The 70062-nt window shown below is 40.7% G+C and overlaps 8 protein-coding genes across 19 annotated transcripts; 6 read left to right on the top strand and 2 right to left on the bottom strand.

Moving 5' to 3' along the window:
• Nucleotides 1–8908: 8908 nt before the first annotated feature.
• Nucleotides 8909–10395, bottom strand: LOC122027292. The gene is made up of 2 exons (XM_042586218.1): nt 10238–10395; nt 8909–10053 (listed from the first exon to the last, which is right to left on the bottom strand). The coding sequence occupies exon 2, from the start codon at nt 10033–10035 to the stop codon at nt 9049–9051; it is 987 nt and encodes a 328-aa protein (XP_042442152.1). The 5' UTR covers nt 10036–10053; nt 10238–10395; the 3' UTR covers nt 8909–9048.
• Nucleotides 10396–32021: 21626 nt separating this feature from the next.
• On the top strand, nt 32022–36504 carry LOC122027956 (glycerophosphodiester phosphodiesterase GDPDL4-like). Its single transcript, XM_042586969.1, has 9 exons — nt 32022–32217; nt 32789–33082; nt 33350–33465; nt 33566–34067; nt 34679–34717; nt 34836–35123; nt 35218–35357; nt 35486–35969; nt 36047–36504. Exons 1-9 carry the CDS (start codon nt 32115–32117, stop codon nt 36340–36342), a joined length of 2262 nt encoding a protein of 753 aa, XP_042442903.1. The 5' UTR covers nt 32022–32114; the 3' UTR covers nt 36343–36504.
• Nucleotides 36505–36906: 402 nt separating this feature from the next.
• Nucleotides 36907–38894, top strand: LOC122026433 (tonoplast dicarboxylate transporter-like). Its single transcript, XM_042585174.1, has 4 exons — nt 36907–37902; nt 37976–38071; nt 38143–38653; nt 38752–38894. The coding sequence occupies exons 1-4, from the start codon at nt 36946–36948 to the stop codon at nt 38784–38786; spliced, it is 1599 nt and encodes a 532-aa protein (XP_042441108.1). The 5' UTR covers nt 36907–36945; the 3' UTR covers nt 38787–38894.
• A 405-nt stretch (nt 38895–39299) lies between these two features.
• On the top strand, nt 39300–45054 carry LOC122026434 (E3 ubiquitin-protein ligase makorin-like). 3 transcript variants are annotated; one of them, XM_042585177.1, is made up of 5 exons: nt 39300–39387; nt 41265–41352; nt 41456–42231; nt 43192–43261; nt 44567–45054. In XM_042585177.1, exons 1-5 carry the CDS (start codon nt 39377–39379, stop codon nt 44570–44572), a joined length of 951 nt encoding a protein of 316 aa, XP_042441111.1. In that variant the 5' UTR covers nt 39300–39376; the 3' UTR covers nt 44573–45054. The 3 variants fall into 3 exon arrangements, with proteins under 3 accessions (XP_042441111.1, XP_042441109.1, XP_042441110.1); XM_042585175.1 differs by having other exon boundaries at nt 44496–45054; XM_042585176.1 differs by having other exon boundaries at nt 44480–44665.
• A 10220-nt stretch (nt 45055–55274) lies between these two features.
• On the top strand, nt 55275–55875 carry LOC122027679 (arabinogalactan protein 23-like). Its single transcript, XM_042586683.1, has one exon. It carries the CDS (start codon nt 55568–55570, stop codon nt 55742–55744), a length of 177 nt encoding a protein of 58 aa, XP_042442617.1. The 5' UTR covers nt 55275–55567; the 3' UTR covers nt 55745–55875.
• A 167-nt stretch (nt 55876–56042) lies between these two features.
• LOC122027677 (probably inactive leucine-rich repeat receptor-like protein kinase At5g06940) lies at nt 56043–61297 on the top strand. 10 transcript variants are annotated; one of them, XM_042586681.1, is made up of 7 exons: nt 56043–56410; nt 56518–56670; nt 57292–57362; nt 57441–57555; nt 57630–57885; nt 57958–60628; nt 60814–61297. In XM_042586681.1, exons 6-7 carry the CDS (start codon nt 58348–58350, stop codon nt 61176–61178), a joined length of 2646 nt encoding a protein of 881 aa, XP_042442615.1. In that variant the 5' UTR covers nt 56043–56410; nt 56518–56670; nt 57292–57362; nt 57441–57555; nt 57630–57885; nt 57958–58347; the 3' UTR covers nt 61179–61297. The 10 variants fall into 10 exon arrangements, with proteins under 10 accessions (XP_042442615.1, XP_042442614.1, XP_042442608.1 ...); XM_042586680.1 differs by adding an exon at nt 56809–56909 and having other exon boundaries at nt 57292–57555; XM_042586674.1 differs by adding an exon at nt 56809–56909 and having other exon boundaries at nt 57206–57555.
• A 368-nt stretch (nt 61298–61665) lies between these two features.
• LOC122027678 (zinc finger A20 and AN1 domain-containing stress-associated protein 11-like) lies at nt 61666–62292 on the top strand. Its single transcript, XM_042586682.1, has one exon. It carries the CDS (start codon nt 61707–61709, stop codon nt 62178–62180), a length of 474 nt encoding a protein of 157 aa, XP_042442616.1. The 5' UTR covers nt 61666–61706; the 3' UTR covers nt 62181–62292.
• A 4464-nt stretch (nt 62293–66756) lies between these two features.
• Nucleotides 66757–69665, bottom strand: LOC122028039 (IRK-interacting protein-like). The gene is made up of 2 exons (XM_042587062.1): nt 69040–69665; nt 66757–68442 (listed from the first exon to the last, which is right to left on the bottom strand). The coding sequence occupies exons 1-2, from the start codon at nt 69283–69285 to the stop codon at nt 66901–66903; spliced, it is 1788 nt and encodes a 595-aa protein (XP_042442996.1). The 5' UTR covers nt 69286–69665; the 3' UTR covers nt 66757–66900.
• Nucleotides 69666–70062: the final 397 nt, after the last annotated feature.

Genomic DNA, 70062 nt, shown 5'->3' with positions numbered 1-70062 from the left:
CTTAGGCCTAAAGTAGATAATATCATGTCATTGTGGAGACATCTAAATTCATTCGGTCCTAATAATTAGTATTAGAATCCGAACAGCCAGAAGGTCTAACTGTTGATTATACACAAGAATTATGGTCTAATCGAGCCATGTGAATAAAATATTGATCTCAAATAAAGAAAATGATGACTCTTGTGTCCAGATCATGAGGACTAGATACGAAGTTTTTCCATCGACCACTAGAGTAAATCGCGAAACACTAGCAGCGGGTAGCCCAGGAGCTCAGCATCCTTTAGTTACGTGCCCTATTTAAAAAAAAATCCTACAAATTCATCATAATTGAGACTCGAACTGCGAATACCTAGATAATAATATGAATATTCTACCGTTGCACATCAAATGATATTTAAAGATAATACAGATAGGGAGTAATATTGGAAATTAAATGGCATTATTATCACATTCCTTTCGAAGGATTTGTTCAAACTTGCATTATTGTCAATTTACAATGTGAACGAAACACGTAGTTTAGCATTTTTATCAATTTACTATTAGACCTATGTAAAATCTCACATTCCCAGTAAATCATAAATTACATTCTCGGGAGACATGTCCCCATGGTGATCTCTGATTTCATGAACCAAACACCCCCTAGATGGACTGCATTTGAGCTCAAATTTTCTTGCAAGAACTTTAAAGCACAATTTATCAATACTGGCTTTTCCATCAGATCACCAACATCAACATGAGATAAGCCATCAATTATAAGACAAATGTTTTAGCACTCATAAAACGATCTCCAGGGAACAAATTGATCATATTTATGTAGGAGTCAATATCGATGGTAAATAAATATTTTGACAAACAGGACTAACTGGTTGTTTAGTTAAAGATAAACACAACACATAAGTAGTTCAATGATCAACCCCTCTCCAAGTTACCTTCCCAGATTCATTCAAACATAGTCAACAAACAACATCAATAAGAAGTCATGTGAAGAAAGCAACCTAACATTAGGAAGATTACCTCACAGATAAGTTCACCTTGGAATCCTCCTGCCACAAGCAAGTTATCTTTCACAGCTAGAACACTAACTTGTGTCTGTGAAAATCCTTCCAACAAGCTAAACCTCAAATTTTTCTACTATGGATGGTTGATCAAGAGAGTAAGGTGTGCTACAAAGGACAAACAACAGGAATTTGATGTGGGTGGGCAGTAGAGTAACACATTCAAAACCATCAAACTGTCATCATTCTTGTATTAGAAGAAACTGATAGCTATAGGGAAATTAATAACATATATGGTGAAAGTGTTGTCTATCCTGAAGCACTATCCTAACAAGAAAGAAATATAATTCCGACTGAATAAAACTTGTATATATTAATAGATTCCAACAGATCGATAGCTAAAATCTTGCTTCCTATATTCACTGATGAAAGAAAGCGTATTCCAGTTTAAATTAAAAGTTAAAACCACAAAATGTGGGCATAACAGAAAATTAATTTAATTTAATAGAAAAATACCAACTCCACGTTGGATATCAGAATACAGCAACTCATTTCAACAAGACCATGAGATTGTAGAAAAATGGAGCCATTAGTTCCAAGCCTAAGAATGGAACAAATTCACTCGCCTGGAAATGAACGATAGTGGATTTTACAGATCTTGTATTTCGCTGGAAGTCATAGTACATGCCACCTTTCTCAGTTGGTTTGCATTCCTGCATGATCAACCAGCAGAAAAACAGGAATTGAATGGTCAAAGAAGAATGTGAACACTAGTAAATGATGAGCTACTCATTCATCTAAGTGCATGCCTTTTCTGATTTTTCTCCAGAATTTGGTACATTCTTATAGTTTTTGTACTGCTCCAGCCTGGTTTGTCTGTACCTCTCACGTGTAATGCTTAATGTACTCCACGGTATTCCTTGAAGATCTTTTCCTTTCCTTGCTTGAGCAGAGGAAATATCATTTGCCCTTCCATTCTGAAAATTCCATAGCCAGTAAGTTCTAAAAAACATAGAGCAGGATATTTTGTCGAAGAAGACGAACAAAGAAATAATTCTTCCTCCAATGCTTAGGACGACATTTTGTCGAAGAAGACCGAGCCCACTCTGGCTTGGAATAAGAAAGTACCTGGCTCAGATAATTTAGGATAGTAAAAGTAATGAAAGAGCCGAGGAGTCAAAAGAAGGCCGTGTAGGCGGAAGAAAATTACTACCCCGCACAACAACCTAAAGAAGTTAGACACTAATTGGTGTAGAAAAATACGAAAATATTTACAGACAGCGGAATAAAAATGATAAACAAGAAACTGAAGACCTGCATTGAACTAGTCCTTAAAGAAAGTCAAAAAGTCGGCTGGCAGCTCGTGTGGTCGGTCGTAAGAGGAAGGAAAGGCAACTTGATAAGAAGAGGGAAATTGATATGTGGATTTCAGCTTTTATATGTCGTCCCCGTCAAACCTGGACTCGGTGGAAGTATACCAGAGTCTAGATACGAGCACCAGAGGCTGCGAGGAACTAGCCATCGAGAATAAAGAATGCGAGAAGAATCAACGAATGGATTCAGAAAGGAAAGAACGAAGAAGCTTACTCATGAAAGTGGTTGTCGGAGAAGAAGAAGCGTCACAGAGGTTGCTCGAAGACGAAAACAGAAGGAGTGAGACGACGATGACGCGAAGTAAGGTTTAAAAACCTCGTGGTCGATCGCCTTGAGCCGTCTGATTAAGGGTTGCAAAAAACTAGGAGAGGATCCGACTGTAGAATTTGAAATGATGTTTGTCACATCACCAGCAGATATCCATCTGTCACGTCGAGCGTGTGGTGGCAGAAAGTGGGACACGTGTCAGTAGGTCATAGCAACGCATTAATGAGACTTAATTAAAAGGTATAGGTGGTGTGCTCTGATAACTAGTATTTTTGTGCATTATTTTGGCTCTTATTATTGACATTTTACCTTCTCACATACTTAATTTGGTGTTTATACTGTGTTGTGAGTAGAAACTTATTTTGAACTTAAATATAAATTTCCTACAATTATGGAATTTAATTGCATGTTTTTATTTTGGTTTTGTAGGAAATTCAAAGAGTCATGAATTAGGGTTGGATCGGATCGAATATGGCTTGATTTGGAGGTCAAACGGAGGAGATCAAGTTGAATCAATATGAACCGTTAATCCAGATCAAGAGAGATCTTCCTCTTTCATTCAGATCTAAGTATCCTGCCCTTGATCCAGATCTGAAATGATATGAATCATTGGATCCAAGCAAAAAGACAACTTGATCTAAACCATTCATCAGCGAGATCAATGGCTAGATCTTCATCTATCTCCTTCATCAAAATGAACGTCTCCTTCATCACTTTAATTAAATGGTCAAGATCAGCTCTTCATCAAGATGGACGGCCCAGATTCAAAGAGGAAAAATCTTCTCTTAAACCAACGCGACGGGACAGTGACTAGAATCCCCTTCTCCGTGCGACTTCTTCTCCTCGCATCGGCTTGGTTTCGCGACAAACTCCCCGACAACGGCGCCAATTTGATTAAGACCCATTTCACGACAAAATTTAGAATTTTATTGATAACTGGTATTTTGATGTACTATTTTGACTCTTATACTTAGCATTTTTATTCTCTCGTATGCTTAATTATGCATTTATATCATGTTTTGCGAGTTGATATCTATTTAGAGTCTTGATATAATTTTTCCTATATTTTCTAGGATTTTATCTAAAAGGTGCATCTTGTTTTGTAGGGAAGCATCTAGGCTGTTGATCAGGATCAAATAATCCAAGGGTTCATCAAGAAGTGGAGCTCCAATTCAATGTAATTCCAAAAGCCCAATTTCATCCTCTTGATGGATCCAGATCCCATCAACCAAAACCAAAATCCAATAACCCATTAACCTTACCCTTTTTCTCCCAAGCCCAAATAGTAGGCACATCTTTTGATCGCGTTTCTTCCTTGCGCGGCTAGGTCTCGCGACAACCTTCCGCCGCGCACCTCTTCCCCTTTCTTTCTCTTCACAACCGACCGACGACCATTCTCCTTTCCTTCACTGTCGCCGGCCGGCCCTCCACAGTTGTTCTTCTTCTTCCCAATTTCAATTGGCCTCCTCTGCTTCTTGATTCCAGTAGCGACAGCAACCAATTCCAGAGCTGGGCTTTTTGTGTCACGACATAGACTTTAATTCTGCTACTTTACATGACTCTTCTAGTTATTTATATTGTGATGTTATAGTTGATTTTGATAATACTATTGTTGATGATATTGTTGTTTCAAATATTCTTGATGTTGCAGGTGTTATTAATGATGATGGAAGTGTAGGGGAAACCCAAGAATCGCTTCCTTTGACTATTCTTCTACCAGCTGAGCCTGCTTTTGTACTTTTTGATGATGGAAGTGTAGGAGAGACCCAAGAATCGCTTCCTTTGATTATTTCAGTTGAGTCGGTGGAGCCTGCTTTTGTACTTAGTGACGATGGAAGTGTAAGGGCAACTCAAGAATAACTTCCATTGATTGTACTTGACCCAGAGCCAAATCCTTCGCTTGACCAAGATAATGTCACATTCACTATTTAGAACCTCCAGGTACCTTTCAGGATGGTAAGGTCAATGTTTCTTCTGAATTCTTAGAAAATTCTATGGAGGTAATTCCTTCTGATTGTATAGAATGTGACATATCTTTTGATTCATGCTCTATTACTTTTGATATTATTCCTGGTACATCTCACACAACATGTGTGTAGGAATTGCATCCTTCTCTTTTTAGTGTGCAGAATTTCTACAGATATTTCATTGGCAGTCAATTACACAAGGATGCATTATATCATTTGACGAAAGCCCTAAAACCTTTTATGCAATAATGAAGCTCCTGGAGTAGACACTCGAACTGAACCGTCTTCAGCCACCGGAGAAAATTTTTGAGGAGACGATGGTGGAGGGAGCGGTTTTCACTTCACCTACATTCATTCCACTTCCAGATTGTCTTCTGGAACTAAATCGACTCCGACCGCTAGAATTTCAGGGGAGTTTGTTCTATCTTTCTTTTTCTTTTTCTTTCTGTTTGTATATATGTCTTTACTTTCTTTGCTTTGTTGTATTATTTGCTTTTACTTGGCAGTTCATTTTTAGTTTGTCTCGTCAGTTTTCATAATAAATTCCCTATGTGTCCTTTTTATCATCTTAGAAATTGTGAAAGTTAGTTAAATTTGATTATCAAATTTGATGATTCATTGTCATGATTGGATTCTTCGATTGCATGTGGTTACAACTTGATGATGGATTCTATGTTGATAGATTGAGATGATAATTTTTGATATACCTAGTAAGGATATTTTTGAGCCTATTATTCTTATTGATGTGTGATGCACTTATGGTTAATGCTACTCTAGAACTTGCTTAATTCTTTCGAGACCACATTATCATATGTTTGCATGATTTTTATGAAAGCTATCTCACTTTTTTTTATTCATTCTTTTTGTTATCACACTTTTCTTGAATAATCCCCTTATTTTTGGAAATTTCATTTTTTCTCTCTCTTCCATTCATTTCCACTTTACTCTTCTTATGGATGTGGATATTTTTGAATGTACATGATGAGTATTTTACCCAGGATGGACAAAAGTTTAAGTGTGGAGAAGAGAAATAGCTTAGTAGAATTTAGGGGAAACATAGGTGAACCATGCTTGATCGCCATAGGTAAATCATGCTATGTTTCGTTTTATTTGAGCTAATGATGATGATGTATAGGAAAGATGCACGACATGTTGAAAAAAAAAAGAATGAAAAAAAAGCAAATAAGGAAATGAAAAAAAAAAGAAAAAAATCAAAAGAAAAAAATGGAAACAGGAACGTGAAAAAAAGGAAAAAAATAGAAAAAGAAAAATATTTTGATATGTTGTGCTATTTTTGTATTCATGTGTGGTAGAATTTTTTTGTAAATGACAATCTTTATTGTAGCAACATTTAGATTTCATTATATATCATGAGTGATTTTTATTGAAAGACTACAGTAGAGGTTGTCTACATGTTTATTGGATTTGTGAAAAGTTAACTTGATGCTTTGACATTATGTCATTTTATACGCCTTTGTGGTAAAATTTTTTGTGAGTGACAATTTTTACTTTTGCAACATTTAGATTTTATTGTATATTATGAGTGGATGTTTATTGAAAAGCTATAGTAGATGTTGTTCACATTTTTTGAGTTGTGAAAAGCTAGGTTGGGAGTTTGGATGTACTATGTTTTGGGCATTATTTTTTTGTACTCATCTATATAACATTCCAATATATCCATGTCTTCCACCATTACCTTGCTTAATCTTTCTTATTATTTTTCTTACACTATCACTTGCTTTGATTCATGTTTCTTTTACATGTCAAATAATGTCTTCATTATTTTATTGTGCATTTTTATGTATATAGTGGTGGAGATTAGAAGCAAAACAAGCATATGGTAGTGCATGAATCCATGAGTAGCTTGAGTGAGCTCCACTATTGCATTTATATGAGAGGAGAGCCACCATTACTTTCCTTGTGAGGTTATTTTATTATCATTTTCAGTTTATCTATTATGGATTGAAGTTATCATGTTTGTTAATTAATGTATGAATTGAATTCATGATTGCTTGGGTCATTTGAATTGGATAATCCTAGGTAACTTTCTTTTCACTATTTTTTTATATATGATTGAGAATTGCTAAGGGGATGTATCTTAGTTATTTTCTTGTTTTATTTGCATGCTCAAGATGAGCAAGAATAAGTGTGGGGGAGTTGATAACTAGCATTTTTGTGAATTATTTTGGCTCTTATTATTGACATTTTTACCTTCTCACATACTTAATTTGGTGTTTATACTATGTGTTGTGAGTAGGAACTTATTTTGGACTTAAATATAAATTTCCTATAATTATGGAATTTAATCGCATGTTTTTATTTTAGTTTTGTAGGAAATTCAAAGAGTCATGAATTAGGGTCGGATCAGATCGAATCTGGCTTGATTTGGAAGTCAAACGAAGGAGATCAAGTTGAATCAATATGAACCGTTGATCCAGATCAAGAGAGATCTTCCCCTTTCATTCAGATCTAAGTATCCTGCCCTTGATCCAAATCTGAAATGATATTGACCATTGGATCCAAGCAAGAAGACAACTTGATCTAAATCGTTCATCAGCGAGATCAATGGCTAGATCTTCATCCATCTCCTTCATCAAAATGAACGGGTCAGATGAAGATCCCCTTCATCACTTTAATAAAATGGTCAAGATCAGCTCTTCATCAAGATGGACGACCTAGATTCAAAGAGGAAAAATCTTCTCTTAAACCCACTCGACGGCACAGTGACTAGAATCCCCTTCTTCGCACGACTTCTTCTCCTCGCGTCGGCTAGGTTTCGCGACAAACTCCTCGGTAACAGTGCCAATTTGATTAAGACCCATTTCACGACAAAATTGGGTCTTAATCATGCTCAGTCATAAATGATCAAAGATTTTCACGGTCTTCTAGAAATTGAGATGACGACAACCCTTATCGTTGGGCACCCAGCCAACAAAGTCGAGAGAAATGGAAGAAATCGGTAAGTATGGGCGTCCACCATCCCGATCGGCACAGATACTCGATTATGGTATAGCCAAACGACCGATCCAACATCAAACTTATGACGTGTCATCCGAAGGGCAGCTATACATCCCCAACAAAGGAATGGTCGGTCAACGCTCTGACCGATTACCAAGCCATGGATAGTGTTCGATCGGAGGAGGTCACCCGATACGTTACTTGTCCAGTCAGTCGGACTTGCCGTCTCCTTCGACTAGACTTGAGGGAAATGCTTGTGATGCGGTGATAAAGGGGGCCCACAAGTGTAGGTCAAAGGAAGAAGATAGCAGCTGACGTGGAGGTCAAAGTTAAGGAGGTCAATGCCAAGGACCAACGAGCTCACTAAATGGTAGTTGAGCGGAGCCCTACAATAAGGGCTGACCAAGCATGAGTCGCCTGACCGCAATAGGATGAGCCAAGCGAAGGCGCGTGTAGATGACCGGATCGCTATTTTGGTCAAGCATGAGTCGCCAAACTGGTAATGGGATGAGCCAAGCGAAGACATGTGTAGATGATTGGATCGATGTTTCGATCGGGCATGAGTTACCCGACCGGTAATGGGATGAGCCAAGTGAAGGCGCATGTAGATAACTGGATCACTATTTCAGTTGGACATGAACATACTATATAAACTCGTCGTTGCAAGGAAGAGCAACCGAACAGAGGCATACTCGATCGAGTAAGGAGTACTCGGGCGAGCAACTATCACTCTATGCCGATCGGCGGGAACGTTGACGTGTATGTGGATATATTTTTGGGAGATGACGTCATCGACACGTGACATGGTCTACAGGCGGATTGTACGACAGACAAAATCGGAGGATGTGCTCACGATCAATTGGAGAACGTGTCTATGACCACGTGTCCAAGACTAATTAGGGAACGTGTCCGCAACCAATAGGAGAATGTGCCCATGGCTCAAAAAACGCGCATGTCGCCCATCAAGACATTATATAAAAAGGGGTTCGTACACCAGCATAGTAGGCGTAATTCACTTTGGGCGCTTGTATCCATCTTCTTCTTCGTGTCGATGATTGATTTGAGCATCGGAGGACCAACGTCAAGATCCCTTCCCTGACCCGACATTGACATTTCTCCTACTTACAGATTAGAGGGTGGTTTACATCCCGTCAGTCACATTCCAATTTTCCATATCTATGATTTTCGGACCGGACTAATTTCTAGAAGCTTGCCTAAGAGAAAACGTTATGCGCCGCAAATCTAGAAGCACATTTGCTAAATCCTTTGCTGTATTTGTTTTGTATATCTGTTCATGTTATGGATTTGGTCGGTTGGATTTGATTAGAGAATGATTGTGTAGACTGTCCGTGTAAAGCAACCATGGACTTTTTGACCAAAGGAGAAAGGTCAAACTTTACATAACGAACAAATTTTTAGAAAACAAAGGCATCAAAACAATAACATCCTGAATTTACAGTATCCTGTGCTTGAATCTGCTCATTCAGCTACTCCGTGCTTTTGATCATCTCTTTCTCCTGGTTTTGTCCCAATCTCTTTATGATCTCTTCAAGTAGAAATTCCTCATCTGTATTTAATTGATCCATGGCTTGCTCAAACTGTGCAAGCATCTGAGGATCAAACACCGGCTCCTCATCTCTTTCATTAACAAATCCTAGCTCTGGAAATGCAAAACTACCGAACCTTGAGGCAATGGAGAAACGGGGGTGCTTCCCTTTGCTTCCTTGTCGAAGCCAGTCCTTCAAGCTCGTATTCTTTGTAAACTCAGCTTTGACTACTCCAACCCCCTTCAAAGTGGCTTCTTGTTCTGCACCGGCTTCATCTTTGAGCTCATCCTCCTTGTCACTTTCCTCTTTCACTACTCCAACCTCCTTCAAAGTGGCTTCTTGCTCTGCACCGGTTTCATCTTTGAGCCCATCCTCCTTGTCCCTTTTCTCCATGGAAGCAATTGAAGTTTCATAGCTTTGTAACGCTTGTTTTATTTCATCATCTTTCATCTGTCCTACATTCTCCATTGATTTGTTCCTGGTCAAACTCTCATCTTTCGTAGGAGTTGCAATCTCTACTTCCAAGTTTTTGCTAATTACAACGAACTTATAATCAACTTTCTCAACCTCATCATCTTTAGTCTGAGCGTCAGTGGACTTTTCCTCCCTCAATTCTTGGTGATGCTCTTCTTTTTCTTCTTCTTCCAAACCATCCCACAATTCCCACGCATTGATGACTTCAACATCATTAGCACATGATGATCGAGTCACAAATTCCTCAGGCACAATGGTTGAATTCTTTTCAGGCCCTTCTGGTGTAATCATTCTCGACGCAAAACTCGCAGAGCTGAGAACGGCAGAGCGTTTCTCACCACCACCCTTAGAATTGAGTTCTTCTGGTAAGTTGGAACTCCATTTGATTCTTTGAGTGGTTTCTTTACTGTAACTCTCTGACTTTGTTAATGGCATGGAATAAATGCAGCCCATTCTTCAATTTATGTAGAACTGAAAAAAATGAAAAATAAAAGTTTCTTTACACGATTGCTATCTGTAACTAAATTTGCTTTCCCCTAAATTCTCGATATCAAAGAAAAAAAAAACTTTATTTGAACAAGAGTGAACGTCGTTTAAAAACAATGATCATAAAAGAAGTTGAACTCAAAAACTGTGAGGCAGAGAATCAACAAACCTTAGAATCTCTGAAAATTCTTGCTGCTGAAGTTTCCTTTTTTCCGTAGAACATCAAGCACGCATTCGATGAAAGCAAAAAACAATAACTATGTGGTTTCTTTATATACTTGTACACTGCAATAAAGAATGATCCCTGAGAATTTCTAATTTTAGCCACCCAAGTTTGACTATGAATTTTCTTTGTATATGTATGTCAGCAGACACTTTCTTTGTTTTTATCTAGTTGTTCAGATCAATGTTTTTGTATATATGAGCTGTCAGTCAATAGAAAACATAAAATTAAATAGGAAAAGGACTTGTGAGGAACTCGAGTGCCGGTTTTATTCAGGCGTTGATTTTGAAAAGGCAGTACTCAGTGAATAGGTCTCTGTAGGTTTTCATGGAGAATTCATAGAACTCAAACGGCTGCAGACTCTGGCTTAGATGAGTAGGTTGAATCTGATGCAGCACTGACTATACTGATAATATGAAGGAGTTGGGAAATCTCAACTCAAAAGTTTAAAGACTATTCAATTCTCAAAAAATCATAACCATAATAATTATAATTGCATAAGCTTATCAGAATCTATAGTCTATAGTTAATTTTGAACAATAATTTTCAATTTGTAGATTTCCTTACATCCAAAGAATTTTGTCGATGGGTACAAAACATAGCTTATTTCTAATTTGACCTCTCAATAAATTAGAAATTACATATATGGTATCCACACTATTATATTTCATGACAATTAAGCCCTTGAGTTGATTCGTTAATTCTAAATTAGTTCAACCTTTTCCAAAATATGCAGCCCAAAGATAAAAAATTTCAGCCATATTCCATGATTATATGCCTCGTAACATGTTATAAACTCTGTTGTCATGGTAGAAGAAATTGTCAGTGCATGTTTGTCACTTCTCCAAGAGATTGCTCTGCCAACTAACATAAAAACATAGCTTTAAGTGAATCTCCTATTATCTTGGCATCTTGCGAAATCAGAGTTAGAATATCTTATGATCTCAAGAGTATATGACCTCTTATATGTATCTGACATCTTATATGTGAGTATGTAATCACTAGTTCTCTTTAAATATCCCATTCCCCTTTTTGCTACTTTCTAATGATACATTCTTTGGTTGCTCAAATATCTACCCAATACTCCAACAATGTACGCAATATCCGAACACGTACAAACTTAAACATACATAAGATTTTCTATTGCCGAAGCATAGTAAATCTTTTGCATTTCTTGAATCTCAAGGCTTCCTTTAGGGTACTATTTAAGACTAAACTTATCTCCTTTAGCAATCAGAGTGTTATTGCTAGTGTAATCAACCTCCAAGATTTTGATGTTTGTTTAACAATATGTTTAATGAGATCTAGTCAAGGTTGACCAAGTTAATTAGAAGCCCTAATAGGTCAAAATTGACCTAGACAATGGGAAAAGTCTAGTCAGGTCAATGTTGACCGGATAATTGGCAAAGTTAGAAGTCTTGATGGTCAAGGTTGACCTAGGCAAAGGTAGAAGTCCTGTCAAGATTGACTTAGGCAAAAAGAAAAGTCCTGACAAGTTATGGTTGACCTAGGTAAAGGTAGAAGTTTTGATAAGTCAAGGTTGACCTAGGTAAAGATTGAAGTCCTGACAGGTCTAGGTTGACATAGGCAAGAAGTCTTGGAAGAGTAAACTCCAAGCAAGTATGATCAAAAGGTTTTCAGTTGACTGCATACAGTAAACCAGACCAACATATTTTGAATATTGATAAACATTATTTTACCTTTACTATTTATATTTATTGCCTTAATTCAGTGTTGTAGGAAAGTCTTAGTGGATCAGGTCGATCAGACACTAAGCAAAAGTAAAAGTCTAAACAAGTCAGTCAGAACATATGTTTGGTAGGTAAATAAGATAAGTCATGTAGAGATCTTTTGTTTTAGAAGAGAGTGAGGACATGTCCCAGTTGGGACAACCTTAGACGTTAATCCGACTAAAGAAACAAACGGAGGTCTTTAAGTCAAGATCAGATAGTCTTAATTGTCATATTAATGCATGCATATTTATCTGTTCCTAACTTTATTTTATAGGATTACTATTATATATATTATGCTAACTCTGTTTTGTTAAAAATAGAAAATTGAGTTACCAAAATGTTCAATCGACCGATCTAAAGAGATAAGAATAGATCTAATTCAAATCAAGCCAACAAAAGGAAACATTGGTTTAGTCAACCGATACCATGATCAGTCAATCAAACCTACTTGGTAACTTGAGATCAAATGAGATTGGATCGAGCAATAAAGGAAGTAACAGAGTTCAATCGACTGAACATAGGGTGGGTCGACCGAACACCTTTGGATAGGACAGATCAGACTAGATCAAATCATATAACAAAAGGAAATTCAAATGTTCACTCGACCAAACAGGGAGTCAGTTGATCGATAAAGGTTGATTTTATGGAAGATATTATCTAAGCAGATTGTACACCTGGACGCGAAGCCGAGCGGATTTAGGAATTTGGTCGATCGAAAAAGATTTAGTCGATCAGATAAAAAACTTATAAAAAGAGCCTCAAGGTAAGAGGCTAATCAACAATTTTTCTTTCATCATTCTTTGCTACTCAATTCGTGAAGTGTTATTATTACTACGCCAAGAGACTGTCCAACAACTTACACTTACATTCGATATTTTGTTGTACGTAATTGTATTGTATTTGCATTTCATTACATTTAATTATAAGAGATAGTAGCTTGATACTAACCTCTTTCTTTTTTGTATCGAGCTTTCCTCCTTCTTTAAAAAGCTTTTCGGAGAGGAGATAATTAGTAGATCGCCTCTTGAAAATAATCCAAGGGATCATGGGCCTTGGAGTAGTAGTCACCGGATTGTGAACCAAGTAATTGTCCAAGTTTTTCGTATTGTATCTGTCTTTTAGCTGTGTATCTACTTTGATTTCAAAAGTTAAAGAAAGTTTTTATTGAGTAATATTCAACTCCCTCCCTTCTATCGCACTTTTCTATCCTATAGTTACCTAGTTTACAATCTTGCATGTAAAATTTGTTGGAGTAATCTAAGTGCTCTAGGTTTTGATTTTTGGGCAAAAGTTTAAGTTAGGTTTATTATTGTATTTGATATGCATTATGAGTGTGCAAGATATAGGTACAACAAGGAAAGCCCAAGTGTGATCTTGGGCAAAGGAGAAAAGTCCAAGAGGAGTCTTGGTAGTATAAATACAAGTATGTAGTCTTGACAACGTAAGTCCAAGTGTGACTTGACAATTGTTAAAGTCCCGAAGGTGAGAAACCTCTTGGCAAAGGAAGATCCGACAACTAGGACAAGGCCGAAGGAAGCTCCAAAAGGCAAGGCATGAAAGATGGGGAGACATCTGAGAGGCGCAAAGTTGATGCAGGAGACTAGAAGGCTAGGTTTAGGTTTGTCGTACAAGGACGAGTGCTGAGTGAATGTACTTGCGGGGGGGGGGGATCAAAACCTAGGGTTAAGGTTTTACCAGTCGACTGGGTCAGGGCACATAATATTTCTGTGTCTGACGGCTGAAAAACAATAAACTAGCATTGTAGCAGTACTATAGCAGTCGACTGGTGTTTTCATGTATCGAGTCGTTGACATATAACAGTCGAATTACACAGAGGGTAGCATATCAGTTGATCCGACGGTAAGAACAGGGGACCCCCATTCTGGGGAGTCAACGCCACGTGGAAGTCAAAGGGTCAGGTGGCCGACCGGAGAAGGGTAGGCCGACCGGACGTCCGAGAAAAGGTTGGATCGATAGGTCGACCGGAGAAGGGTGGGCTGACCGCCCGGCCGGCCGACCGGTGTCTGACTGATGGCAAAAGGCGCCCCGGCAGGAGTCGGGGTTTCGACGCTCATTGAACAAGATCGCAAGGCCGAGCGGATGTCACGCTCGGCCAAAGACATAAGGTAGCATACTGCTAACAGTCTCCACAGAACACGTTATCAAGAATCTCCCAAGTAGACCACTATATATGACCGGCCGGACGTAAGGCGAATGCTGGCCGGTCGGACGCCAGGCAGGGAATAAGGAGAAAAGGACAAGGGACATCTTATGACAGCGGGCATGCTCTATCATTCGGCCATACTACAAATCTTACGACCAGGGGTTCCGCTGTCCCATCGAAGATGTGCGTGGACTGTAGCAGTATGGTGGCAGGTAAGCTTGCTGACAAGCCCTTACTAAGGTATGGGCTAAGGACACCTATTTTCATAGGTATGTGTGCCTGAGCTCCTTCCCAGCTCTATATAAGGAGCTTTGCACTTCACCAGAGGTACGCGTTCTTTGATCCTGGAAGCCACTTCTTCGTTGTCTGCTTACCTGACTTGAGCGTCGGAGGGTCATCGCCGGGAACCCCTTCCCGACCCGACTTCTTTGCAGGTTCGCCGGAGCGTCGTCCGACCGGCCGAAGATCTACGTCAGCGACAAGGAGAGCGCCACGTGCCCAACGTCCATTGATTCAGCGATTCAGACAGGATCAATTTGGTGCCGTCTGTGGGAACACTCCTGCATCCGATCGGAAGCAATGGACGAAGCTGGACGACAGCACATGGTGACGCTTTCCACGGAAGAACTCGATGCTCTAATCGAGTCGAGGGTCGCTAAGCTTGTGGAACAAAAACAGAAGGCACCAGCCGAGCGACCTGAGCAGCAAGCAACATCAGCATCTGGTGGCCGAGCGGAAGCACCCCCATCCACAGTTCCATTCCATCGAGCTCTCTTCCGCACTCCTCCTGAAGCCGCAGTAGCTAATCGCGATAGAGGCTCTTCGTCAGATGAAGTACCAATGCGGGACAATAGAAAAGGCAAAGCCCCCCGAGCGGACGCCTCGCCCGAGCGGGTCAATCGTCAGTTCTCAGAGGTCATCTTGAAGGACCCTCTGCCAAAGCACTATGTGCCTCCGGCGATCGGTGAATACAATGAAACCACCGACCCGGATGATCATTTGGGTAAGTTCGATAACACGGCTACTCTTCACCAATATACAGATGGAGTGAAGTGTCGGGTTTTTCTTACCACCCTCTCGGGATCGGCTCAACGGTGGTTTCGGAGGTTACCGGACAGATCCATCACAAGCTTCAAAGACTTCCGTACGGCCTTCCTCCACCACTTTGCCAGCAGTCGGCGTTATCAGAAGACGAGTGTCAGCTTGTTTGCCATCAAGCAAGAGCCAAGAGAGCCGCTCAGAGCTTATATCCAGCGGTTCAACCAGGTGGCCATGGACATTCCAACAGCCACCTCGGAGACCATGATGAATGCCTTCACACAAGGCCTTGTGGATGGGGATTTCTTCCGATCACTCATTCGGAAACCGCCCCGGGACTACAACCACATGCTACACCGGGCCAACGAATACATCAACGTGGAGGAAGCCCAAGCGGCCCGGAAAAAAGAAACTCCCACCGAGCGGGCTCCTCCTACTGAACGGAAGCCGCACGTTGCTCATCAGCCACCCAGAGGACCAAGGTCTGAAGCCATCCGCTCCCCCCATGCTAGGTCCCATGTCCAAGAAGTTGCAGCCGAGCGGCCCAAGCCAAAAAAGAAGTGGACCCCCATGTTCTGCTCATTCCACCGGACGGACACGCACAATACCAGAGATTGTCGGAGTCTTCCCCTGATCGCCCATCCCGTTCCCCGGAGTGGTGGCCGTCGATCACCATCGTCTGACAGGCGACAGAGAACTCATGGAGCCGATCGGACTATATCTGATCGCCGACAAAGACGGACTCCCGAACGGCAGCATACTCTCAGGCGTGAAGACAATCCTCAGATGTCCAGGGAGCGGTCCAGACCGTCCGCTCGGGAAGAAGAGAATAGAAACAACACTTCCCGAGGTGAAATCAACATCATAGCTGGTGGTCCGACCGGAGGAGACTCTAACCGAGCAAGGAAGGCTAGCGTCAGGCAACTCCAAATCCATGTAGTCGGTTGTAGTCAGGAAAGGGCGAGCGGACCCGAGATAAGCTTCGGGCCCAGAGATTTGGAAGGAGTCGAAGTGCGGCATGACGACGCTCTCCTCATCAAAGCGGTAATAGCCAATTACACTATCCACCGCGTTTTTATTGACACAGAGAGCTCGGTCAATATCATGTTCAAAAAAGCCTTCCACCAACTACAAATTGATGGAGCCGACCTGCTGCCCATGATAACCCCCCTTTATGGGTTTACGGGCAATGAAGTTCAGCCGGTCGGACAGATCCGGCTGGCCATATCGCTGGGAGAGGAGCCGCTCAGAAGGACGCGGACTGCAAACTTTGTGGTGGTCGACTCTCCCTCATCATACAACGTCATTTTGGGACGGCCGGCGCTCAGTGAGTTCCGAGCGGCCGTCTCCACCTTCCACCAGAAGATCAAGTTCCCCGTGGAGGACAAAGTGGGAGAAGTACGGGGAGATCAACCAGCAGCTCGGCGATGCTACGTCGAGATGGTCCGAGCAGAAGCCAATTCCGCCCGGAAGACGCCCCGGATCGAGGTAAACGCTATCACTGAAAAGCCACCCTCTTTGATTTATGAAGAAAAAGAGGAAGTGCAGATTCACCCGACCCGATCGGAGGCCACGACTTTCATTGCGTCCGACCTGGAGGCAAGCCAGAAACAGGAAGTGATCAAATGCGTCCAGAGAAACTGTGATGTATTCGTCTGGTCGACGCACAAGCTGCCCAGAATTTCACCGAGCATAGCGCAACACGAGCTACATGTCCGACCGGACGCTCGGCCGGTGAAGCAGAGAAAAAGGGATTTCAGCACTGAACAGAATGCTATCATCCGGGCGGAGGTTGAGAAGCTTCTGGAGGCCGGCCATATACGCGAGGTACAGTTCCCGAGCTGGCTGGCGAACGTAGTATTAGTATCCAAGCCGGGCAATAAGTGGAGAGTGTGCATAGATTTTCGGGATCTCAACAAAGCTTGCCCGAAAGACTTTTATCCTCTGCCGCGGATCGATCAACTGGTGGACTCCACAGCTGGCTGCGAGTTGATATGTATGCTCGACGCTTACCAAGGCTATCATCAAGTGTCGCTCGCCCGTGAAGATCAAGAAAAAGTCAGCTTCGTCACAGCCGACGGCACCTATTGCTATAATGTAATGTCGTTCGGACTGAAGAACGCGGGAGCCACTTATCAGCGTTTGATGAACAAAGTATTCAAAGAGCAGATCTGGCGAAATCTGGAAGTATACGTGGACGACATTCTCATCAAGTCCGTCCGAGCGGCTGATCTCTTCGAAGACATGGAGGAGACTTTCCAAACACTGCGGAAATACAGAGTTAAGCTGAACCCTCAGAAGTGCCTGTTCGGAGCAAAAGGCGGGCATTTCTTGGGTTACATAGTGACCGAGCGGGGTATCGAAGCAAATCCTAGCAAGGTGAAAGCTCTACAAGAGATGCCGCCTCCCAGAAATCTGAGGGAAGTGCAGCGCTTGACCGGTCGGATAATTACTCTGTCCAGGTTCATCTCTAAAACTGCCGACCGGAGCCTACCTTTCTTCAAAATCTTGCGCAAAGCCGCTAAGTTTCACTGGGACGAAGAATGCGATCGGGCTTTCGAAAATCTGAAGACATATTTTAACTCTCTCCCGGTACTAGCCAAGCCAGCTACGGGCGAGCCGCTTTGTATCTACTTATCTTCAACCGAGCAAGCAGTCGGCTCGGCACTAGTAAGGCGAGCAGAGAAGAGCCTGTATATTTTCTGAGCCATATTTTAAAAGATGCTGAAACTCGCTACACCGGGCTCGAGAAGTTGGCTTTCGCTCTGGTCCTCGCCGCTCGGCGCCTTCGTCCATACTTCTTGGCACATACCATCATTGTCAAAACTAATAGCCCGCTCGGACGAGTATTACTGAATCCAGAAGCGTCCGGACGGCTTATTAAGTGGACAACAGAATTGAGTGAATTCGACATTCAATATCAACCCCGCTCGGCAATTAAAGCGCAGTCCTTAGCAGATTTTGTGACTGAGGTGCAGAAGCCAGAGCCAGAAGCTATGTGGAAAATATTTGTGGACGGATCATCCACTCGGCTTGGAAGCGAGGTTGGAGTACTGCTGCTCTCTCCCCAAGAAGAAAAGATGCACTTATCCGTCCGGCTGGATTATAGAGCTACAAACAATGAAGCGGAGTATGAAGCCCTCATAGCTGGCTTACAGGCAGCTCGGCATGTTGGAGCCGGTCGGGTAACGCTCCATTCGGATTCGCAGCTGGCCGCTCAGCAGCTCTCGGGCACCTTTGAAATTAACAACGCCCGGCTCAAACTTTATGCGGAAGCCTTTGAGAAGCTTAAAGCCAATTTCATAGAAGTTATTGTCCAGAAGATACCTCGGGTAGAAAACCAAGCGGCCGATGAATTGGCCAAACTTGCAAGCTCAATAACGCCGATCGCCATCCAGCAGCCAATTGAACAAGTATCTTTGGTGGCGCACATCGACCGGATGGAGGGCCTCACGTTTCCGAGCGACTGGAGGACACCCATCATGGAGTTTTTGCGCTCGGGCGCCACATCGTCCAATCGGGATGAAGCCCAGCTGTTAAGGAGGAGAGCCGGCCGGTTCACACTCATTGGAGATTAATTATACAGGAAGGTCTTCTCTCGCCCGCTGTTGAAATGCGTGAGCTCGGAAGACTCGGCGTACATCCTCCAAGAAGTGCACCAAGGATCATGCGAAGGGCATCCGGGCGGACGATCATTAGCTAAGAAGATCCTGCTGGCCGGATACTTCTGGCCAACCCTACAAGCAGACGCCGTTCGGACTGTTGCGACGTGCCTATCTTGCCAGAAGTATCACAATGTCTCCCACAGACCGACAAAGGAGATGAAAGAATCCACAGTCTCCTGCCCCTTCGATCAGTGGGGAATGGATATTGTTGGTCCATTTCCTATAGCGACCGGGCAGCGGAAATTTTTACTGGTGGCAGTCGGTTATTTTTCGAAGTGGGTGGAGGCCGAGCCGCTAGCCAAGATCACCGAGCAGATGGTCAAGAAGTTCATCTGGCAACACATCGTCTGTCGGTTCGGCATCCCTCGTCGACTTGTTTCTGATAATGGGCGGCAGTTCGCGGGAAAATTGCTTGAAGATTGGTGCAAAAGCTATGACATCGAGCAACACTTCACGTCCGTGGCGTACCCCCCAAAGCAATGGTCAAGCCGAAGTAGCCAATCAGAAAATTCTTGGTATTTTGCGCGCTCGGCTCGACCATTTGGGAGGAAGCTGGGTAGATGAAGTGTCGGGCGTCCTATGGGCCATCCGAACGACCCCAAAGGAAGGAACGGGTGTCACGCCTTTCCATCTGGTGTACGGCGGCGAAGCAGTGATTCCTGTCGAAGTCGGCGTCGAGTCCGTCCGGATCCAGAATTATGATGATGGCAACGCCGAGCGGAAGACCGTCGAGCTCCGACGTTAAAAATCGAGAGACGAGCCGGCGTCTATAAACCCTCCGAGCGGAAGACCGTTGAGCTCCGACGTTAAATATCGAGAGACGAGCCGGCGTCTATAAACCCTCCGAGCGAAAGACCGTCGAGCTCCGACGTTAACAATCGAGAGACGAGTCGGCATCTATAAACCCTCCGAGTGGAAGACCGTCGAGCTCCGACGTTAAAAATCGAGAGACGAGCCGGCGTCTATAAACCCTCAGAGCGGAAGACCGTCGAGCTCCGACGTTAAAAATCGAGAGACGAGCCGGCGTCTATAAACCCTCCGAGCGGAAGACCGTCGAGCTCCGACGTTAAAAATCGAGAGACGAGCCGACGTCTATAAACCCTCCGAGCGGATGAGGGCAATAAAAAGGATGCGAGTGTCCAAGGAACTCGCCGTCAATATTGTTCGACCGTCTCTGCGTTCCTCTCGGCTCAGTACCCAAAGGTACTTCATCAGCATCTAGCGAATGATCTCTGCTATCAAAGCGGAATGTTACGTATCCGGAGTATTACATATTTAGCCGAGCAGAAGGGTCACGCCAATTACTTCATAAAAATCCCTTTCGGATACTAGAGGTGTGATAATAGACGAGCGGACAACACACATTGACTAGCAAAAGGACAAAGTACGCGAAAGGAAAGCATTGCATTAAAAATAAAACTTTAGGCCGAGCAACTTAAGTACAAAAAAGGATCATTTTTGGCCGAGCGGCCGAGTTACATACAAAAATATCTACTCTATATAATCGTAAAGATCCTTGGGAATGTTGTCCAGGAGCGCCACTTGATCGCCGGCCGGAATAGTAGTGGACTCCGGAAGAAGACCCTTAGACTTCAGATACGTAGTGGTGGCGGTCATAGCCAAGTTGAAGGCTGTGTACATCCGCTCGCAGATTTTCTCCGAGAATTCAGGCGAGCGGATGTAGCCCTGTCTTAAGGCAGCGACCCGACTCGGCTCGGCCTCTTGATACTCTTTGAAGGCCGCCTGAGAGGCGGTGAGAGCCTCCTTAGTATTTTGAAGCTCTTCCTTCTGCTTGTTTGCGTCGGCCGAGCGGCCCGCCTTCTCTCTATCGAGTTGCTCCATCAGCTCCTTTACCTTCTGCTCCAGGCCTCGAGCCTCCACGTTCTTCTTCTCCAAGTCGGAAATGGCCGTGTTTTTTCGAGTGGTGGCCAAGGTTATTTTTATGTCGAGCGACTTGACTTGTCGCTCGAACTCGGCCAAGGCATGGGCCTGATCGGCCGTCTTTTTCTGCTCGGCCGCCAACAAATCTTGAGCTTTCTTCAGCTCCTTTTGCAGCTCAGAATAGGAGGGGCCTTTAGAGCCGGACGGACCGACGGCCGCCTTCAGTTGCCTTAGCTCTTCATCTACCAAGGTCAGGCGGTTGGAGACAACAATCTCCTCCACCCATCTCTGACAAAAGAAATAAGAAGTTGTTATTGGCCGATCGGAAGGAATGCACACAAAACTCGGAGAGAAAATAAACTTACCCCCGTGGCCTGCTGCATATGGCTATTGGCCAAATTTCAGAGGGGGATGAGCGCGACGCGTGCCCGAGCGTCGGGCCACATCTCAGTTAGTGGGCCCTTCAAAGTGATGGTATGCTCGAGCGTCGTCGGTTGGTCGGCCTCTGGCAGCAGTTCTTCAGTTGGAAGATGAAGAGTGACTCGTATGGTGCAGCCATGACCTGGGGTCGTCCGACCGGCATCCGGAAGAGGATCAGAGGCCGGCGCCGAAAACTGAGAGTGGATGGTTGAACGCCTGACTGGTTGAGGGGGCGGAAGGGTGCTGACCGGAATAGCCTCAATAGGGGCCTCCGGCTCGTCCCATTCCGAAGGAGTCCGATCGGACGAAATGGCTTCGATCTTCGGAGCCTTTCCGCGAGCACTTGCAGTGGCTCGGGCGGAGGGTTGAACAGCAGATGTGGCTGAGCGGACGGGAGTCTCCACTCAGCGCCTTTTCGTAAGAGGCTGCTCTTCTTCCGGAGCTGAGCCGTCACCCCGAGCGGAAGGCTCTTGGCTGATGGTTGCTCTAGTCGCTGGTTCTGGGAGAGAAGCCTGAGCGGCCGACTCCCCGGCATGTGTCCCGCTCTCCTCTTCATTTGAGCCGACCGGCTAGATCCCGAGCGTCTCCATTTCTTTGGCTGCCGCGGCTTCGAGCGCCGCCGCCTTTCTCTTTAGAATGTCGGCCATTACCGACTCCATGACGATGTTCGCTGCAAAGGAAAGAAGAGAAATCAGTTAGCAATCAAAGCAAATGCCCAAGTAAAATTCTTACCGAAGCTGCTCGGAAGAGGAGTCCGTATGGGACTCAGGCCGAAGATGTACATCACTCCTTCGTGAAGAAGCTTATTGATGTCGAGCCGCAGACCGACTAGCATATTTGCCGCGTGGAGGTAGTCCGGTCGGATCTTGAACTTCTTCAGCTCAGGAGGGGGGGATAGGTCGATCTGCCACTTGGTCCGGAAATTGGACTGATCGAGCATACGAATATAGAAAAAATACTTCTTCCAATGTTTATTGGAAGAAGGCAGTTTATTAAAGAAGACTAAGCCGGGCCGAGCTTGGAACATGAAGGTGCCCGGCTCAAATTGCTTGGGGTAATAGAAATAATAAAAAACCTCCGGTCGGAGGGGGATGTTGTGGATTTTGAACAAAACAACAACACCACAGAGAAGGCGAAAGGTGTTGGGTACTAGACTGTCGAGCGGAACACCAAAAAAGTTGCAAACATCTATGATGAAGGGATGTACAGGGAAATACAGACAGGCAGTAAACTGATCGCGGAAGACACAGAAAGCTCCGCGCGGCGGCCTGTGTGGCCGAGCGGAGGGACCGGCTAAAAGAAGTTCAAAATCACCAGGGATGTCAAAATTGTCTGTCAGAACATCAAAATCACGCTGGTCGAATCGGGACTGCATGGTGGTGTACCATGGGCCGAGGGACTGTCTTCAAGATGAGAAGAACTAGTCATGATCCGAGCGGGAGAAATCAAAAAGGCAGAAAGGTAGAAGAAAGACGGCAGCAAGCGAAAAGAGGCCCCAAGGATTGAAACTGGGGAAAGAAATGCGGAGCAAACACCGGAAACAAGGAAGAAAAGATATAGAGCCTTACTGCGAGGAAAAGTATCAAGGAAGAGGCGCCGGAGAGCGTCGGAGAGCACGAATGGAATCGCCGGAGCACCGAAACACCAGGGACGAAGGTAGAAGTCGCGAAAGCAAATGAGGGGAATAGGGGAGAACGAAGATTTTATATGGCGGAGGCCGAGCGGCCTCCACCGTTGGATCCAGGTCACGGGAATCAAAGCGCACATCGCGCCGTCCATTTCGAACCACCTCGATCCCATCAAAGCACCACGCCGCCGCCGTATGATGACGACAGTACGCCACGTGGCATTCAGCCATTCGAGGCATTTAATGAGCGCATGCTCAGCCTTAATGTCGAAGATTGGCGTAGATTACGAGGAGATTCGAGGAAGGTTGCTGTTGACTAACCTTATGGCCATCCCTGCGGAAAGCCGAGCGGAGGAGGAGTGCCTGAAGGCGTCGCCCGGCTAGGCTAGCAGTCCATTCAGTCGGACTGATTGCCTCCTTCGACTAGACTTGAAGGGGAGGCAAGTGATCCGGCGGTAAGAACAGGGGACCCCCGTTCTGGGGAGTCAACGCCACGTGGAAGTCAAAGGGCCAGGTGGCCGACCGGAGAAGGGTAGGCCGACCGGACGTCCGAGAAAAGGTTGGATCGATAGGCCGACCGGAGAAGGGTGGGCTGACCGCCCGGCCGGCCGACCGGTGTCTGACTGATGGCAAAAGGCGCCCCGGCAGGAGTCGGGGTTCCGACGCTCATTGAACAGGATCGCAAGGCCGAGCGGATGTCACGCTCGGCCAAAGACATAAGGTAGCATACTGCTAACAGTCTCCACAGAACACGTTATCAAGAATCTCCCAAGTAGACCACTATATATGACCGGCCGGACGTAAGGCGAATGCTGGCCGGTCGGACGCCAGGCAGGGAATAAGGAGAAAAGGACAAGGGACATCTTCTGACAGCAGGCATGCTCTATCATTCGACCATACTACAAATCTTACGACCAGGGGTTCCGCTGTCCCATCGAAGACGTGCGTGGACTGTAGCAATATGGTGGCAGGTAAGCTTGCTGACAGACCCTTACTGAGGTATGGGCTAAGGACACGTATTTGCATAGGTATGTGTGCCTGAGCTCCTTCCCAGCTCTATATAAGGAACTTTGCACTTCACCAGAGGTACGCGTTCTTAGATCCTGGAAGTCACTTCTTCATTGTCTGCTTACCTGACTTGAGCGTCGGAGGGTCGTCGCCGGGAACCCCTTCCTGGCCCGACTTCTTTGCAGGTTCGCCGGAGCGCCGTCCGACCGGCCGAAGATCTACGTCAGCGACAAGGAGAGCGCCACGTGCCCAGCGTCCATTGATTCAGCGATTCGGACAGGATCATCGGTCGATTGGTAGGCGGAGTTTTTCAACTCGTAATCTATATAACCAAGGCTTTGGAGCTTGGTTTGGCTTGACAAAATAAATTTAGTTAAAGTCTATTAGAAGTCTTCTAAGTGCTCTAACCTCTTCTTGTGATCTAAGGGTTTTTGGATCAAGGTTGTGGCGTGATTTCTCCATCCACAAGGAGCTACATGAGCTAGCCGGAGTTTTTCGGGGAGTCATCTACATACAGCCGTGGAGTAGGAGCCCTAATCTCCGAACCACGTTACAAAAACATGTCATTGGGTTTGTGTTTCTTGTCTTTGTATTGTTTAGGGTTTAGCTTCCTTATTAGTATTTTTTTTTTTGTATTTTCGCTGTGTACTAACGAGTGTAGGAAGCGACGATTTGGGTCGGCTATTCACCCCTCTAGCCGGGCATCAAGGTCCCAACAAAATCTTTTAAGCACTTTATCAATATAGCTCCTTTACGATAATCCAAGAATACCTCAAGAACAATCTCGATGTATTTGGATTTCTAGTACAAAAGATATGTTACCAAGATTTTTTATTTCAAAACATCTAGATAGAAATCTCTTGGTATCATTTAACATACATATATCGTTTGTTACAAGCAAATTGTTATCTACATATAGAACTAGGAAGATATACTTACTCTCACTGAACTTATGATACACACAATTATCTACCACATTTACCTGAAAATCAAATGAGATGACTATTTAATGAAATTTGTGTTACCATTGATGAGAAGTTTGCTTTAACCCATAGATGAACTTCTTAAGTTTGCAAACCATACTCTTTGAATCTCCCGATATAAAGTATTCTGATTGCACCATATAAATTGTTTCCTCAATGTCTCCATTGAGAAAAGCTATCTTGACATTCATCTGATAGAGTTCCATATTGAAGTATACAACAAGTACCATGATCATCTTAAAAGAGTCCTTCGTCAAAACTGGAGAAAAGGTCTCCTTAAAGTCAATCCCATATTTTTTAGTATAGCCTTTAGCTACATGACAAGCTTTATACCTTTCCACATTATCATTTGTATCATTTGGTTTTAAAAATCTACTTACAACCAATGAGTTTCACACCTTTTGGTAATAGGACAAGATCCCAAACTTTATTGCTTTGCATTGACTTATACTCATCATTCATTGTCTCGATCCACTTTTTAGAATTTGAATCTTGCATGGTATGACGAAATTTGACCAAATCATTCTCTATCATACCATTGTTTTCCTCGTGTTCTTGGAGTAGTACTATGTAATCATCTAGAATATCGCTCCTCTTTTCTCTAGTAGACCTACATAAAGGCACTTGTTCTTCATATGCTGGTTCTTGAGGCTGTTGAGTTTATTCTTCTAGGAGTTGATTGACATTGTCTTGTTGTTCTTGTATTGTATCCTGATCACAAATAGAAATAAAATCCTAATCATTATCAAAAGAAACTATAGGATTGTGAATCATTTTCTCTTGAAGAGTAGTGGGAATACATTCCTCCTCAAAGACAAAGTTTGTTACTTTAATTTATTCTTCCCCCCAACCTCAATATCCTCAAAGAATGTTACAATTCCCATCTCAAAGATTGTCTTTACCTTGGGATCATAAACTTACTCGTGATCACTCAAATATCCAATAAAGTAGTTACTTATTGTTCTGGAGTCTAGCTTCTTTTCATATGGCCGATATGGTCTAGTCTCAGTCGGGCATCCCCAAATATGAACATGTTTTAGACTTGCCTTTTGCCTTGTCCAAAGCTCAAAAGGTATTTTGGTAGCTATTTTAGGGATACTCGATTTAGAATGTAAATTGCGGTCTTTAATGCTTCTCCCAGAGTGACTCTAGTAAAGTTGAATGGTTAACCATACTTCTTACCATACCTTTAAGAGCTTGATTTCGTCGTTCAGCTATATTATTCATGCTTGATGAGCCTAGAATGGTTACTATGAGAGATTCCACTCTCCTCTAGATATTAAGCAAAAGGTTCTAGACGTTGCTCACCTGAACCATCATATCTACCCTAGTATCCCTACCAGGATCAGATCTAACTTTCTTAATTCTTTTATTGAGCTAATTCTCGACTTCAACCTTAAATGATTTGAAAACATCCAATGTTTGAGCCTTTTTATCAATAATAAACAAGTATGTGTATCTAGAATAATCATTAATGAGTGATATAAAATATTGCTGACCATTCTAAAAAGATGTTGAAAATTATCCATAAATATCTGTATGTATCAATTTCAATACTTATGTAGCTCTATATGCACCCTCTTTCTTTCTTTTGGTACGTTTACCCTTAATGCATTCAACACAAATGTTTAGGTATGTAACATCAATTGAGTGTAAAATTTCATCCAATACAAGTCATTCAACTCTATTTCTAGAATCTGTCCTAAACGTTTGTGTCATAATACACCTGAGTTTTCATTATTAAATTTACGCTTAGTACCACATGATTTCACATTTATATTTTCAATGTAAGAAGCATTCATATCAAGCATATATAGATTGTAGTGAACTGGTTCCAACAATATTAGAACTAATAGATAAACTGAACTAATTATTTCTAAACAAATAACAATAACCTAATTTGTCCAAATTAGAAAGAAAAATTGAATTTCATCTAAATAACGATACAACAAAAGTATCTATTAAGTCTAAATAATAATCAGTGCTTAACAACAATATAAAATTCCCTATTGCTTCCACTTCGACTGACTTGCCATCACCTATAGAAATACATCTTTCAGCATTACTTGGCTTTCGGTAGCTTAGGCAACCCTACATTGAAACACTTATGTTAGTAGTAGTATCAAAGTCTAACTACCAAGTGTTTCTAAGTACTGAAGCTAAATTTACTTCAGAATAAGCCAAATTTAAAAACGTACATTTTTTCATATGCCATGCATGGTACTTTGAACATTCTTTATTAACATGATCATGCCTCGTTATAGAAGAAACAACCTTTCTTATCATTATCTTGAATTTGTTTCTTCGCATTTGGACATTTAGTAGCATCATTTTTTCTTTTCTTGCCCTTATCTTTAGGGGTGCTTGTCAAATGGGCACTTTCAACCTTGTCTTGCTTCAAACTCTCTTACTCTTGAACATAGTATGCAATGAGCTCATTAAGAGTCCATTTCTCCCTTTAATAGTTATAACTGATCTTGAATTAAATGAACTGCTTTGAAAGAGAAATAAACATTAAATGCACAAGCATGTCGTCCAACAATTCAAGGTTAAGTGCCTTCAACTTTGATGTAAGGTGGGATATTTTCATGATATATTCTTGAACTTTTCCCTTGTCTTTATACTTTAAGGAAATCAAGCTCTTCATAATTGCGCTTGTTTCTACCTGATTGCTTTTGGCAAAATGCTTCTCAATCTCATTGAGATATTTCTTAGCTTTGGTGACACTATCAAACACTGCACGCCTAAAAGCTTCAGATATGTCATGCTTGATGATTATAAGACTCATGCTGAGAAGAACTAGAATCTGTAGGAGCAGTAAGTTACACTATTAGAATTGCAAGATTTAGATCCATGCAACCAAGAACAATAAGAATGTTCTCCTTCCAATCCTTAAAATGTGTCCCATTAAGGATCAACACTCAATTTAAGTTAGCAGAAATAGTAGCAACATTCGTTGAAAAGAGAACATAAGAATAATAACATAAATAACATGCTCATTTCGAATAAATTCAAATAAATGGTAAATCCTATATAAAGATACCTAATGCAACAACAATATCAAGTCTTTGGACAATAATATTATTTGCAAGTGGTCGGTACTCAAGTTGTAATTGTTGTGCCCAAAGGATGTCCACATATTTCCACAATGACATGATATTGTCCACTTTAGGCCTAGACCCTCATGACTTTGCTCTTGGGCTCTCTCCAAAAGGTCTCATTCGAATGGAGATATCTTACATCCTTTTAACTCTATGATCTTTCCAAAATCTTTTCAATGTGGGACTTTAATTGAATCCCAACAATCATCCCCTCAAACGAAGGACCACAATTACTCTCATAGTTTGGGCCTCCCCGCGAGTATCTAGTCACCTTGACTTACTCTGGGCCTCCCCGCGAGCATCCGTGTCTGGTCACTCTTGACCTACTCCAAGCCTCCCTGCGAGCATCCGGTCACCCTGACCTACTCGCCTCCCCACAAGTATCCGATCACCCTGACCTACTCTAGGCCTCCCCATGAGTATCCAGTCACCCTGACCTGCTTCGGGCCTCCCCGTGAGCATCCGGTCATCTTGACCTACTCTGAGGCCCACATAAGCACCCAATTACCTTGACCTGCTCAGAGCCTCCCACAAGCATCCGTTCACTCATGACCAGCTCCGGGCCTACCCTCAACTTCGTTCAAGGCCATCCCACATTGCATCTGGTCTGGACCATGGCTCTGATATCATTTGTTATGCCCAAAGGATGTCAACATATCTTCACAATGGCATGATATTATCCACTTTAGGCCTACGCCCTCATGGCTTTGCTCTTGGGCTCTCCCCAAAAGGCCTTATGCTAATGGAGATATCCTATATCCTTTTTAAACCCGTAATCTTTACTAAATCTTTCTAATGTGGGACTTTGATTAAACCCCAACAGTAATTAGAGGTGTAAATGAGCTAAGTCGTTCGTGATCATCTCGCAAGCGGCTCAGTCAAAACTCGACTTGAGCTTGAAGTTGACAACTTGTAATAACTTATTTTTGGATCGATTTATTATATTCATGAAAAATAACAAATAAAACCTTATAATTATTATGTGTTTATTATCCCAAGTAAATGTATAATTTTGTTAAGTATAAATCTTCCTTTGGGACGACTAACACTCACATAAATATGCATATTTACACTTTATTTAATACCTCAGTAATATCTCAATATTTCATATAAAATTAAATTCAAATAATAAAGATCACTTTGATGACATATGATTCAAATTTAACTTATTTTGAAATAATAGATATTAATAGAACCCTTACAATCCAATTAAACATTTAAAGGGGACAAAATAAGCCTTTTTTTTTTTTGAAAAACTGTCAAAATTCAAATTTTTGAAAATTAGAAACTTGACAACAGAACCAAACATGGCCTTCACTGTTCATCTCTATCAAAATGACGCAACATTTAGAAATGAAATGAAATGAAATGGAGAAAGAAACTTAACCGACTACCATCTGATTCATCGTTGCCGCCACTCCTTCCGACCAAAACCACCGTCAACTGATGACATCCCATAAGGAAGCCGCCACCGTCACACTGTCTTAAGCCACCAATTTCTAGAAAAGGATTGGTTCTAAAATTGTAATTTTTTTCTCAATCCTTTTGTGGCGGTATCTAGTAGCCACTCGTCCCATCATGGCCACCCCTATGTGGGTCACATTATGCAGTCGGAAATCAGTAATTTTATATCCTATTCCGACAGTCCTAACTGAAAATATTGAATTTCCCACAATTTTAAAATGAAGCAAAATTGGAAATTCAAAAATTTGAAAAACCAAACATGATGGTTCTTTCCATGCCAACAATCACCCAGAATTTGACGATGAATGAGTGACGATGGAATGGACGAAACAGTAGTCGTATGACAACCAAAACAGAATAATTTCTTAAGAATTTGGAATAAATAGCTCTGATACCAATTGATAATATAAAGAGTTGGGAAATCTCAACACAAAAGTTTAAACTCTATTCAATTTACAAGAAATCACAAACATAATAATTATAATTGCGGAAGCATACCAAAATCCATAGTTTGCAGTCAATTTTGGATAATGATCTTCAATTTGCAAATTTCCTTAACATTCAAAGAGTTTTTTTTGATGGGGTACAAAATATAAAACTATCTGACCATAACCCATATTTATAATTGTCTAAGTTTGTTTATTTCTAATTTGACCTTTCAACAAATCAGAAATTATATATGTGGTATCCACACTATTATATTTCATGACAATTAAACCTTTAAGTCAATTCTTTAATTCTAAATTATCCATATTAATTTATGACTTATTTAATTGATGACACTATACATTATATTTATAATTATGGCCCCAAATTTCTAATATATACCACTCAAAACTCATAGAACTATTCTTTGTACATGAGATCCTAATCTTTTTTTAGTCTCCTTAAAATGTAATTACCAAAAAGCAACACCATGCATACTCCTCTAGCGAGCACTAAACCACACAATTATTAATAGAATTATTAATACAAAACACTAATCACAAGGCATCAAATTAGAAGCACCTAAAGTCAAAGCAGACAGCCCAAGAACAGAGTCATTAATTTGCTAACTCCACTACTGCTGCTTAATGACAACTATTTAATTGAGTTTTATATGAATATTAAAATCTAGGATTAGATAAATTTAGATCCACTATTAGCTCATTCAAAACTTTGTTTCTTGCTTTTTGTGGGACTGATTATCAGACACCACTTGTAATGATCATTTGTTATTCTAACTAACTCCTCCAAAATGAAGAGAACTTACTCATCAGCATTTCTGAAAAATAATGAAGAAGCTAAATTGTGCCTCTGAAACAAGTACATTACACAACCAAATCAAGAAGAATACAAGGGAAACCAGTTGCATTTATTTTACTCTTTCCATCTACAACCAATGATCCCCAAGCAACCAAATGTACGGACATTCATGTTGCTTAATTACACACTAATGTCTAATTGTACCAATTAATCGAAACATAAATAACAGGCTGCAATAGAAGCAAAGAGGAAGAGAAAAAAAAACAACTGTTGCCTGGCTTTCCCATGTATGCCATGAGCTCTTCATCTAAGGCTCCTTTCTCATTGAGATTGCAATTTCACATTCTCCTCCATCTTCATGCTGAGAGGAGAGCAAGGAGAAGAGAAAATGAAGAAGAAGAAGAAGAAGAAGAAGAAGAAGAAGGGAGGTAGACAAGAGGAAGAAGATACATTGTTTAAAACAGGGGGGATTAATTAGTTCTTGTAATTGAGATTATTTTATAGGATAAGAAACACATAGGAGAAAAACATGGAGGTATTAAAGAAAGGAAGGGTATTCCCAAGAAGATGACGGAGGGCTCTTGTTGCAGTCAACAAGAAGATACAATTTTTGGGTTTACTTTTACTTCCTCTACGCACATTGATCATTGATGAACTAGTTTGCCTAATAAGCAAAGTTCTTGTGGTGCCGTGCAGTAATGACAGCTTCTGTGGTTTGCCTTGCCATGCACGGGTCTCGGAGCTCGAAGCTCTGGCTGGAGCTTGGGGGATCCAAACCCGACAACGTTGCGTGGGTGCGAGTGGTGCGGGGACGAGACCATGGCAAGGACCAAGAATGTCCCTGTCCTGCCCTTAACTTGGAGAAATCCTTCAACAGTAAAATTTTGTCATGCTATTAATTTGTGCTTAGGTTTTAACTAAGGCTGAGCTGGGCCAGGATCTAGCTTGGGCCTGTGGCTGTCACGCCGTGCTAATCCGATTGCCCCAAAAAAGCTTAGAAGAGTTTTATTGATGATAAATAATAACAATAAATTGCTTGCTGAAACATGGCTGCTTTTTGAGACTTCTTTGCTTTGATTTCAGTTGAATATTTATTGCTGTAGGAAAACTTAGTTTATGACTAGTGCTGAACATGTCGAGCGCAACGGCATGAACTTTCTCATCGATCTGGATGATGTGCGCTTGGCATGTATGATAGATGTTGGATTTTATAGAATAAAATATCATTTCAACAAAGGAAGGCAACGCGGTTGCAGTAGTTTTCAGCTCTGGTCATGCACAGCTGTTATCTACAAAACAAAGAAATTTAAACACGTAAACGAATTTCCAAGTCAAACCATGCTTGATCTTGAATATATAAATATATCTCTCCATGTTGTTATATATAAACAAAGTGCAGAAGGAATTGGAAGCTGCCACAAATAATCTCTCTCTCTCTCTGCATTCCTAATTCCGCGAAAAGGTTTTTTAGGTGCTTGGCTTTTGTTGGGGGCAATGGGGAGGGTGCAGGGTTTTTTCTCTGCCACTGGAGTACTGCTCTTGCTACAACTGGGTGTTGTCATCGCTCAGAATTCCTCCACTTGGCTGACATTGTCCGGTAATCTCTCTACCTCTCGTTGGTTCCGAAGTCCGTCGAGTTCATGTACTGCAGCGTACAGCACGCGAAAGAAAAAATGTTTGTCAATTCTGCGGAAACTACCCTGCTTTGTTTTCAGGAACTCTATTATACCTCGTTTTGCGTTGAGGCAATTGTCTGCTTGCTTTGTTTCAATAGGGCAAATGAGAGAAAGTTTAGGGATTTTCCTGTTCCCCTTCTCTATAGCTTGTGGCTCTTGCCAAGGAAAGGGAATCTAGTTTCATTTCTAATATTTGCTTTTCTAGATGTAAAATAACCTCATTTAGTGTTATCCTATAAGTTCTTTGGTTAGTTTCTTACTACTCATTGCAATGTGAGCAAGTATTTGTCTATGATTAACTTTTTTTGCTAGAGATCAAAGTGAATAATAGGGCTAGGTTCTTATATCCTTTTTAATCACAATCTTCTATTGAATATTCATTTTTGAGGAATCTTTTACCAAGTATTCTACACCTGAACAAGGATAGATATTCCATTTATGTTTCAACTTTGAATGTCTATTTGCTAAAGCTAAGTTATTTCCATGTGGCAGGTAATGCCCCTGCGATAGTAGCTAAGGGAGGTTTCTCAGGGTTATTTCCTGATTCCAGTTCCGATGCCTACAATTTTGTTCCTCTCACAAGTTCATCTGACACAGTATTGTGGTGCGATGTACAATTGACCAAAGACGGTGTTGGAGTTTGTATACCAAATGTGAAGTTAGATAATTGCACTAATATTGCATATTTCTATCAGACCGGGCAAAGCGATTATCTTGTCAATGGCGTGAACACAACAGGCTGGTTTTCTGTGGATTATACCATGAACGACCTATCAAACGTTTCTTGTAAGTGCTAAAGGTTTTGCTTATTTTTGTCACATTTAACCATTATCACTGTGAATATCCTCAGAATTTAGAAAGTAGGAGCAGTTTTGATCATGTATTTTGCACAATGTAGTAAATGGTGGCTTTCACTCTAGTGTAGGATATCCTTTGTTCATTCAAAAGGAGATTATAAAGTCTGATTGTAGAAAAATAGTATTAGATTGGAGAATTATGCTTTCTGCAGTATAACTCTATCTTGGATCATGTTGTTAACTTATATCCCTGCAGTAATACAGGCAATTTATTCGCGAAGCGACGCATTTGACTCTAACAATTACGGCATACTTGCTGTTGAGGATGTGGCTAGAAATTTCAACCCCCCGGGCCTATGGTTGAACATACAGGTATGGCAAGGCTTCTAGACATTCATATGCACTCTTCCATGTGATGGTGACTCTGCTTTAGTTGTTTTCGATCTGAAATTTTGATGGTCATATTATGCAGCATGATATTTTCTATGCTCAACATAATTTAAACATGACAACCTATGTGCTTGATGTGTCAAGGCGTGTTCCTGTGGACTATGTTTCCTCTCCAGAGCTGGCTTTCCTGAGCAGGATAGCACCAATGCTTAGCCGCAGCAATACAAAACTAATATTTCGTTTTCTTGACCAAAGTATATCTGAACCATCAACAGATCAAACATATGGTTCTCTGCTTAATAATCTTACGTTCATCAAGACATTTGCTTCTGGAATCCTTGTTCCAAAGAGTTTCATCTGGCCAGTAACAGCTGATAATTATATGCTACCTTATTCATCCCTTGTCTTGGATGCCCACAGAGCTGGGTTGGAAATTTATGCAGCAGATTTTGCAAACGATCACACCTTGAGCTACAACTATAGCTATGATCCGTTAGCTGAATACCTTGCTTTCATTGACAATGGTGTTTTCTCTGTTGATGGAGTAGTAACAGATTTTCCTGTAACTCCATCAGAAGCAAGAGGTACCTTTCCTGCTTTGTGTACGTTAAAGTCTGCATTTATCACCTGTTAATTACTCAGAATAAGTTGACAATTGTTGATTGGATTGCTTGTTGCCTGCTTTATTGGAACTAAATTCACTTATCGAATTGTAAATTCAGAAGAATGACATAAAATTTCATTCTTCATTCATCTGTGTTAAAATGGACAGCTTTAATCAATTAGTACAAGATTCCATATATGATTTTTAGGTATATATTTATAGATAGTGTTAGCCTAATTAGTCCATCGTAATGTCAGTATTGCGCAGGAGATGAATTGTTTTAGCTTCATGCGAAAAATCATTGTTTAAAGTTGTAAAGATTATCGAAGAACATTGTAATCAATTTCTACAAAAACATGGAAGCTGGAAACAGTATGTTAGTATTTATAGTTGTAATCCTGAAGTATTGCTATTTTTCTATATAAAGATTCTTGTGAGATAAACAATGACTCAAACGAACTGCTCATGTTTGCTGAATTAACTTAAAACATCTTTTTAAATAAGATCAACATTGTATGCTATATTCTCTTTGGACAGACTACAAGTGTTGTTTTCTTTTATATCTTACTGATACCATTTCATTCCTTGCAGATTGTTTTTCTCATTTAAATATAAGTTCTATCAATCATGGTAAGCCGGCAATTATGTTTCTACCTAGTCAGCTAGAAATAAGTTTTTTTTTTTACCTAAATTCAGTTTATAGTATTTTTACTCTTTTTTTTTTCTTTTTTTGCTTTCCTGTTCTCAGGCACTCCATTGATTATCTCACACAACGGGGGCAGTGGAGACTACCCAGACTGTACTGATTTGGCCTATCAGAAAGCAGTGGATGGTGGTGTTAATTTCATTGATTGCCCTATCCAAGTTACACAAGATGGAATCGCTATATGCATGAGTTCTATAGACCTGGTAGCTGATACTACAGTCACTAATTCACCCTTCGCTAATCGCTTTTCCAGTATCCCTGAGGTTCAAGACACTCAAGGAATTTTCACCTTCAATCTCACATGGGATGAAATTCAAATGAATTTGCAACGTAAGAGTTAATCTTCATGATCATCCATCAATATCTGTTTTAATGCTATATGATTCTAATTCAAAATAATATACTCCCCCTCTGTGTGTTGCAGCCAAAATTTCCAGCCCAGAGCTCAGATATTCTTTAGTCAGAAATCCACGGTCTGCTAATGCCGGAACCTTCATGAGATTATCTGATTTTCTATCTTTTGCCAAAGGCAAGCCTATTGCTGGAATCCTGATCAACATAGAGGTGAGAGAGAAAATCGAAAAAAACACAGAATCTAAACCAATCAAGATCAGATTTTGAAATCCTGCATGAATGAAGAATTACTTACAGCCGTTTCAATCTAACAAATTTGTTACCTTGTCGGTCTGCAGCATGCAACATTTATGGTGGAACAATTAGGCTATGGCGTGATTGATGCTGTCATCTCTGCCTTACAAGTTGCGGGATACGACAATCAGACTGCTCTTCAAGTTATGATCATGTCTACTAACAGCTCGGTTCTCATAGAATTCCAAGAGAAAACCAACTACACGCTCGTCTACCAAGTGGACGAGTCCATTCGCGGCGCAGATTCTTCGACATTAGCTGATATTAAGAAGTTTGCTGATGCTGTGGCCATCGACAGGCAATCCGTTTACCCTGAATCGGCTCAGTTCATAACGAAGCCAACAGACATTGTCCCCAAGTTTCAGGCTGCAGGGCTCGCCGTTTACGTGTACGTGTTTCGCAACGAATTTGTAGCCCAGCCGTGGGACTTCTTCTCCGACGCAACCGTAGAGATCAATAGTTATGTCGAGGGGGTAAGAGTGGACGGCATCATCACCGATTTCCCAGCAACCGCTGCACGTTATAAAAGTATGCAGCATTCTTTGACATCCTTCTTTTATACCAATCAGGTTATGACATGTGATTGTGAATCTTTGTTTATGCAGGAAACTCCTGTAGGAACATGGGGACTAATGCCCCAAACTTCATGTCTCCTGTTCAAGGCGGCGCTTTGCTGCAACTTGTTGCGCCACAAGGAATGCCACCGGCACTGGCTCCAATGCCCGTCCTCAATGACTCGGATGTGGTGGAGCCGCCTCTTCCTCCCGTGTCCCCAAGGCATGCGCCGGCCCCCTCGGCTGTCACGGCATCTCCTCCTACGCAACCCTCAAATGCACTGCAACTGATGGCTTCAATCTTCACCTCATTAGCAACAATCCTCTCTGCTGCTATCCTTGCCTGAGTTTTGTTACATTTTGATGCTTCTCTGAGGCTAGCTATTCTTTTTGCATGATATTATGATAATTATTCTTGCTTTGTTGTTGGGTTTCAAAATTCAAACTCCTATTCATGCTAATGTATTACTTGTAAAGTATTCCGTAAATTAGTATGCATTTTTTGGTCAGAGCATTTTTCTAACTCCACAAATTTCATTCAAACAAGTAAAATTACCGGTCACAAATGAACTGACATCATCTTAGCAATAATTGAATCCCAATCTATCAAGTAACAATTCATACATATCTTGTTGACCTCTTGACATGGCGTGTACATAATGAAATCACTACAAGGATTGGTGACTCATCATCCATATCAATAAATTTGTGTAAATAGAGGAAGCTTTTATTATAGAATAATTATTATTAGAAAATATTTAATCATTTTTTAATTATTAGAAAGTAGTTATTATTAAAGAATATTTATTTGTTTCCTAATATTATCGTCAACGAAATTTATTAAAAATGCATTCACTTACTATAGAGTTCTTAATCTATCCAGCGAAGAACTATATATTGAACACATCCGATTCCTTTAATTTTAATCTTCCGCAATTGGGTTTCTTCCGATGGCTGGATCGTCTCTGAAATCCTCGAGCTTTCCAGCGGTGGATGAGCAGAAGACTCCACTTCTTCCTCTCCATCAATCTCCACCGAGCTTTCACCACCGTTTCCGTTCGGTTCTCACGTTGAAGAGCCTCAGCATAGTCTCCGGCCCTGTATCATGCATGCTAATCTTCTTCTTCGTTGATGTCGGTGGCCGGCCGTTGTGCCGGAACATGCTCGCGGTGCTCTCGTGGGTGTTCCTGTGGTGGATGACAGAGGCCGTCCCGATGGCCGTCACCTCCATGGCACCGCTCTTCCTCTTCCCCATCTTCGGAATTTCTTCTGCCGACGAGGTGGCGAAGTTTTACATGGACGACATCATCGCCCTCGTGCTCGGAAGCTTCATAATTGTTCTGGCCGTCGAGCATTACAACATCCACCGTCGACTTGCTCTAAATGTTACTTCGTTGTTCTGTGGCGATCCTCTCAACACGAAGCTGCTTCTACTGGGCATCTGCGGCACCACTGTCTTCATGAGCATGTGGATGCACAACACCGCCGCGGCCTTGATGATGATGCCGGTGGCCACTGGAGTACTGCAGCGGTTACCCGACGGTGACGAAGCGTGCCCGGAGGTGAAGCAGTTCAGCAAAGCGGTGGTACTCGGGGTCGTCTACTCTGCTACCATCGGAGGAATGGCAACCTTGACCGGCACGGGAGTAAACCTCATCTTGGCCGGAATGTGGGAGAGCTACTTCCCTGAGGCAGAGCAGATCAGCTTCAGCACATGGCTCTTCTTCGGATTCCCACTGGCTCTGTTTATGTTCTTCGTCTTGTTGAGCATCCTCTGTTTCCTCTACTGCTCCAAGAATTCAGACAAGGAACTGTCGGCTTACCTGGACAGGAATCATCTGAGGAGGGAGCTTGAATTGTTAGGTCCTATGGCTTTTGCTGAGAGGATGATTCTGCTAATATTCGGCGTATGTTCTGATTAGATTAATTAGTTGATTAAAAAGAGTGAAATTAAATTTCTCTGACTATGTTTTTCTGCAGTTGCTCGTTGTGTTATGGATGACAAGGAGAATAACCAATGATGTTCCAGGATGGGGTTCCCTCTTCCATGGCCATGTTGGCGATGGCACTGTCAGCGTAAGAAACCTAGTTTTTTGAGAAAGTTTGAAATTGAGGGCATTTAATTAACAACAACAGTTCAACAACAGGTGCTGATGGCAACCTTCTTGTTCATAATTCCGAGCAAAAAGAACGAGGGAGAAATGCTGATGGACTGGAGCAAGTGCAAGAAGCTTCCATGGAACATCATCCTCCTCCTCGGCGCCGGGTTCGCGATCGCCAGCGGCGTGAGGACCAGCGGCCTTACCGACGTCCTCTCAGCCGGCCTTGACTTCCTGAAAGGCGCTCCCTACTTGGCCATCACGCCGGTGGCGTGCCTGATCAGCGCCGCCATCACGGAGTTCACGTCCAACAACGCCACCACCACGCTGGTGCTCCCGCTACTGGTGGAGCTGGCTAAGACCATGAGGGTGCACCCTCTGCTGCTGATGGTGCCGGGGGCCATCGGGGCTCAGTTCTCGTTTCTGCTGCCGACAAGCACACCGCCGAACGTGGTGGGGTTCGCGACGGGGCGCATCAGGATCGAGGACATGATCAAGGCGGGCGCGGCGTTGAAGATTGCCGGCGTTGTGGCTTTGTCGTTGCTGATGCCGACGCTAGGTGAAGGCGGCTTCTCTTCTCCATCCTTCACTGACTTAATTACGTATAGCTTGCTTGATTTCCGGAGGTCTAATTTTTTTTTTGTTTGATGAAAGCAGGAGCATTTGTTTTCAAGACAAACAAGCAACCATAATCAATCGATGTCTCAGCGAAGAACAGAGATTTTCCTGCAATTGCTTTTCTTTGTTGGGAAGTTGGAATTCCGTGTCTAATATCAGTAATCAGTTCATGTTTTTAAGGCATCATTTTTATATAAAACCATTTTAAATATTTATACAGTCTGTTTTATCCGTTCACAGGATGGCAAGGCAAAATTAAGCCTTTCCTAAAATACAAGTCCTTGCAGTCAATGAGTCAATCCCTTCCGCTCGCCTCTGTCTTCTCTCCAACAATGGAACCCCAAAACGTACCCAACTTATCTTCCGCACAAACACAACCGGGGACCACGTCCGTTAGCGTGGTATAACTTTTACCCAGCTCAGCGTTGGTACACCATAATCTCAGGTCTTTTAAGCCGACCACCTCACCAGTCTATTTACCCTTGGCTGAGACATTAATTACACGATGGACTGACAACCGTTGCGGTCTGCCGATAGTTTCGTAATTATTATTAAAGAGGAGGGTAATTTCCTGGATCGCCTCGAACCCTAATAAGTAAATTTAGTAAACCATCTCCCACTTCATACTTTCTCAATTCCGATCGCGTTCTCTGCTCTTCCAGCGATGCCGAGAAGGTGATGCCGTTTCCCTTTCGCGCCTATGATCGTATTCAATCGAAATATTGTGGCTGCCAACCTTTCTTCATCATTTTCTCTTTTTTGTTCTTTGATGCGTCTTCGAAGTGTTCTACTTTTTTCCCCCTTGGATTAGATGGGCCTGCGCCTCGCTGAGAAAAGAATACAATCATGTTTTTGTTCTTTGTAGAATATTTAGGGTTAGGTATCTGGCTATTTGCTTTGATTTTGGAGGGTGATCAGATGATGTTGCTAGCTTTCTTGAAATTTCTAGGGTGTTTGGTTTGGTGTCCCGAATGCTCGTGGCATGACATGTGGACCATACATTTTTTTTTGCATGAAATGTTCGTCTTTGTGGGATAGGAGCTTTTCCAGGTGAAATCGTTCGATGCTCCCAATTTGATTGATATTGTAGTTTCTTGTGAAAAACTAAACCTAGTAAGTTGATTTCCCTTATTATACGATGGGCATTGTGTATTTTCTACAAGTTGCAATCTAATAGTTATTGCAGGAATTTAACCGTTAAGAGACACAGCATATTTCAAACCATAAGTAGAGAAGGAGGATGATAATGGAGATGGGAATCAGAAGGTTGTTGAGTCAAACTTTGTTAAGGTCTGCATCCTTGTGGGATTAAATAACTTCTAGGTTTGGGATAAACCTGACACGGGACTCTTTCTCCACCCTTTACTAGGAGAGAAATTCAGGAATGGCACCGGCATAAAGCTGGAGCCTTTTACTATTTTGATGTTTAAGTTGGTGAAAGGAGTTAAGATCATGTCTGAATCAGGGAGTTTGCTACAATATTGAGTTCCTTCCTGCAAGCCTCTTTTGGATTGATCCATAGTTATAATATGTTAGTCAATTGGTTACTTCGGGATTAGCTATGACTTGATGGGATAGGGGGCTCCTCTCGTAAAGATTAAAGTTTGTTGTTTGGTGGACATCATAACTAGTCATCTAGCCAGCGTTCAGCTATACAAGGGAGCTATTGTCAATACCAACAAAGGTGCACGATACTGGCATGCTCCTACCTCTGAGCATCCATTCACATCAATGTCCAACCATCATTTGGTCTGAGTTTATCAGACACCAACTGACGCCAGTATGAAAATTTTCCTACTCATATTGGCAAGCTATCACAACATTGTTTCAGCATACTCATTGGAATTATTATTACCATTTAACATAAGTAAATGGGTTGAATACTTGTCAATTTTTGACCCTGGAAGTCTTCCAGTTTTTCTGATTCATAAAGCATGATTAGCTTCTACTTATAAAGTTCTAAAGCAGAGTGATAGTTGACATAATCTAAGTGTAAGGCTATAGAAAATTACCAATTTTAAAACGTAGCAGTTTTATGTTAGATTTTAGTTGATCTCATAGTGTCAATAACTAGGAAACTTAGATTTCTTTATTTATATGTATATTAATGTTTAACCATTTGCAATATTGCTGGTTGGGGGTTACATTATGGGAATCCTAGCCAGTTGCAGGAAGGAACCTTCTACTAGTCATAGTGGGCTGTGAAGTTCAATATAGAATTTGGAACTAGTGTTTCATTTTAATCCTCCATAGTGATTTGTACTTGATTTTCACATTGTTGGTTAACTGTAGCTATTTCTCAGGCATGTGGTGTTGTGGTTTTCCATGTCTATTTTTAAGCTTTGAAGAATTAGGGTAGACAATCAGTGGATGCTGCGATTGTAACATATGCTTGACAGATGATCTTTATTATTGGTGTATTGTGATTATTATATCCTAGTTAATTATGTTTCTTTCTATATGTAAGAAGCATCATGTCATAAGTTTGCTTACTAACACCTCAGCACTGTTGTAAATACAAATGGCGTATTTTTGTTCTTTCTTGAACACAGGGTTTTTTGCAAGTACTTTGGACGTGGAACATGCTTGAAGGGAGAGAGTTGCAATTTTTCACATGACTGGAGGCATCAACCTAACAAAGTAAGTTATCGCAATAGTTTATTCCTATGTTTTCCGTCTAATTTCTGGTCCTAAGGTGTTTAGTGCAATGATATAATCCTTTTCTCTGTATTTGTGATTGCAGGTATGTACCTTTTATCAAAAGGGGCTCTGCAACTATGGCCCTAGTTGTAGATATAACCATGTCATAGTTTCTGGACATGAAACTTCTGTAGCAGTATCCTCAGAATCTTGCTCTCAAATAGAATCAAGTTCTTCTCAAGATGCTTTTCCATCAAGAGATTTAAGGAATCGAGACACCAGTCAAGCTTTTACTATTCCAACTGTTTTGCCAACTTCGAGCCAATCTCATACACCTCACGAAGGTGCGCAAAACCAGGCGATTAGTTCTAATGTGGATATCCATGTTTCTGCTCATAGCAGGCCATCTGATCTACCACTTTGTTCCTTTAACCACGTTGGTAGTTGTCCTCATGGTGAAAATTGTCATCGTATTCATGGAGAGTTGTGTTCTATTTGCGGTAAACATTGCTTGCATCCATTTCGACAAGAAGAAAGAGACAAACACATAGAGTCTTGCCAGAGAAACAAGGAGGTTCTTGAAACTTTGAAGTACAGTAAGGAAATAGAATGCAGTATTTGCTTAGAACGGGTACTCTCTAAACCCACAATTACTCAGCGGAAGTTTGGAATATTACCAGAGTGTGACCATCCATTCTGCATTGAATGCATTCGGAATTGGCGTAGTAACTCTCCGTCTTCTGGCATTGATTTGAACACTGCATTAAGAGCCTGCCCTGTTTGCAGGCAGCATTCATATTTTGTCATTCCCAGCACAACATGGTTCTCCACAAGTGAAGAAAAACAAGAGATTATTGATAACTACAAAAGGAAACTCAAGTATGCCAATTTGATTTATCTGCATGCATGTTCAATTTCATTCTTATTTGCATTGGTTGGGCATTTTTTGTTCATGAATATCATAATTTTCAAGCTTTCATGCTGGAGTTCCGTTTTTCTTTTCTTAATAGTCCTGTAAGTTCCCTTGTTTTCACTGCATAGGATTTTAAAAGTAAGCGAATGATAGAAGAACATGTTTCTGAAATTCATCTTAGCTTAATATTCTATTCTTATGTGGAAACATCAGTAGCAAAATTTTCTAGTTAAAGTAGTAGTTCATAGACTCATGACCTCAAAATCTACCTTGCCATATCATTGATAAAAGATAATTTTGGAATATTCCCAATTATTGTCATCAAAACCTACTCTAGTTATAGATCTGAACTACTAACAGTTACTCTGTATTCTACGGCACCCTTGTTTAGTTCCATATTATAGTTGTGGGCTATAGGGTTAGATGAGTGGGTTAAGTTTAAATTGAGTTTAAGAGTATTAGCCAAGTGCTTGAGCTTAACAAAGTTATGGGAGTTTTCTCGTTTGCTTAATATTTTTGTCCGTGACCTTGAAGTTAATTTGTAGGAGTCAATTTGGAATTTTGCCCAGTGTTTCCCAAGTTCCTAAAAATAAGCGGGCCTTGTTTTATGCAAATCAACCTTGAGTTCCTTGTTAGGTTATTTGCCCTTTAACCTCTTGACTGTACTTTTTTCTAACTCTGTTGAAAGTTACTGTCTACATCATTAGTTTCCATTTTATTTTTGGAAAATAGAGCAATAGAACTTTGCCTCAGAAGGAGCTTTATTATTCTTACTTCTGCTTAATTAATTTCTTTTAAAATTTCTCCATTGTTTTTGTACCACTGTTAGTTACATTTCATTTGCAAATCTCATTATACAACCACAAATGAGTCTGATTAGCCTAACTGTGGAAATTGTCCGTATATTTATGCTCTTCCTTTGGCAGGTCAATTGACTGCAAATATTTTGATTTTGGAAATGGAACTTGCCCCTTTGGAGCTATCTGCTTCTACAAGGTAATAACCCTTGATTATATTTTCTATCACATTAGTGTTCGATGGATTGCTTTTGTTATCTTCAAAATTATTTGTTCCCAACAAAGCGTGGAACTTCTTGGTGTTTTTTCTGCGATCCCATGTTTGCAATCCATTGCATACAAAAAAAGTTCAACACATTTTACAACAGAAAGCTTAGTAAACTTGTGAATTCTATGTTTAGTAAACAAAGATGGAAAGCAATGTGCAATCAAGTCTGCAGAATGATGATTAATAACTTATTGAGAGTTTTCTAAGTTGTTCGATCATGTCTTAGGTATACATTTTTTTTTTTCAAAATTGCAAATCTGTACATGCAAAACTATGAATTCTTATTGTTTAAAGACCTTTTAGAATCTAAAATTTTCAGGGTAAACACATAATTTTTTTAAAACATGATGCAAAACTCAATGTATGTTGTCTACGGATACTCAATGTAAAGTTGATCAGCCTAAGCTTTTATGCACAATAGTGTTGTGATGTTCATCCTGTCCTTATCCCGCATCTTGCTCCTGTTGTGATGTTTTGTAGCTTTGGATGTGATTGTCAGTGTTTGAGTTGTTTTGGTGACTTTGGTTCATATACCACCATGGGTTCGAGGACAACAATCTGTCTTTTATGCTTGAGTTTTGATTTGTTAAACCAAACTAAGATATTAAATACCACATTCAGAGTTGTTTTTATTTCTAACATTTTACTTTTTGGTATCATTTTTTAAATTTGATTGTCTGACCACTTCTCCAGTTAAGGAATGGATCGGCCTAATACATTTATATTTGAACACATGGTGTTTTGGCTCTTGCTGCAATACCATTTCTATTAGCAAACTGAAAATTCTTGCATAATATTTATCCCTTGCTACTAACTACTAATTGTTGCTGATAAATTCTAATTTAACATTTGTTTTTGTTAGGAGTGTCATTCCTACTTACATACGAACAACTGAAAATTCTATGTAGCTACTCTTACATATATTTCCATTGCATGTCAGATGTTAGATTAGTTAATCAGGTGCACTGATGAGATTTTTTTCTATGTTGGAACATATTAACATGAAGATTCATCATCATTTACTTTATATCTTGTATTTCTTTTATGCTCCTTACACAAGACCAGCAATTTATTTAGTGGCCAGCGAATTGTTGAATGATTATGCATTCTGATTTTTTTTTTCCAATTATGATTAAATTGGGCTTATAGGTATTCACTTTTTCAGCATACTATTCGACCAAATGCAAGTAGGCGGAATCCTGATAGATCTAACAGAGATAGGCCTCGTCCATACAGGTCTAGACAACTAGTGGAGGAAGTGGACCGACTAGTCACGAACTATGAGTTAGCTAACCTTGCTTCCATGTTAGATCTTGATGAGGAATTGGAGGATCTAGCTAATGATGATGATCTTGGCGATTTATTAGCAATGAGTTTCTTTCTTATGCACATGGATGAAGAAGGAACAAGTGATGAAGATATTTAGCCCCATTGTGCATCCTTGGTGTTTAGTCACGGAGTAGGGTTTGTCCATGAGTTCATGTTCAAATCCAGTGGCACCCCATTTGTTACCTATTTTGAGCAATAGCTATTCCTGGATGATTTATGATGTGCTGCTATATGCCTTGTTGCGCAACAATCAGCACACTCTGAAAAAGAATTTAGATGTGAGAATTACTTCACCTCTGCGCTGCTATAAAAAGCTTGTGGCTGGGATGTATTTTCATGTCATGTAGTGATAATTATATGCTTTATAATCTCCGATTATACATGATTATTTGTAATTCTTGTGTACTTTTTCAGTGCACAGGACCTTTGTTAGATTGCTTGCCGTTTACCAACTAAGCATGCTACATGGCATACACTTAATCTAATACATAAAATATGTTTGGTTGCTTCCAACATGTTCATGCGTAATATTTTATTTCCGCCTTACCTTTAATTGTTGGTGTCATTGTGCTTAAATTTCTTAGAATATATGGCATAATTACCACGTTAATTATCCGTCTAATAAATTAATGATAATAACTAATAGTAGATGCTGGCATATATGGGGTGTTTTGACTATCGATTATCAAGGTAAATCAAGAAATATGCGCGATATCGATCATCAAGATAAATCAGGAAATATACGATATCAGTTAAGGATAGTTAAAAAAAAATTTATAGTTATTTTATTTATTTTCTAAATTTAGTATTTATGATAAGTATCTAAATTTTAAAAATGAATTTTATTATTTAATATTATAAAGGTAAGAGAAAAAAAATAAGATAGTTGATATATTATATAATAAAAAATAAATATCAAAATTTAATAAAGTAATTTTTTATCTTAAATTATAAATGTTATAACCCAACTAAAAGGATGAATAAACAATGTTCAATTTCAAAAGTTTATTTATTTATTTTATTATTATTGTTTATAACATGTGTTCAATTTTTACGATCCAATTAATCTGGAGACGACTGATTCAATTTGATAAAAGTTTTTCATCGATTCGTAAGATAAATCACGGAAGTATTATAATAAGCCAGTGGTAGCGAATCTTTGTGGTCTTCATTGTCCTTGTAAGACTGTACAATACTGAATCGATATTTCAATTATGAAGTACTTTTTCTACTATGGACATTTCAGTCCACGTTTACCTAACCTAAATTTTTTCACTAAATAGCATATGTCCTTAGTAGAGGATTGAATCGTGACACTCGTTTTTTGCTTGCTATATCTTAATTGTTGCGTCATGTCTTTACTTCTAACTCTTGTCAAAGTTTTATGAAGAATTAAATCTGTAGTGCAACGTACAAGTAGCATAGCCATTGTTGGACTTATTTACTGACCTTCTTGCGGAGATTTTCAATATAATTTTATGAGAAAATTAGGTGGGTTTTTCTTCAAAATATAATAAATAAAAAACAAAATATACAATAATTTAAGTTTTATATTGATATAAATTGTAGCCCAATTTTGTATATTGATATAAAGCAACATATACTATGATGACGATATAATTATTAGATCATAGTAGCTCGTGATTTACCTCCCCCGTGTTGATCCTAGAACGGGTTGGCGGGGGCGATGGGGGCGAGCGTATTCATCTTTTTACCATCACGATATAATTATTAGATCCTTTAGGATGGTCTAGTGGCTAGTGTATGAAATATTACCATTACGAGATTTGAGGTTTGATATGTCAAGGTAAATTCATCCCTTATGTGCTAGTCACTATTCCAAAGATTAGTAGTCGCCTGTGAATTATCTTCTCTGTGTTGACCTTGAGACAGATTGACGGGGGCGATGATGAACATATTTGTCTTTTTGCCACCACGATATGAAATTACTAGTCGCCATGGGACAGTACGATAGTTGAGTTATGAAGTGTTATTATATGAGGTATGGGGATCGAAATTTGTCACGTGTTAGTTTGTCTTCCCTCATACCTTGACCATCTGTACTAATGGCTAGTAGTTATCCGTGATTTACCTCCTTGTTGGCCTTGGTTTGATGGGAATATTAGGGGTGAGCGATTGCCTTGTCACACAATATGAAATTACTAGGTGGTACCCAGAACACGCTACCTCCTCTTCTTATGTCCCCCTCGGAATGGTCTAGTAGCTAGCGAATAAGGCGCAGACAACTTAAAATCTATGATTCGAATTTCGATATACTCGAGGTAAATGCATTCCTCATGTACCAGTTACTATTTCAAGGACTAGTAGTCATCCATTATTTACCTATTCTATTTTAGCTCTAGGACGGATTGGTAGAGGCGCTAGGACAGAGATGGGACAATGCAATGGTTGAGGTATAGGGTGTTACCACATGAAATTTTGGGGTCGAAATTTGACGTGTCCGAGCATGTGCTTCCCGATTTATCCTGGTGGCTGGTGGAAAGCTTCTGTAGGGTCGGGCCAATCACCCCAAAGATAGTCAATGAGGCTAACTGAGATTATTAATTTTGTTCCCAGGGCTATGGTGCCGCGGTAGGACATCCAAGTTGTCACCCAGGCACTCGCGGTTCGAATTCTAGCTACAACATATTTGTAGGACGCAACTAAAGGATGCTAAGCTTCTGAGCTGGCTGCCGCGTATGCTTCCTGATTTACCCTGATGGTTAGTGGGAAGCTTCCATGGAGCTGGACTGGTCACCTACAGAGATAGTCAATGAGGCTATCTGGGATTATTATATTTTTAGTAACCCTCCGTGATTTACCTTCTCCGTATTGACCTAAGGACAGATTGACAGGGTCCTGGGGTGAGCGAATCACCTTGCCACATAATATGAAATTACTAGGTGATACCGAGAACACGCTACCTCCTCTCTCTCTTATGCCCCCTTCGAACCTTTCCAACGATCAGTAGCTAATGGAGCGAACTTAAGATCTGTGATTCGAATTTCAATATAGCTGAGGTAAATGTCTCTCTCATGCGCTAGTCCTTATTCCAAGGACTAGCAGCTATCCGTGATTTAATTTTTTTCGTGTTGGGTCTGGGATGGATTGGTAGGAGTCTTGGGATGGGCCAATGCGGTAGTTGAGGTATGAGATGTTTTCACATGAAGTCTTAGGGTTGAAACTCGGCGCATGCCTTTCCTCATATCTTGACTATCTATACTAATGGTTAATAATCATCCGTAATTTACTTTCTCCGTATTTATCTAGAGACGGATTGACAGAGATGTTAGGTGTGCGAATCAACTTGCCACACGATATGAAATTACTATATGGTAACCAGAATATGCTACCTCATCTTCTTACGTAGCACCGTCACCTTTCGCCAGCACGATATGAAATTACTAATGAGAAGGGACTACGATGAAGCGATTCAATCCTCCGAACGGTTATCAACTGCGGTGTGGGACATAAATTTAAGAAAGTTGACTGTCGTGCGCTTGTCAATTTGTTTTGGTGTTCGTGGAGTTGTTCCATAAAAATGATATTAAATTAACCAGACATGTAGAACGGTTTGTCGACCGACGAAAAAAAATATGAAAAATTCTGTTCGATACATTTGGCAGAATTAGAGAAGGACACGAGTTTGAAAAAAACCTTCAAGCAAACAACGGAAATTATTAAAGAAATTATTCTAATTGATTGCCGAAATTAATTTAATTAATGTAGTTTCCTAAATATATTCTATATAATTAATTCATATTAAATTAGGTTTTAGTTTCCTTATATTTTATGTATTGAGAAATTTGTATATATTCTTGTAATTGACTGTTATTTCAAACATATAGAATTAACATAGCTTTCCTCCCTACATACTTTCATACTTTTCATGGTATCAGAGCAATATTCTGAAAACAATACACTTCCACTACAATAATGGGAGAAAGCTCGAAGGAGAAGGGAGTCAACCAATCAGATCCTCTCTCTTTGTATCATTCCGACCACCCCAGTCTAATTCTCGTCTCCAAACCACTCGAAGGAAATAATTATGGGCAATGGAGTCGCACGATGCGCATTACTTTAAGTGCAAAGAACAAAATTGGTTTCATCAACAAGACAATCAAGAGGCCGGAAGAAAATCATGATACATTTCAAACATGGGAGCGTTGTAATCACATGATACTTTCATGGATTCTTAACTCTGTTGATTCTAACATTGCAAGTAGTATTATCTATACAAAATTTGCAACTGATGTATGGAATGATTTACAAGATAGATTCTCGCAAGGGAACGCCACTCGGATTTTTGAAATTCATCAAGAAATTGTGGAACTTCGACAAGGACACCAATCTGTGTGAATCTACTATACCAAGATTAAAGCTCTTTGGGATTAACTATCTTCATACCACGCCCCAATCACTTGCACTTGTGGTGGTCTCAAGGGCTTCGCTGAAAGAGAAGAAAAAGAACAAGTCATGCAATTCCTTATGAGTTTGAATGATTCTTTTTCCATTATTCGAGGATCCATAGTTTTAATGAATCCTCTTCCCAACACCCGGAAGGTCCATGCACTTATTTTACAACATGAGAGACAAAGTGACGTGACGACCAACAGAAATAATTCTAGACATGTTGTGAATTTTACACAACCCAAAACACAAAATCAGATTGGTTCTCGACGGGTCACCGAGTCAGAATATCACCGCTCGACGGGCAACAACAGGCTTTACTATATCAACTGTGAAATGGATGGGCATACCATCGATCGTTGCTTCTATTATATTCATGGTTTTCCTCCGGGGTACAGATATCATGGCAAAGACATTAAACCGAAAGGCAAAAAATCTATAAATTTCTCTATTGTTCTCAATATGGAGAGGAGTGAAACCAAGTAGTTGACAACAAAAAAATATGATCAAATTATGGCCCTCCTTCGCAAAGACATTGGTAACACTGAACCTCTTATCAATACGTCAGGTATTGATTCTATTTATGCAAGTAGTACATGGATTTTGGACAGTGGTGCTACTGATCACGTATGTAATACTCCACCTACTGCAATTAAAATTTTCTCTAAACATGTTGTTGTGCAACTATCAAATGGAGGACATGCAGAGATAAAATCCATCAGATCTAAGAAATTAAGCAACAATATGACTGTTGAGAATGTACTCTATGTTCCAAAATTCAAGTTAGACTTGCTTTCGAATGCAAACTTACACAGGCTCTAGGTTGCAAAGTGACATTTTACCCTGATTCTTGTGTAATGCAGGATTTAACTACGAAGAAGACAATTGGGTTGGGCAAACATAGTAATGGCTTGTATTACCTTACAATGAAGTCGATCCCTCACCTTTACAGCACCATCAACCATACATCCAACCTCTGGCATAAACATCTTGGGCATCCCTCTGTTCATCCACTCTGGTCATTATCTAAAACTATTCTAGATATTTTTTTTTAGAATCAAGCAATGTTTGTGATATTTGTCATTTAGCAAAACAATCTCGTTTACCTGTTTCTATTAGTAATATTTCCAGTCATGAACCTTTTGACCTAATACATTATGATATTTGGGATCCCATAGAATCCACTCCTATTATGGAGCGAGATATTTTTTGACAATTGTTGATGATTATTCTCGTTATACCTGGATTCATCTCATGCGTCAAAAGTCAGAAGTTCAATCAATCATCAAGAATTTTTTCTCTTGAGTCAAAACACAACATAATCGCCAAGTCAAAACATTAAGATATGATAATGGGCTAGAATTTATTTCTTTACAAACCTTTTTTGATGGCAATGACACCAATTTTAATTGATCCTGTACTTGCACACCCCAACAAAATGGGGTAGTTGAACGTAAACATCGTTATCTCTTAAATGTAGCTCATGTCATTCGCTTTCAACCCAATCTTTCTTTAAAATTTTGGGGGGAACACATTAAAGTAGCATGTTATCTTGTTAATCGTTTACCCACACAACTTTTATCAAATAAAACACCATATGAAAAATTATATAATAAAATACCCTCTTATTTCCCCTTACGGGTTTATGGTTATCTTTGTTTTGTCACAAATCTACAACCCACTAATAAATTCAATGCTCGTGCATGACGTTGTATTTTTCTTCGGTATCCACCAGGGCAAAAAGGGTATCTTCTCTATGATTTGGTTGACGGAAAAATGATTACTTCTCGAGATGTTATATTTTATGAAAATATTTTTCCATATTCAACCATGACATATGATGACCAAGACGATATACCAGTTTTGCCAAAGCTCGTCGATAACAACATAGAGATACCTTTAATCACTCAACCTACACAAGATGTCAATAATCCTACTCATAGCCACATTGACCTCCAACCCAATATCATACCTACACACAATCCGAACACACAAGAATGACCACATCAGCTAAATGAAATTTCTCTACAACCAGAATCACTACTCCAGAGATCTACTAGACCTAGTCGCACAACATCCCATCTTCGAGATTATCAAGTCAACCATACTATGCCAACCACTACCTCATCTCTTTTAGTTAAATCTAGCACTCAACACCCATTATCAAGGTATGTGTCATATTGTAATCTTTCTCCTTCACACCATACTTTCATCTATAATGTTTCTCACTTGGTCGAGCCAGAAACATATGAGCAGGCCTGTAAAGATTAAAGATGGATTGGAGCGATGAATGCTAAAATTTCTGCACTAAAAGCAAATAAGACTTGGTCCCTTGTTTCTCTTCCCACAGGACATCGCACCATTGGATGCAAATGAGTATACAAGATCAAGTATAACTCTAATGGTACTGTTGAAAGATATAAAGCCCATCTAGTTGCTAAAGGATACACCCAACGAGAATGTATTGATTACAATGAAACATTTGCTTCAGTTGCAAAACTCATCACTCTTTGATGCATACTAGCTATCACATCTGTTCGTGGTTGGGCCCTTCACCAAATGGATGTTCAAAATGCATTTTGACATGGCGACCTTGCGGAAGAAGTCTATATGCAACCACCCCTTGGTTTTCGTCGACATGGGGAGTCACTTGTGTGTCGACTTCATAAATCCCTTTATGGATTAAAACAAGCTTCAAGATCATGGTTTCAAAAGTTTCTTTCTGCCATTACCAAGTTTGGTTTCCAACAATCACGGGCTGATTACTCACTCTTCACACAGGTATATGGAAATTCCTTTACAATCATCTTACTGTATGTTGATGATATGATCATTGTTAAATATGAAAAAAAAAACTAATACACTCATACCCACCCACGTGCACTTTTCCCCTCCCCTTTTCTCCCTTTCTTTTCTTCCCTTCCCCCATGACTTTTCTCTTTCTCTCATTCCTTCTTCGCTTTTCTGCTTCTCTTCAACGACAGAAGCGAGATCGTAGAAGCCCTTCTTCTTCTCCAGCAGGAGTCCTCCTTCTCCTGCCTCTTCACCAACAAGCAAGAGGAACCCGAGCAACAACCCCTCCCTTCCCTCTCTTTCTCTTCTTCCTTGTTCTCCTGCATTTGGGCAGCACCACCGGAGTTTTGCCGGAGCTAGTTGTGGTCACGCTGAACTCGCCGAGGCTACTGGTAAAGAGAGAAAGATCATCCATTTCTGTGTTCTTTTGCTTTCAGCCCTCCCTTCTTCTCCGATAGCTTCAACAACAGCACCCTAGATGTTGCCTTTCTTTTTTTTCCCTAACAAATACCCACTCTTGTTGTCCTTGCTTCTTGGCAGCAACCATCGGAGCTCGCCGCAACTTACTGGAGTTGCCAACAAAGAGAGGAAGAGAACCCTAATTGCTGCCCTCAATTCCAGCAGCTACAACAATCTTTAGAAGGCCTACTTTATGCCTTGTATTAATCAATGTGTACTTAGAAGAGCTATCTAGATTAAAACAGCGGTTTCGTTTAGGAATGCGAAGTGGTACGAGATAGTGCTTCGAGTCGTAAATTAAATGTCGATGTTCATGTCATGATTTTTATTTGATAGTATTTAATCTGTCGACACTCGAAGATTTTGCTGTATATAAAGTGGGTACATTTCTCTTTGACTCATATATTTATCCTTGTGCATGAATAAAGTAATAATGAAATTATATATATTTATATAATTATTTTTAAAAGGGAATTAAAATGATACTTAAAATAGTGAAATGAGTATTAAATAATTAAATCATTGGAGGGTAAATAATTGATATTATTCCTTGTTCACATGTGGGTTCATACTGGGATTTATATGGGAAGAGTTGTTTTAAAATTAAAGAAATATTCTGAATTATTTTTCTGTTATACCTTGTCTTTTTTTTACTTGTTTGATCTTTCATACTTCATGTTTTTGATACTCTATCTATTGATGCTTGTAGCTTTTTATCTGTGGACCCTATAATGATAAATTAATAGACTTGATACGAAAATATTACCTTGATTGATCATTCAATATGAAAAGAGAATAATCATGATAAATGGATAAATATAATCATAAAGGTGAAATAATAAAGATAGTAAATGAAGAATATTAAAAAGTGAAGACGGTGATCCTAGCTTTGTATCAGAACTTTATATTAGAGTACTGGACCACCGACATATTATTATGGTAGTGCGGCGGCCCGTGGTCCAAAGTACCTGACCGTACACTCGAGGCGTGGTGACGTGATGTAGCCCTCGGTCAGTGTTTATTATGTCTTCCACCGGTGAGGGCTGATAGCCCGTACGTCAGATGACGTATGTGACAGTCTTATACTCTGAGGCGGCTTTTAGCCTATCCATATGATATTACACTCTGATGATATTGGCTCAAGTGATTCACTTTTTAGTTAATTTATCAGATTCAGACTATTGATACACATGTTGATATTACCATGATAACTTATAACCGAGTGATTAAATAATAAGATTGAAGAATTGATCTTAACTGATGATAATATATGAAAATGAATTTTAATTTTAACAAATAAATGTTAGATGATCATAACTATACACTTATGCATATTATCTGAGAACTCAAAGAAGAAAGAAAAGTTGAAATAATAAATGATACCTCTTTGATATCTTAAACAAGATTAAATTCATGCACATCTTTCTTGAGTATCCACTTAGTCATTTGGCTAACTTTCTACATTCCTTGGTCTCCAGTTTTACAGACACAGGGATCCTTTTGATATTATAGTTTATTTTGGACTTTCATAGAGCTGCTCAGAGATCTCGACGTGCTGATTTCTTGGGTTGTTTTACTTTTGTTTTCGTTGTATTTGCATTTTGTAATTTTATTTCAGATGTCGTTTATTTGTATAATTTTGTGGTATACGAAGCATATGAGATATATATATAAGTTGATACATTTCTTGGTTATGCTGTTTAGATGGTTTTTAGGATTTCTTTTTATTATATCGTCACCGAGTGGGATACCGGGAACTAGACCCCCGGGGCGTGACAATCATAGCAGGGAATGATCAAAAGGCCATCAACAATGTGAAGGTTTTTCTTGCAACTTGCTTTAAATTGAAGGACCTTGGAATGTTAAAATATTTCCTTGGAATTGAAGTAGCTCATTCTAAAATGGGCATTTCCATCAACCAACGCAAATACACACTCGATCTTCTTCAAGAAGCAGGATTGCTTGGTGCAAAACCTGCTAAGTTTCCCATGGAACAATCCTTGAAGCTCACCTCAAATAATGACAACTTATTCAAAAATCCGATGCATTATCGACGATTGATAGGAAAGTTGATCTACTTAACCATCACAAGACCAGAAATTTCATTTCCAATCAATACTCTTAGTCAATTTATGCAAGAACTTAAACAACCTCACCTTGATGCAGTTCATCGATTACTTCGATATTTAAAAGGTACACCAAGACAAGGATTATTTTTTCCTTCTAAAGGTGATTTAAGTTTGGTCGGGTTATGCGATGCAGACTGGGGTGGAGACATTTCTACATGGCGATCAATCATTGGGTATTGTGTTTTTTTTGGAAAAACTCTTATCTCATGGAAAAGTAAGAAACAAATCACTGTGTCTAAGTCTTCAGCTGAGGGAGAATATATATCCATGGCTTCCACTACTTGTGAAGTAACTTGGCTAAAGTACTTATTACGAGATTTGGGCATTAATCATTAACAGCTAGTACTTTTATATTATGATAATCAAACAGCTATGCACATCGCTGCCAATCCGATTTTTCATAAAAGGACAAACCACATTGAGATAAACTATCACATTGTCTACGAGCGAATTGAAAAAGGAGAAATTAAGACTGCTTATGTGTCAGGTGAAAATCATAGACATATGCGCCTAGGCGTTAGGTGAATCTCCATTTAGCATATTTGTTCACAAGCTGAGCATTCTTGACATTCACTCTCCAACGTGAGAGAGAGTATTAAAGAAATGATTCTAATTGATTGACAAAATCAATTTAATTAGATATGATTTTCTAAATATATTCTATATAATTAATTCATATTAAATTAGATCTGAATTTCCATATTTTATGTATTATTTTATGTATTAAGAAATTTATATATATTCTTGTAATGAACTGTTGTTTCAAATATACAGAATTGACATAGTTTTCCTCCACTTTCATAAATCCATCAAATTCCCCTGTTTTGCCTCCTTCGCTTTCTCAGCCAAACTTGGCATTTTGCACAACTGAACGTGGCTTCCACCCATCGCTTCGCCATCCCTCAAACTCCGCTTCGCCCTTCCTCTCCCTCGCAAACAACTTCCAACAATGGCGTTTTCCTCGATTCCTCACTCCTATAAATCCCCTCCCCCCTCTCCCCTCCCTCTTCAGGTCTGAAGCTGCAAGAGCAAAGGAGAAGCCAAATCCCTCCCCAAAATCCCATCTTTCTCATCTCCTCTCTTGCTTCAAGATCCTAGCTCGCCGCCGCACCAGTCAATGGAGATGAGGAAGATCGCCTGCGCCGCTCTCATCGTCGCAGCCGCCACCACAACCGCTCTCGCAGCCGAAGCACCCGCCCCCGGCCCCGCCAGCGCCTCCTTCGCAGTCAGCCCCGCCATCGGAGCCGCCATCGGCGCCTCCTTCCTATCCTTCTTCGCCTTCTACCTGCAGTGACCTCAACCTCCGGCTCTTGATGAGAGAATGACTGCGCTTATTGTTCATGGTTCCATGTTAATTCTTTCCTTCCGTGTTGTGTGCGTTGTTGGGATCGATTTGATCGTGAGACGAATGTGAATCATTTTTAATTGGGATGAAAAAAGGAATCTTTATTTCTCGCATTGTTTGTCGCATCGATTCATTATATTGCTATTGTTTGAATCTTTGGATTGGATGGTGTGTGTGTGGATTCGATCATCGCAATCGATCAAGGCCCATGGCCTAATTCAATTTAACGGGCCCAATTCACTACCCAAAAGTGACGACCCCTTCTGGACTCTCCTCTACCCGCCGCGATTGATCGACGCCCAGGCGGTTCATGGAGATCGTGCCCCCATGGCCTGACTGAGGCGGAGCGAGCGAGCCGCATCTACCGCTCCCATTCAGAGCGGCCGAAGCGACGGAGATAGGCATCAGTTGCAAGCCACTCGCGGCGATCGCTGCCTGCGCCGGGAAGGTGATCACTATTTTACCCAGAGGTTCATCGTCAACGGGAAGGAGGTTATCGAGATGAAACGCAAGTATTAGATGCCGAATCCTCTTCCTCTTCAACATGTTGCTGATGTCTTGCCCAGCTTCGATCCACAAGGGAAAAACGCGAAGGGGAAAACAAAAAACAAAAAGGTGAGATCTATTGTCCTTTATATTTATTTGATTCACAATTCGTAGAACAAAAATATAAAGTTATTTGATCTGATCCTCTTTAGATCATTATATTCTGTGTTCGACAGGATTGTGTGTTATAAGTAGAACAAGGGAAGAAGATCTAACTGCAATCATCTCATCCGTACCAATCTTTTGCTCTGGCAAAGGTGGAGGAGCCTCAAAACTGCTTTCCCATAGCAATCAAATCAGTTGCAGTTTGGCCATCATCCTTTTCAGTTGTAAGTTTGCTTTTTTGTTACACTTGCATGAAAACTCCAACTAGTGTTCCTGGACAATTGCCATTATATTGCTGCAATTCTCGTGCTCAAGAATTTATTAGGTCAGAACTGAGGCATTTCTGCCTTGCCTCGTACAAGGTCCTCAAGTTGGCACTGGGCATCACTTCACAGGTATATATCATGGGATACCTGACCACATCAATCCAAATCCACTAACAATTAGATCCTAACAGGAGAAGGTATGCCAAATCCATTAACAATTAGTTGCGTCTCATTTTTTTGATGCAAAAGAGGAGCATTGGAGATTGAATCTGATTGATAAAGTGAAATTGCATAGGATAAGTAGAGTTGCCTCCTTTATCTTTTGGTTTCTAATGCTACAGAGCAAGCCTTAATGCTGACATTTTTTAAAACCTATTTGATCAATTGGCCTCTGATTCATAAAGTGAATTGCAAAGGATAAGTAGAAATGCGCATTCTTTCTCCTTGAATGTTCCTGCCTGGAATTGAGTTGATTCCTTTGGTTAATGTTCAGGAACTTGCCTCCTCCTTTTTGTTAGTGGACTCTGGTGCTCGAGTCCAAAAGATTTTGACCTGTTCTCTTGTCAAATGTACTCCCAGATGCAAGCATGTTCAAGTGGACTCTGCTTTGCTGCACTGTGATCATGAGTCAAGACCGATGTTATTTCATTGTACGTTCAAAGAAAAAGCTCACTTCTTTTGCTCAAATCGAATGGCTGGATATGGTGACCAGAGAACATCCACTGCAGATTAAAAGCACGATAATAATGTCAATGGAGGACTGTATCAGTGGGTCCACTCTGAAGACGGACCGAAGAGCTCAAGGCAGCAAGAAAAACAGAAAAGAAGACTTTTACCGCAGTTGTAAGTTGTAACTCACGGGTTGCTTTGAGCCCAAACATCTCATGTGCATTGACTTATCAATTGCTTTATTTTAGAAAACAGAGCCTCCCGGTACGGCCATTCAAAAGGGCTCCGCAGTGACCCTTTTTGGTCTTGGCCATTAATATATGTTTCAGTGTACGTCCACCGTCGAATTCAACAACCTGCATGGGAACGGTTAACTTCATCGCAGCCGTCTAATGGGAGTAACGCGTTGAGAAGATGAAGCCAGCGCCGAGAAATGAATGGGCTCGCTTGTCTTCTTCCCCTACCGTGGCAGGAAGATTTCTGTCATGTCATCTCTGTTCACGGGTATGTTATCAATTATTTGGATTTCTTAATAAGCATGTTATCTATATATTATTTCCTCATGTGGCTCTGCAGTATACTTGCCGCTGCTGCAGTTGAATGAAGCCCACATGCAACCAACCAAGTTACTCAAGTAGATAGAAGCAGTTTAAGATTGTGAAGCGGATGGTAAATTGGGGAGGTTAATTTGCTTGCAGAATCAACCGTGGATGTTATTAGGAGGACGCATTCTCTATGCATGATCTGGGTAAATCTTTAATGCTAAAGGACTAAATCTAACACTGTCTACGGTGGTGCAGGAGCGCTGCACAGAGCATAGCAGAGGCGTATCTGTCAAAATTCAATTGAAAAAGGGCCCTTTGCTTTAACTGTAATAATGACACTGCCATTACCTACTCATATAATCCGTCACTGTGGAAGAGTAGGAACAAGGAACACCGGAGCGGGTAGCTTCCATCGCTCAGCATGCCTTCCTCCTCGGCTCACCTCCCTCTCTTCTTGTCTCTGTTACTCTCTTCCTTCGGCACCATCCTCTCTTCTTCCTCTGAATCAGACCTGCTTCTCACCTTCAAAGCCTCCGTGGAGGACCCTGCCTTGGTTCTGTCCGACTGGTCCCCGAACTTCACAAACTATTGTAACTGGACTGGTATTACTTGCTCCAAGACCACTTCTCTGGTTACCTCCATAGATCTTAACAACCGCAACCTCTCCGGTTACATCTCTCCTTCCATCTGCCAACTACCTGAGCTTTCGACCCTTAACCTTGCCAGCAATAACTTCAATCAGGCCATTACTCTCCAACTCACCGAGTGCTCTAGGCTAGTCATTCTCAACCTAAGCAACAATCTCCTCTGGGGGACACTTCCTGAACAGATAGGTCTATTGTCAAGCTTAGTTACTCTTGATCTCAGCAGGAACCACATTGAAGGGCAGATACCACTCAGCTTGGGGTCGTTAGTGAGGCTCAAAGTTCTCAACTTCGGAAGTAACTTTTTCTCAGGTATCATCCATTCCAATGTTTTGAAGAATTTGAGTGAGCTAGTCCTCCTTGATTTGTCTCGCAATCCGTCTTTAATATCTCAACTACCTCAAGAAATCGGGAGAGTTTCTAAATTAAGATGGCTGTTGATGCAAAGATCTGGTCTTTATGGTACTATTCCTGAGTCCTTGCTTGATCTCCATGAACTCGAGATTTTAGATCTTTCCCAGAATAATTTGACTGGGATTATCCCTTTGGGGCTTGGGTTAGGCTTTCTGAAGTTAGCTTCTGTAGACTTCTCACAGAACATGCTCTCTGGTTCCTTTCCTATTGATGTCTGCTATGGAAAAGTTCTTCTAGAGTTAAGTCTTCATGAGAACTCTTTCACGGGTTCAATACCTAAAATCATTGAGAAATGTTCCAGCCTTGAGAGGCTTCAAGTGCAGGATAATAAGTTTTCCGGTGAATTTCCATCTGGTTTATGGTCAATGCCCCAGTTAAAGTTACTCAGAGCTGAGAACAACCTGTTCACCGGTGAGATACCGGATGAGGTTGGTGTTCCTTCTCAACTGGAGCAAGTTCAGATTGATAACAACAACTTCACAGGTGGAATCGCAAGAGGCCTTGGATCAATTCGAACTATGTACAAGTTTTCAGCTTCACTTAATCGCTTCTCTGGTAATCTCCCTGATAATATCTTTGATTCTCCTGTATTGAGTATCGTAAATATGTCCCACAATTCTCTCACGGGACCGATTCCAGAGCCCAGGAATTGCAGAAAGTTGGTTTCTTTATCCTTGGCAGGCAACAGTCTGAGCGGAGGCATACCACCTTCACTTGGCCACTTACCCGTACTGACATACCTTGACATTTCGAACAACAAGATTACCGGTGAAATCCCACCCGAGCTTCAAAATTTGAAGCTTGCACTGTTCAATGTTTCTTTCAACCAGCTTTCAGGAAGTGTTCCAGCTTCTCTTGTTTCTGGTCTTCCAGCTTCCTTTCTACAGGGAAATCCAGACTTGTGTGGACCCGGGTTGTTGAATCCGTGCACTGTGAGACCAGAAAGACAGAACTCCAAGAACAATGGACTGATATGGACTGTAATTGTGATATCTATCATCGTTGGTCTCATGTTAATAGCCTCAGGCCTTCTTGCCGTATATAGGTTATCTCAAAGTCGGCCTGGTTCAGGTAAATGGAAATCAGTGTTCTTTTATCCTCTCAAGATTACAGAAGACGAGTTACTGATGGCTTTAGTTGAGAGAAATTCTATCGGTGAAGGAGCGTTCGGTAAAGTGTATGCCATCCCGGCATCAGATGGAGAATTCATCGCCGTCAAGAGGTTACTGAACTCCGGTAATTTGTCTTTCAGAACCGTGAAGGCTGAGATAAAAACATTGGCGAAGGCTAGGCATCGAAATGTCACCAAGTTGTTAGGCTTTTGTTACTCAAGAGGCACCATCCTTCTCATTTTCGAATATCAGCAGAAAGGTAGCTTGGGAGATGCTCTCCGAAAACCAGGCTTCTCCATGGATTGGCGATTTCGCCTCAAAGTCGCTGTTGGTTCTGCTCAAGGCTTACTCTACCTTCACAATGATTATGTCTCGCAGATACTTCATCTTGACATGAAATCTAATAACATTCTCCTTGGTGATGATTTCGAACCGAAGATAACTGACTTTGGCCTTGCTCGTGTAATTGGGGAGGCAGCATACAAATCATCTGTAGCTTCTGAGCTGGGAGGCTATTGCTATTTCCCTCCAGGTAAACCATAAGATGCAAGGAATATCCCATTTCGTTTTTGATCACTTACATTGTTTGAATTCGTAGCGTTATTGTCTGAAACAGTAGATGAATTTCTACTATTTTAGATGCCTGAAGAATTTCTCATTGTCTGCTTCGCATGGCACGTTCTGTTTACAACTTGGTCGTTGGTTACCTGCTTGCAGAATATGGATGCATCAAGAAGCCAACAGAACAAATGGATGTGTACAGTTTCGGGGTCGTCTTACTGGAGCTCATCACTGGAAGACCGGCGGAGCAACCGGAGTCCCGGGAGTCTCTCGACGTCGTCAAGCTAGTGAGAAGAAAGGTGAACATGACAAACGGAGCCCTTGAAGTTCTAGATCCCAAGATCTCAAGCTCAGCGCAGCAAGACATGCTGGAAGTGCTGGATCTTGCTCTTCGATGCACCTCCGTTTTGCCGGAGAAGCGACCGACAATCATCGAGGTCGTCCGGTCCTTGCAATCACTCCAGCCGATCGCCCTGCCTCCGATACTCACCGGCGACGGCGAACTGCCCTGCGTCGAGTGAAAGGATTGATCATAATATATATGTTCCCTTTGCTTTCCCCCTGTTATTATCATGGGTTGTTTAGTCTGATTTCTGGAATGGAGACTTGCGTACAGTGAAAAGGAAATCGCATTAATTCATCGTTTGTTCTTGAATTTAAGTTTTTTTTATTCTATCGACGGGGTTTGAACGAGTCGCCAAGGAAGAACAGGATGGATGGTTGACACGCGCTCCAAAAGCGGTGACGTAAGCAGTGAGCCGACTCACCGTGTCGAAACGATGCCATCAGATGCAATGAATCCCTCGTGGTTATGACCAGGCGTCCCAACCCATTGACCTCGGCTGAACATATGAGTTCTCGAAAATGTCCTTGCCATTTTCTACACGCAGCTTGACTTTTTCCTGGTTGTTTGTCACACGGAGGGTAATTTTGGTATGTGGAAATTGTTTCACGGAGAAGTAACCTACGCGTCCCTGGTGATCGACCTCTATAAATCAGCGGCCCGGTCCGATTCTTCTCAATTTCATCGCCCCCAAATTCGAATCGCGATGTCGGAGAAGAAGAGGAGGGGGACGGTGGCTCAGCGGGTGGAGGAGGAGGCGGAGCTCCAAGCCGCCCGCGAAGCCGGCGTGCTCTGCGTCAACCACTGCGGGTTCCCCGGCAACCCCGCCACCGGCAACATGTGCCGCTCCTGCTTCCTTGCCTCAGCCTCCCCCCTGCCCAGTTCCTGCTCCGCCGGATCCACCCCTCCGATCCTGTCTCCCTTGCCGGCGCCGGAGGAGAAGAACGAGACCGTGGCGGCGCCAGCGATGCCGCCGCCGACGAAGGAGGTGAAGCGGTGCTTGGTGTGCTCGAGGAGGGTGGGGCTGACGGGGTTCCGGTGCCGGTGCGGGGAGCTGTTCTGCGGCGAGCACCGGTATTCCGACCGCCACGACTGCAGCTTCGACTACAAGGCGGCTGCCAGGGACGCGATCGCCCGAGCGAACCCCGTCGTCCGGGCAGCCAAGATCGCCAGGATCTAAGATATATCCTGGAAAATTGTTCTAGGTTTCCTTCGGCGAAGCAAAAAAATCTCAAAGATGTCAAATTGTATCCGAATTCAATGATTTAATATATGTATGAATCGTGAAAATATACCCATTGATTGTGGTGATTTAAGCATTTAATTTTTTCCAAATTTATCGAGTACTATATTTACTTCTACCAATGTTTTATTAATCGAATCCGATAAAATAAATTATCCGGTTGGTCGTTTGACGTGTCTTTCCCATAGATTGAAAATAAAGCCGTAAATATAAAAAAATAATTGTAATTTATCAAAAGGCACATTTAAAAATCTGAATTTATCAGTACACTATTTTGATATTTACCAAAGAGCACATTTTTTTTAAAGTATTTCCTATTTTACTCTCATAATAATTTGACTTTTTCTATTATTTTTCTTTTCTTCATTATATTTCTCTCACTTCTCTCTCTCCTCTGTCGGTAGAATATAAGAATAATATTAGTCAATCTTTAATCACATTTTAATACATTTGAAGAAGCCAAAATAAATAATGGACACCATATTTGGGCTCCTTGTAATTTTAGAAATCCACAGGAACTGAAATGGGTGCAATCAGAGCTTTCTAGGTCGATCAGTGTGTTTCGGTCGAAACCCACTTATCGACCTAAAGCCTTCGATTGCACCATTTCATTCTATGGATTTCTAAAATTCAAGAAGTCAAATATGGTGTCCATTGTTATTTTCACTTTATAGAGGTTGTTCAAAGAAAAAAATAAAACTCTCGTTTGTTATCATTTATCCTTTTTCTGTTGTTATGCCCGATATCTCCCCATATCAGGCCCATATTGGCCCTGATATGACATTGACCCTGATATAATGAGATATCATTGTTGGTTGCTACTCGTAATTTTAGAAACTGAAATGGGTGCAATCGGAGTTCTCTAGGTCCATCAGTGGGTTTTGACCGAAACCCACTAATCGATCTAGAAAGCTCCGATTGCATCCATTTCCGTTTTTATGAATTTCTAAAATTACAAGGAGTGAAAATATGGTGTCCATTATTATTTTTGACACTCCTAGTGGTGGATCAGAGGTTTTGAAAAATCCTAAATCCCTCTTTCTTTCTTTTTTCCTTTTTTTTTGTTTAGGCCTGATATGAAGGGATATCATGCCCACGTTGGGCCTGATATCTCTTCATATCAAGCCCAATGTGGGCCTGGTATCTCCCCATATCAGGCCCAATGTGGGCCTGATATGGGAGATATCAGGCCTAGTAGTAACAACAAAAAATAAAAAAAAATAAAGAGAGATTTAGGGTTTTCAAAACCTCTAGTCCACCACTAGGAGTGCCAAAAATAATAATGGACACCATATTTTCACTCATTGTAATTTTAGAAATTCATAGAAAATGAAATGGGTACAATCGGAGCTTTCTAGGTCGATCAGTGGGTTTCGGTCAAAATCCACTGATGGACCTAGAGAGCTCCGATTGCACCCATTTCAGTTTCTATGGATTTCTAAAATTGCAAGGAGTTTAAATATGGTGTCCATTATTTATTTTGGCTTTTTATAGATGTTAACAAGCAAAATTAAAGAATCGACATAAAAGCCCACGTTAGGCCTGATATGGAATCATATCAGGCCCAACGTGTGCCTGATATGGAATTTTTTACCGATTTTTTGATTTTTGCTTTTTAACATATATAAAAAACCAAAATAAATAATGGACACCATATTTGAACTCCTTGCAATTTTAGAAATCCATAGAAACTGAAATGGATGCAATCGGAGCTCTCTAGGTCCATCAGTGAGTTTTGACCGAAACCCACTGATCGATCTAGAAAGATCCGATTGTACCCATTTCAGTTTCTATGAATTTCTAAAATTACAAGGAGTGAAAATATGGTGTCCATTATTATTTTTGGCACTCCTAGTGGTGGACCAGAGGTTTTGAAAAACCCTAAATCTCTCTTTCTTTTTTTTTTCTTTTTTTTTGTTTAGGCCTAATATGAAGAGATATCATGCCCACGTTGGGCCTGATATCTCTTCATATCAGGCCCAATGTGGGCCTGATATCTCCCCATATCAAGCCCAATGTGGGCCTGATATGGGAGATATCAGGCCTAGTAACAACAAAAAATAAAAAAATAAAAAATAAATAAAGAGATATTTAGGGTTTTCAAAACCTCTGAAGAAGCCAAAAAAATAATGGACACCATATTTTCACTCCTTGTAATTTTAGAATTATAGAAATGGTGCAGTCGGACTTTCAGGTCGATCGATGGGTTTGATGGACTGATTGCACCCATTTCAGTTTCTATGGATTTCTAAAATTGCAAGTAATTCAAATATGGTGTCCATTATTTATTTTGCCTTTTTATATATGTTAAAAAGCAAAAATAAATAATGGACACCATATTTGAATTACTTGCAATTTTAGAAATCATGAAATGGGTGCGATCGAGCTCTGGGTCCATCGGTGGGTTTGACCAAACCCACCGATCGATCTAAAGCTCCGATCATTCATTTCTATGAATTATAAAATTACAAGGAGTGAAAATATGGTGTCCATTATTTTTTTTCTTGTGGTGGACCAGAGGTTTTGAAAACCTAAATCTCTTTTTTTTTTCCTTTTTTTTTTGCTTAGGCCTGATATGAAGAGATATCATGCCCACGTTGGGTTTGATATCTCCCCATATCAGGCCCAATGTGGGCCTGATATGGGAGATATCAGGCCTAGGAACAACAAAAAATTAAAAAAAAGAAATAAAGAGAGATTTAGGGTTTTCAAAACCTCTGGTCCACCACTAGGAGTGCCATATTTTCACTTCTTGTAATTTTAGAAATTCATAGAAACTGAAATGGGTGCAATCGGAGCTTTCTAGATCGATTAGTGGGTTTCGGTCAAAACTCACTGATAGACCTAGAGAGCTCCGATTACACCCATTTCAGTTTCTATGGATTTCTAAAATTACAAGGAGTTCAAATATGGTGTCCATTATTTATTTTGGTTTTTTATATATGTTAACAAGCAAAAATCAAAGAATCGATAAAAAAACCCACATTGAGCCTGATATAGATTCAAATCAGGCCCAACGTGGGCCTGATATCATTCCATATCAGGCCCAACGTGGGCTTTTATGTCGATTTTTTAATTTTACTTGTTAACATTTATAAAAAGCCAAAATAAATAATGGACACCATATTTGAACTCCTTGCAATTTTAGAAATCCATAGAAACTGAAATGGGTGCAATCGGAGCTCTCTAGGTCCATCAGTGGGTTTTGACCGAAACCCACTAATCGACCTAGAAAGCTCCGATTGCACCCATTTCAGTTCTTGTGGATTTCTAAAATTGCAAGGAGTCCAAATATAGTGTCCATTATTTATTTTGGCTTCTTCAAATGTATTAAAATGTGATTAAAGATTGACTAATGTTATTCCTATATTCTGCCGACAGAGGAAAAAGAGAAGTGAGAGAAATATAATGAAGAAAAGAAAAACAATAGAAAAAGTCAAATTATCATGAGGGTAAATTAGGAAATGCTTTTAAAAAAGTGTGCTCTTTGGTAAATATCAAAATAGTGTATGTCTTTTGATAAATTTAAATTTTTAAATGTGTCCTTTGATAAATTGCCGAAAAAATAATTTATTCTATCTTACATGTTTTGCTTATTTCGGGTTCGGGCCTTGTCCAAAAGGTGCACGTAATGTTAGAAATTGATAAAAAAAACAATCGTTAATTTATTTTGTCTTTCTCATTCTATCTTTTTCATCAAATCTGACTTTTTATTTACTTTCCTTTTTTGAATTTCATGCCACTTTCGCCTCTCTCTTGAGTCTGTTTGCCTCTTCTTTATTTTTCCTTTTTTACATTTCCCATAAAAATTCAATCCTAAACCACCTAAAAGAATCCGAAATAAATAATGAGACACCAATAAATTCTTTACCATCTTAAAAATCTATATAATCTAAAATTAATACAATCTGATCTTTAAAAATTCATCAATTGATTTTAATTAAATTTAATATATTAGGAATAACAATGACTCATATTTGGATATGATTTTATATCTTTTATTTTCATACTCATACTCATTAAATGATCGGATATCTTCTATACTAATATATAGGCGCAAGATCAGCTTTGTCATCGAAATTCATTGTTCATCAGCCTTTCTTTTCGTTTTCTTCTTCCACCACTTGCTTGACTTGAACGTCGGAGTATTTACGTCGGGAAATTCTCCCTGACCCGGTTATTAACGATTTCTTCTCCCAATTTTTATTTTTGTCACACAGGATCGTTCGTTGCACCAGATTCCTCCTGTCGGTAGTCTTCTCGTAGTCAACAATAGAACCTTCTAATCAGCACGTCATCTTCCTCATTTTCAAACAAAATCAATATTTAAATTTATTTATTTATACTTACTCATAAACATCCAATTCATTTGCAGACTTACGGGCGGGTCTCCCGCTTTGAAAACATTTGGATTTCAACCATAAACGCGTCCACATATTTGTCGGGTTGACTTTGTTTCAAGTCAGCTCTAAATAGTAAATAAAGAGAAATAAAAGTTTAATATCTTTTAATTTTCATATGCTATTTTTTTCCACGATTGGTCGATGTGGAGCTTAGAAATTGTCTGACAAAAGAAAAACACGAAATGCTACAATGGAACATGGTTGTCGATCACATTAGATCGCGGCTAAAAGAAACAAATCTACAACATAAATAACTATGGTAAAGAACCATGCCTGCAAAGAACCCTGCACTTGAGCACCCTATCTTGAACATAAAAACCTGGCATTGCCATGATCTTTACCCGAGCAGGGTTTTGTGCTCTGTGTCTCTCTAAGGGAATATCTTCCATGTAGATGGGATCGAAGTTGAAATTTTCATCGACTCTCAGGATACTCAGAGGTGGGCTGAAGGAAAATGCTAGCAAATGGAGCATCCAAATGCATTTGGCAGCGACGAAGAAACACTGGAGAAGCTCTTCAGGCCATGGACTCGACCAATTCAGCAACGTAACAAGGCAGCTCATTTTTTGATCGCAGAACTTGCTGAAGTCTTCACTATAAAACTTGGTCCCCTTTTGCAAAACCTCATTCCAGCTCAAATTCCGAAGGGAAACAAAAGATGAGAAGTTCTCCCGGCACTCTCGTTCAGGATCAAGAAATCTTGGAGATCCATCCTCACGGAACACACAGTTCTCGAAATCCTGATACAGACATTGATTCATAAGTGCTTCCAAGTGATAAATTACTCCTTTGGAATACTTGCTATTCAACATCATCTGATACGGTTGCAGAAGCAAATTTATTTTGTCTGACAAATCGTCTTCCCTTTCTTCAATCTGCTGAACGAGTGTCTTGCAAAACTGCTTCACAGAAAGCCTTGCTTCTGATACGATCTGCAAGAACCCCTCCACCATTACCTCTTCACTAACAGGCATCGTATTCTCTTTTTTGCCACCAATGGACTTCATTCTCTTCGACAAGTTGGGCTTGTCCTGAACCTGGGAGGAGCTCTTTGCATGCGTAGCCTGCTTTAAGGCCTTCTTCAGCTCTTCACAGTATGCTTCTAAGTTGACCAGCTTCTGTTGAAGCTCACCCAATGCGAATCTCATCTCTGAAACTTCTGTCAGTGCAGCATCCTTATTTTCATTGGCCTCCAGGAGCTCCTTCTTGAGTGATTCAAGTGAAAGAGCTCCCCATTCTTTCAGAAGTTGGGACATATTCTCTGATTCCACTGTTTTTGGTGACATTTCAAGGACTTTGGGAAGTTGGGACATATCGTCTGGCTTAGTTTTCTTTCTTGATTTTGGGAATAACCAGGAAAGAACTGGACCTCTGTGTTTAAGTTGCATTTTGACAGATTGTTCTGGTTTGCTTGATGCCACTGTTCCTTTTGTGTTCTTGAGGTTCCTTCGTTCCATATTCATCTCCAATGAAACAGCTTCCTGCCTGCTTGTGTTATGCATTGTAGTAAATCTACACTCACCTGAACTTGTTCTTTCACTCAAGGACTTTACACTGTTGGATTCTGGAACAATTTGAAGCTGGAGCATGCGGTTGATGCTTGAGGCTCTGTTTGATAGTCGCTCAACTATAGAGGGAATCTGTGGTTCATTATTCGCGCTTTCATTATCAAAGGAAACTGCTTCATTACTTTTTCCTTCTCCTTCCAAGCCATTGATGGCATTCCATGTTTGCGATAAGCTCCTATTCTCCGGACGAAGACAGTTGTATCCGGCGAGGGAATCCTCTTCGTAACTCTTCAAAACAACAACAACAACTTGTGTTTAAGCAATTGTTTAAGCAATTCAATCATTTCCTTATCATCTATGATCACTTTCTTTGTTATGGTTTCATCTCCTAACAGTTGACTTCCTTCCTGCTTCTTTGCCCTAAATGGCGTCAATCTCACATGACTAACTGAACAGTTTGCTTACAAATTGGGTAACCATCAAGTAAGCATTGGTTGTATAATAAGATGCTTCACATGCACATTAGATTACTATGGAAGAGACTATGACACATTTATATATCAAAGCAACACTGAAGAAGATACAGACAGAAACCCTAAGAATCAGAGGAACCCTAACTGCCTGAGGTGCTGACAAACAAAAAAAGGCCCTGGGATCAAGAAGAATCGTAGCAGTGTAGCATCAAAATCCATCCATCAAGAATGAAATCATCAAATAAGCGTCAAGTTGCAGAAAATAATGAACTGAACGAACCTAAACGAAAATTACATCTGGAAACACAGATCAAGAGCCCATCTTGCTTTGCAGTGCGATGGACATGACAAGCAAAAGGAAAGAAAAAACAAAGGAAACTTTTTAATGGAAACAGGCAGCTGCAGAACTCACCGGCGCGAAGACAGGATAGTCTTCCTGCACTGACAACTTGGCGGCCCCATGGGGTACTAAAGGGGAACCGCCAGGAGCCAACATGGCCACAGCGGGGCTGCCGCCGGAGCCCCTTCGAAGCAGAGCTGCATGGAGAGCCCTCAGCTCTGCTGCTTTGAGAATCGCCTCCTGGATGTCCTGTCTGCGGATCCCATGCGCCTCGGCGGAACAGCCACCACCACCACCACTACCACTCTGCAGGTCCATGACGCTAAGGATATTTCAGGCCATGGGTGGGATTAAGGCCGGTGAATGGGTTGTGCGGAGGCAGCAGCGAAATTGTCATGCCAAAAGGAGAATTCTTGGGAGGGAGATGGAGGAAAAGGTGCAAAAATCGAAGAAGGAGAGAGAAGTGCATAAATATGCATTCAGAGGTAAAAGAACCTCCTTCGCTTTTTCTTTAATGCTCATATAAAAATGAATGAGCACTGAAGGAAGAAGCGAAGGAAGAGCATGCCCACCTGCCATAAAACCAATTCACTTTCACAGCTTTACCTCCATTGCTAGTGTTGTTCTTATTCACTTTTTCCTTCTTCCTGCTTTGACCTATCAATCTTGTCTGGCGATGAACATCAGTAAACAAACCGATATTGAAATTGTCAAACAGAGTATTAATGCACCAGATCAGAGCCTACCAGGAGAGAAGACACGCCACGTTCCAGTTGATTGTGCAAATTGGGTTGGTGGTGGCAATAAGTACATCCATTAAACAATGAAGACAGCGAATTAGTAGATTTGGAGGAATTTATTAGTCATGGTCGATGATGCAAACAGAGTGTTAGCTATGTAATGATGACATTTAGAATGTCCATTCTATTCATAATTTGGAATCTGGACCGTGAAGTTTAAGTTACTGAAGCTGATATATTAAGATATTTGCTAGTCAGTGTAATCTATGGTTGCAAAGTACGAAACCATAATCAGATGGACCATTCTACTTACTTTGTTATAGGTAAGTAAGTGCCCTAGAATACCCTCTCAATA

The sequence above is a fragment of the Zingiber officinale genome, chromosome 10A, assembly GCF_018446385.1.
Source record: "Zingiber officinale cultivar Zhangliang chromosome 10A, Zo_v1.1, whole genome shotgun sequence".
NCBI classification, from domain to species: Eukaryota; Viridiplantae; Streptophyta; class Magnoliopsida; order Zingiberales; family Zingiberaceae; genus Zingiber; species Zingiber officinale.
This window is presented reverse-complemented; position numbering and strand designations above follow the sequence as displayed.

What these genes read in the sequence shown, in the direction of transcription:
- LOC122027678 (XM_042586682.1), top strand. Translation starts at nt 61,707, where the DNA reads ATGTCGGAGAAGAAGAGGAGGGGGACGGTGGCTCAGCGGGTGGAGGAG.
- LOC122027956 (XM_042586969.1), top strand. Translation starts at nt 32,115, where the DNA reads ATGGGGAGGGTGCAGGGTTTTTTCTCTGCCACTGGAGTACTGCTCTTG. An exon ending in GCCTATGGTTGAACATACAG is followed by an intron (nt 33,466 to 33,565) that starts GTATGGCAAGGC and finishes CATATTATGCAG; the next exon opens with CATGATATTTTCTATGCTCA. An exon ending in TATAAGTTCTATCAATCATG is followed by an intron (nt 34,718 to 34,835) that starts GTAAGCCGGCAA and finishes TCCTGTTCTCAG; the next exon opens with GCACTCCATTGATTATCTCA.
- LOC122027677 (XM_042586681.1), top strand. Translation starts at nt 58,348, where the DNA reads ATGCCTTCCTCCTCGGCTCACCTCCCTCTCTTCTTGTCTCTGTTACTC. An exon ending in CTATTGCTATTTCCCTCCAG is followed by an intron (nt 60,629 to 60,813) that starts GTAAACCATAAG and finishes ACCTGCTTGCAG; the next exon opens with AATATGGATGCATCAAGAAG.
- LOC122026433 (XM_042585174.1), top strand. Translation starts at nt 36,946, where the DNA reads ATGGCTGGATCGTCTCTGAAATCCTCGAGCTTTCCAGCGGTGGATGAG. An exon ending in TGATTCTGCTAATATTCGGC is followed by an intron (nt 37,903 to 37,975) that starts GTATGTTCTGAT and finishes GTTTTTCTGCAG; the next exon opens with TTGCTCGTTGTGTTATGGAT. An exon ending in GTTGCTGATGCCGACGCTAG is followed by an intron (nt 38,654 to 38,751) that starts GTGAAGGCGGCT and finishes TGATGAAAGCAG; the next exon opens with GAGCATTTGTTTTCAAGACA.
- LOC122026434 (XM_042585175.1), top strand. An exon ending in AACTACAAAAGGAAACTCAA is followed by an intron (nt 42,232 to 43,191) that starts GTATGCCAATTT and finishes TTCCTTTGGCAG; the next exon opens with GTCAATTGACTGCAAATATT. An exon ending in GAGCTATCTGCTTCTACAAG is followed by an intron (nt 43,262 to 44,495) that starts GTAATAACCCTT and finishes TCACTTTTTCAG; the next exon opens with CATACTATTCGACCAAATGC.
- LOC122027292 (XM_042586218.1), bottom strand. Translation starts at nt 10,035, where the DNA reads ATGGGCTGCATTTATTCCATGCCATTAACAAAGTCAGAGAGTTACAGT.
- LOC122027679 (XM_042586683.1), top strand. Translation starts at nt 55,568, where the DNA reads ATGGAGATGAGGAAGATCGCCTGCGCCGCTCTCATCGTCGCAGCCGCC.
- LOC122028039 (XM_042587062.1), bottom strand. Translation starts at nt 69,285, where the DNA reads ATGGACCTGCAGAGTGGTAGTGGTGGTGGTGGTGGCTGTTCCGCCGAG. An exon ending in ACTATCCTGTCTTCGCGCCG is followed by an intron (nt 68,443 to 69,039) that starts GTGAGTTCTGCA and finishes GTTGTTTTGAAG; the next exon opens with AGTTACGAAGAGGATTCCCT.